Source organism: Furipterus horrens, unplaced genomic scaffold (assembly GCF_987537825.1).
Source record: "Furipterus horrens unplaced genomic scaffold, mFurHor1.1.pri manual_scaffold_6, whole genome shotgun sequence".
Taxonomy (NCBI): domain Eukaryota; kingdom Metazoa; phylum Chordata; class Mammalia; order Chiroptera; family Furipteridae; genus Furipterus; species Furipterus horrens.
Genome location: NW_028327176.1, coordinates 129,594,996 through 129,667,084, shown reverse-complemented (window position 1 = coordinate 129,667,084; position 72,089 = coordinate 129,594,996). Strand labels below are relative to the sequence as shown.

The 72,089-nt window shown below is 39.3% G+C and overlaps 1 protein-coding gene across 1 annotated transcript; it reads left to right on the top strand.

Moving 5' to 3' along the window:
• The first annotated feature begins 28,005 nt into the window (after window positions 1–28,005).
• Window positions 28,006–52,801, top strand: TBX18 (T-box transcription factor 18). The gene is made up of 8 exons (XM_090280816.1): window positions 28,006–28,537; window positions 29,482–29,686; window positions 31,837–31,938; window positions 34,907–35,078; window positions 41,570–41,737; window positions 44,894–44,958; window positions 50,402–50,496; window positions 52,030–52,801. The coding sequence occupies exons 1-8, from the start codon at window positions 28,006–28,008 to the stop codon at window positions 52,752–52,754; spliced, it is 2,064 nt and encodes a 687-aa protein (XP_090136942.1). The 3' UTR covers window positions 52,755–52,801.
• The last annotated feature ends 19,288 nt before the right edge of the window (window positions 52,802–72,089 follow it).

The window sequence follows — 72,089 nt, the reverse complement described above, 5'->3', positions numbered from 1 at the left end:
TTGTCTGAAACAAGACTCTGTGCCTATAGTTCTCAGTCTTTATTACTTAGTATTGTTGGAATGGATACACCCATAAAGATATTGTAAAATATTTCAGTTCTAGAGTACTCAAGAATAATTTATACCAACCCACACTGAAAAGCTCCCACTATATATACTTTTAATGCTGCCTATGTATATATCATTTTTTTAAAAACTTAATAAAAGGAATAGTATTTATTTCCAAAACTTATTTCCCCAAGTGAGATGATGCTATGCATTGCCTGTGCACAGTCTTAGGTATATCAGCCTAAACTGTATTTTATAGTATTTCTTCTGGCTGAGTTTCTGTTTTTCTCATTTCACCACAGAGTAAGTTATCAGGTCTAATTTTGAAATATGAAATCTATTATCCAAAATGCACCAATATTTCCAGGTGCATTTTATGGAAGTGTAGAACTACTTCTCAGAAGCATAAAACAGTTGTTGAAAAATGCTTTTAAGTGCCAACAAGTTAGAAGTCTTATGAGTTGAGCAGGGTCAAGCTCAAGGGAGTAGAACCTGAGGCCCACTGCCTAGTCCCACAGTCATAATGGACCTCATATTCAGAGCTTTGACAGCCTATACAGGAAGAGGAGAATATAATATACTTTATTCTGAAGGTTAAAAGTTTTATTTTATTCCATGTAAACATTTAAAATATACCACATTATTTTAAATTCATTTGGTATTTCTTCATTGTTTAATATCTGCAAGCCTCAAAAATAGCCCAGGCTCTCAAACTTAAAGAAGACCTGGAGGAGAAGAAACATCTTTAGGCAGCCTGTATATTCTAATATATTTGATCTGCACAGACATCAGTGATCAGACAACTTCTCTAGTGATCGGAGTTTTGGAAAACTCACATGACTGTAAGTCATGAGACTGATTTATGACAAAATCCTAACTTAATGATTTACTATTAGAAGTACAGTGTACAGCTTATGCCCAGGTGATCAGTGCATTAGTATAAAGAACAGGGAAAATGTTAGGAATACCTACTTAGGGAATTCCATCATTAGCAGAAAGCACTTCATTGATTTTATATCTTTTATTTCTTTAACCAGCATTTATTGAAAATGTGCTGTTCAGAAAAAATAAAAGAAAATAAAACAATTGCTTCAATTTATGGAGCATTTATACTATGTCAAATATTTTGCAAAAACAATCTCATTTAATTATTACAAAAACATCAAATATTATAAGGCCCACTTTCACAAATAAGAAAATTGAGACTCAAGAAATAAAAATTACTTACATATTTACACAGTAGTAAGTAGTAAAACTAAACATCAAATCCAGATCTATTTTTTTGCAAACTCTAGTTCTTTCCATCACATCACACTAACTTTCATTCAATAGAGAGGTCTGCAAAACTAAGGTATGTGTTCAAAATACATTCTATAGCCTTCTTTTTAAATAAAGTTTTATTGGAATATAACCATGCTCATTCATTTATGCATTGTCCATGACTGCTTTCTCACTATATCAGCAGAATTGAGCAGTTGCAACAGACACCATAAGAATATGGTCTACAAAGCCAAAAGATATTTATTGTCTGGCCCTTTCATAGAGTAAGTTTGCTCAACTGTAATTTAACACGTGATCTTTGCTCTTGAAAATATCTATCCAAAATGGAAAAGAGACAGAAAAACAATTTAAAAGCCTTCTTATTATACATGGCTATCTCAGCCTGGCTCCCAGGAAAACAAAACCTGGGGTAGTTTATATACTAATGTTTTATTAGGAAGTCCAATCCTAGGCAAGCAAGAGTGAGAAGAAAAGCAAAGTAAGGCAGGGAAAAAGAAGACGCAAATGCTAAGTATAAGTGCATTAGCAAGAAAATAGAGCGGGTTGTCAGTCATGTGGGATGTCTGCAGAGAGTCTGTTTAGAACAACTGCCTCACAGAACAGTCCTCATCCCTCAGGAAAAACTGAGACTATCAGAATTATTAGATGACAAAGTGAAGCAGCAGCCAGGGCTTTGTAATTGCAGAAATGGTGTGAGCCATCACCATGGCTGCTCAGACTGGGAAGCAAGGCAACACCTGAGATCCAGGGGATAGAAAATGTTGAGTAAATAGGGACTGGTGCATAGTCTACCCCCTTGCACCCCTTAGATTTGCTCTTACCCTTTTACAGTAACCAGATTTCTTATAAGAGTAAGATGCCCTCGCTTCCTTCCTGAAAGAATAAGTGCAAATTTCATCCTTCAAAATAATGGCCAGTTGAAATTGCTTAAAAGGATTTCAATAGGATTATCAATCTAAGATATAATCACTTATGCTGCAGCAGTAGCTCTTGGAAACATAGTTAATAGTTATCGTCTCCCTCCTCTACCTCATTCTAGAATCCCCTCACCCTTAGCCAGTATTGCACTGACTTAGAACTAGGCAGATATCATTCCTCAGGGCTCTGTGCCCTAAATTGTATTTTCAAGGTTTGAGGAATTTCCCACTTATACTTATCACTGGCCAAAGAAGCACCAATAGATAACCCAGCGACTTCCTTGATATTATTATTCTATACATGCAATTTTGTAGTTTCAACCTTGGCTCCTCTGGTAATTGGGGTTAATTATTCCAGGCTTTGTTGGTTCAATGTTATGCTTAATGCAAAATGGTCAAGTGGTAATTATACTTTCCAGTTCAGTGGATTTCTGTCTCCTGGAGGAAGTACCCCACCATCTATGACTAAGGAACTCTAACTCAACAAAGCCTAAGTTTGCAACAAGGGGAACTAGAAATTCCATAAATGGATGACTGAGAGTGATGGCAAACAGGATCAATCTTATTTCAAACCTATGTTAGCTTGGATCATCTGAGAAAAATCCCCCTCCAAAACGGGATTGTTTGTACATTATTTATTGGGGAAAATGTCTGATAAAAAGAGGGAAAAGAAACAGGAACAGGCAGTGAGATGATGCAGTACAGGTCTGATATATGTGAAAAGAAATAGAGAAGACATAATGATATCCTTGCTACATAATGAAAAATGCTCTGAATCTTTCTACTGCAGGGGATCAAAAGAATTGTCCAAATTAATAGTTGCATAGTAAGTGTCAGAGTCATACTGAAATCATGGCAACTGAGAGTGAAGCTTCTTATTTCCCCACCACCAACACCACCACACATGCACCTTAAACTAATAGTAGACCACATTTATCAACCATGATCCATCTGTTTTTTTGTATAAATCTGCTAGGTAAACTAAATGGAGATATGATGGAGACTACATTGCATCTTTTAAGTGTTTGATAGTGGTGCTAATATCTTCAATACCTCTTAGGGTGTTGTATTTTTTCTGATATGCTTATCCTGGCCCAGGGGAATGGGGGGGGGTTAGTTATGGGGTTTTCAAATGGCCCTTCCATGTGAGGACTATATAAGCTGTTAAGTATATTTTTGGAGTATAACTACAGGTTGTATCAGTGAACCACGGGACTCATGATGAAAAATAAAAACTGGGTCTAAAAGTTTTATATTATCTAACTTTCATAAATTCCCCACTTCAACCAGAGGACAAACAGTATTTCAGATCTCTTAATATCAGTATCAGCTCAGCGCTGGTATACCAAAACACTCGAAGAGTCTGCGTATTCCATGGAGCATAATTACCTTTAACACAAGGCCATTAGGGGAAGGAACTGTATGTATTTCTTTCATATACTTGAAGTGGCATTTCAGGTTCCTTTTCAAGAGGACTGGCCTCTTTTTCAATAGACTCTAGTTTTGTGAACTATCCTCTATCTAGAAACAGGGTTAGTTACCATGATTTTTCTATTGTTGAAATTGATAGCTGCCTTCTGCTTGCTGAGTACCCATTGTTTTCATTATATAACTCAAGCAACACTCAAGGCTACTTTTCTCTATCTTGGCCCTAAGAAATCTATAATCTATTAGCCATCACCATAGGTCTGTACATCAAGACTCACTGGTTGCTACTCTTGTCTTACTGTCCATTACAATATGTCCCCCTTACTTCTGATGATTAATACCATCACCAACGTCTGTCTGTTGTGAAATCCAACTATCCCCACTGATATTGGATCCATATTTGTCCACTATGGCCTTCAGAGGACAGCTAGAGCCAAGCCTCTCAAAGATATTCAGGTCCCTTTCACCAGTGCTTTTCTTACCGATTTAGAGAAGAGGTTTTTCTCTGCTTCTTCTCAGGTGACATAGCCAGGAGTCCCAAATAACAAATCCATTCTAAGACTTTTACCACACTGAGTTTCTGACCATTTCCCAATTCTCTTCCAAGAAAGTTCCAGCATCATAACCTCATTTACTACAGGCCATTGCCATGCCCAAGCTTTACAGAGTCAGCTCAGTGAGTTATTAAGACTGGCTATAGATAGACACACTTGCTAGAACACTGAATCCTGAGTGGTGTGTGAGAGGCCCACCATCACAATGAATTCTCTCTTACCCACTTATATACTGCACCTTTCCCTAGTTAGCCCCCTCAATATTCTAATGTATTCCTATGTTCTTGTTAGTATATTGGTTCTACAATTCTTTTGGTATGTAACTGCCTCCTTCTGAAGCAGTCTTGTACTTCTCTACTCTGCTGTGTTGAGGCCTGACTCAAGTTGTTGTCTGGAGGCAATAAAATGTGGTGGGGACCAGACCTTGATGATAAGCATAATCTTTTGAGGTACCTCCTTAAGGTGAGGTCATTGCATATTCTCCAAGTAAGGCAGGGGGGCCTCCTGGCCGCTGGCAAGGAGTAAAAACTTGCTTCTGATGGTCAGGGGATTCAGAGGAATTGAGGGGTTAAGTGTTTCCAGGCTCATTCACACAAATGTTCTTATCCCAGTTCTCAGAATCCCAACTCTTTCCCTATCGGGTATTTGATTTAGACACACAAGAACTATTGTTTTCTTTGCAGACTTGCCACCTTTATACTTAGATCAAAGGCCTAATTTTTAGCCTAGTCAGTCCTGCAGCTGCAGGATATAAAAGTTTCTCTAAAGTTGCCATAAGGTCTTCTGGCTCTCACAGCATGACAGAGGTTAAAAGTTGTCTTTAGACTTCCGGCCAAGGTGGAGGCGTAGACAGACATGCTGCATCTCCCTCCACAACTAAGAAGGAATACAACTACCTCAAAACTAGAAACAACCAGAAGTTCTAGAAAATCAAACTGCATGGAAGTCCAGCAAACAAAGATAAAAAGAAGAAATATTTATCCACACAGGTAGGAGAGGCAGAGCCAGTGCATGGAGGATGAGATGTGGAGGTGGCAGCAGTGGTGGCAGCAGAGACAGCAGCAGCAGGCCAGCAGAAAGTGCAGTCACACATTTTAAAAAGTCAGGAGGGACACCTGGGGAGCATTCCCAGCTCCTCACTGGACCTTGCAGCTCACGGTCTCAGCACTGGGGAAAATCAAGCCTCATTGCTTCTGACTGTACAGACCATTGGGGATTGGGGTGGAGGCAGAAATTGTCTGTCTTTCAGCAGAGTCCACTTGTTTAAAGAGCCCCCATGGTTCTAGAACATCGCCAGACCTACCCACTCTGGGAATGACGGCCAGGGAAGCAGCTAGAGGGGCACCAGTCCAGTGCGGAAGTGGGAGAGGTGCCTGGAAAAGGGGTGAGTGCTGGGCAGGTGGCATTGTTTCCTCTCAGACCCCTCCCCCACATACAGCGCTACAACGTGTTGAAACAGGTTTCCCTGCACTGAAGAATCCCTAAGGTTCTGCCCCTTACAATGTAACAGGAGTGACACCTCTACCTGGGACATGGAGGCAAACAAACATAGGAGCCTGTCAGAATGAGGAGACAGAGAAGTATGGCCCAAAAGGGGGAACAAATTAAAGTTCCAGTGGGAGAACTGAGCGACGAGGAGATAGCCAACCTCACAGAAAAGGAGATAGACAACCTAACAGATGCAGAGTTCAAAACACTGGTGATAAAGATATTCACAGGCTTGACCTTTGTACTCGAGTACGGCAAACACATAAGAGAAGAAGTGAAGGCTATGGTAAGTGAAACAAAGGAAAATCCACACCAAACCAATGGTGAAGGGAAGGAAACCAGGGTCCAAATCAATGATTTGGCACATAAGGAAGAAAAAAATAGTCAACTAGTACAGGATGAGGATATAAGAATTGAAAAAAATGAGGAAAACTTCCCAAGTTTTGCGAAGGAGATGGACATACAGGTCCGGGAAGCATGGAGTGTCCTAGGTGAGCTGGACCCAAAGGGGACCACACCAGGATGCATCATGATTGAGATGCCAAAGGTGAAAGATAAAGACGGAGTCCTGGGGGCAGCTGGAGAGAGGCAGAGACTTGCCTACAGGGGGGTACCTATAAGACTATCAGCCGATTTCTCAGAGGACACTTTGCAGGCAGGAAGGGACTGGCAAGCAGTATTTAATTTGATAAGGTTAATGATAATATCTACTACATGGAGATGTAACAGTGATTAAACTAACCTAATGTAGTAATGACATGGTCTTAGTTTCAGACAAAAAACAGTAATAGCTATTATGTTAACTATTATTGTTATTATTCTGTTTACTGTGTTCCGAGTAATATGAAGATTTTATGTATATTATTTAGTTTAATCTATAAAAATTATATAGTCAATATTATCACAGATAATATTTTCTTTCTCTTGATATGCAGACAAAATTTTTTATATAACTATGAAAAAATACATTCAATAAATATTCCCTATCTAAATATAATTACCGAATTAGAACATTTGTAAGACATATTTAAATTTTATTTCTCAAAATCCCGGTTTGTTTACTTAGCCTTATGGATTAATTATTTAAACATAGTATGACTTAAAGGAACACTTCATTTGTTTAATAAAGAATATTGACAGTGTTTACTTTGGTTTCCTATTAAATTCTTTAGCAAACATTCACATTTTTTATTTGAATAGATTTTCAGAGTCTTTCCTCAAACATGTTTTCATGATTTATATCCATTCATCACCTTAATGAAATGAATGTTAAATGATTAACTAAAATGTTTATTTTTATAAGTGTCCAGAAGAAAATATTTCAGGAAATGAAAATTTGAATAGCTCATATTCAAAGAGAAAGAAGGAAAAAGCTTTGTGATATGTAGTATTGAATTCCACTGTCTCTGAAGACAATCATCAAATGTTTTATATTTGCTCAATTTATAATTTATAGGTGGCACTGGAGTGCCAATTACAAAAACATATTTTGGAGGGATGCTGGAAGTTTGTATATGTAGCTTTTATTATAACCAGAACATTAATCTACATACAGACTCTTCTATCTTTGAATAAATAATGTATATTTCCTGATTCGACAAGTATTTATTTGAGCACAAAACACCGAGGTGAGTGCTATCACATCATTGGTATATTATTTCATTTACTCTTAAGAACAATGTACAGAGGTTGGTTTTATTACCACTTCTATTGATATATATAAAACAGGAAAGAGGAGTTCAAAGTTGCATGTCTTCACAAAATTTCTTCAGCTTCAAATATTTCAGGAAAATCTACTTGTTGCTTCTCCACCAGGAAGTGATGAAATCTTAATTAGTGAGTAGAGTATGCATATGTGTGCGTGTGTGTGGGTGTGTGTGTCTTTCCAGCAACTCTTCCTTTAGGAAATGATCTCTCTTTCATCACCAAATAAGCCAATTGTTTTCTCTCTCTGATATTCTATAGCAATGATTCTCCAAGTATGGTTCTGGACCAGCAGCAGAATTACCTGGTAACTTGGGGTGGGGTGGTATGAGGCCAGAATTTGGTGTTAAACAAACCCTCAAGATGATTCTGATACGCTGAAGTTTGAAAAATCAACCATCTATAGAAATTGATCTCTAAATGATCACTGCCATTCTTAATTGCAAATCCATTGACCTTAGTCCTTGTGAAGCTCCCCTCCTTGAAGGTATTTAATAGGATTCAGCATTATCTCAATCTTAAAACTCTTATGTTGTTATCTAGAACACATTTCTATCTGACCACCCCTTCTGAGACATCCTCACTAGCTCTCCTCTTTATTCCTAAATAAGATTTTCTAAGGTTCCTAAATTCTCTTCTTGTCTCTGTTCTTGCTTTTGATTGTTCATTTCATCAACTCCCAAAGCTTCAAGGATCACACAAAAACTGCTCATTTTCAAATCCCTATCTCCTCTTAAACCTCTCTGTCAGTTGAGTTATTTAGTCATTAACTCACTATATATTTGGTGCTCTGCTGCAGGCACATTCATTGGGGATACCTCAAGAAAAAAAAAAAAAAAGATAAATATAGTTCCTTCCCTCAGGGGCAGAAAACTGATCACTGTAAATACCTGAAGAACATTAAAGTGTAATATTCTATAGGTATTATCTCTTCATGTCCTGATTTACTAAAATCATCTTTCTCCCTAACATTGACTTTAATTTTGAAATTGATATCAGTTACAAGTATAATTTCTCACAATGAAACTGACTGCTTCCCATCCTTTATCTCACATATACAACCAATCTTACCTGTTTCTTTAAAAACATATCTCACAAGTATCTGCCTCCCACCTGACCAATGTCTTGGGTCCTGTTCTCACCTATACTGGAGCTGATTGCAGTATAGACTATTCTGTAGTAGATTCCTACTTTTTGTTCTATTCTTTTTCCCATTCAGTATATCTTTTAGTGTTGTCTAATTTATTTCCCTAAGATTATAGATCTTATCATATTTTTGTTCTGCTTAGAAACACACAAATATACAATCAACACACTTCAATGGCTCCCAATTGCCCACAAGGACTAAAATTCCTAAAGAAAATATTTGAGGTCCTTCCAAATGTGGATTCAACTTCTTTTCAGACATGAGTCCCAGCATCCCTGAGCTAATTCCCCAATATGCCATGAACTCTCCCTCCACTATGGCCCTCCTGAGCTATGTCCTTATGTGGTGTAACTTTATCAACATTCCTTACTCTGGCAGTATCCCACATTCGGACCTAGGTCCAATGGCATTCTTTCTGTGAAGCCTTTCCCGCCTCTCCTAACAACCTGCTCCAAAACCAGACAAAATAATAGCTTCCTCTTTCACACTCCTGGAATATTTCGTTGATGTCACTAACAATGGATTTTAAACAACTTGAGAGTAAGGGTTATATTTATTCATCTGTGTACACCTGGCATCTAGCTCAGTGTTTGGCACATTAGTAGGTGTTTAATAAATAGAGGTGAAATTGATCTAACCCATTTTAATATGTTTGGCTTCTCTGTTGCAGCCATCTGGAAGCAGAAAAATTTTAAAGAAAGATTGTTCTACCTTCTAGACACAGGCACACCGGAGTAGGAAGACGTGGAGTTGACAAGGAAAACAATCTTACAGGCACAGTCCTCGTAAGTAGGTAATTGTGGTCTCCTGCATGACAGCGCATATAATCATAGCTCTTCAGAGTGATGCTTGTTAATCATAAAAAGTATTAAATCAGATTTTAAATTCTCTGTTTAAGGATTAGAACAATAAGCTATGTTTTGTTAAATATATATTTTAATAAAAATATCAGGATTTTAAAATTGTACTTATATTGCTTAAGATTGGGTTCAACACATAAATGAAATACATATATATATATATATATATATATATATATAGGCTTTAAAAATATGGAATCATATTTTTTTCCCACACACCCATCTTGATATTTCATTGAGTCCACAGGGAAAGGGACTGAGGTGCCATCTGTCCTGTTGCTTTGATTTCAGGGTTTCCATTCCCAAAGCAGTGAAGTGTATCAATGTTGAAGCTCTAGCAGTTGTGTGTACATTCTAGTCCTTTCCCTTTCAGGCTTCCCAGAAATTGTCATCTCATGTCTGCTTACTTTTTATTGTCCAGAACTTAAGAAATGATCACACCTAGTTGCAAGGAGGCTGAAAATGTGGTTCCTATTCTAGGGGTCATGAGTTCAGCTAAAGATTGTGGGTTCTAATACTAAGAAAAAGAAGAAGAAATGAAAGTTGCAACACAACCAGCAATTTTTTAACTAATATTTTAAGCTTCTGATTTCTGAAACAATATGCAATTTCCCAATCTCATTCCCTAATAATGACCCATAAAGAAGTATCACCATATTTGAAAGATCTGTTCCCCTTCCACATCAGCGTTTATAAAGTGTTAAAATAGAAAGCAACTTTGAAGACATCTATTCCAGTGACAGTCCATAAACTGCTTGTTATTAGTCCATACAGAGGTAAGATTTAAAAAAATGAGAATTAACACTTAAGACCTCACAGTAATTTGACATCTCTGTAACATTAAGCCCAAGATATCAGTTTACTCAACTCATTGAACTTAGAGAGACCAGCTCGCTTGCCTGTCCTCTACTTGGTAAGTCACATGTGGCACAAGCTGAGTGTATGTCATATATACCAGGACCATGTGTTAGTGCAAAATAGATTGGAAATTTTTTTAAAATAGTCCTTTACAGAGAGTTTAAAAAGCATGGGACTGAATCAATTTAAGGGAAATGCTGGGGCCAGAACTTGGGGTTCCCAACTTGTGATCCAGCCTCAAATGCCTTCGTCTTTCACTGCTTTCAGATGCTGGCGCTGATGCCATCAACCCACATCTCTGACCACCTAAAGGGGTCCCAGAGCTCTAAGTACTCTGTGAGTACTTCTGAAATCTGATTGGCTTTCTCCATGCCTGGACTCCAATGTTCATGGTATGGGTCCTGTACATCCACATTCCATGGACCATTTTACTTCCAACATTTGCCTCCACTCCTATCTTATCTTCAGCACCATTCTGGATCCTGCTCCAAACTGCATAAACTATAGAGAATTATGAACCTAACTCTTACCCACCTTTGAAAATCTCCATTGTCTAAATGACACCACTGCAATGTTCCCCTTCCTCCAACACACACACACACACAGATGGGGAAAGCAGTTTAGATGCAACCCACTCCCATTTGAATCAATGGTCACCTTTTACTGATCTGACCAAGTTGTTGAATGATTAATTCAGAATTATTGTTGAATTTTGGTGATTGTTAACACTAGTAGTTTTCATATTATTTGATAGGAGAGCTCAGTTATCAATTTTCCCATGAGATTCACATTTCAGATGCTGAAGCAATTATTTGGTACTCAACATTTAAGACGTGAATGGCTGAGCTTTTCTTTAAACACATTTTACTGCCTTTTCTATTTCTTCAGGTGTATCCCTGCCCCCTCTCCTTCTGCTGGTGAAAAGGCTCTTTACAAAATCTCTTTCACCTGGTAAAATACATACACCTCATGATTTGCTGCAATTGTTAATTTGGTAAATTGATTTTCAGAAGAATAATCTGAAGCCACCAAGTGCCATATCCTACTGTAGTTAAATTATGTTTCCATTCACATAGTAAATGATCTTAGCAGCTGGAAGCAAACTTTTTTTGGGAAAAAAAATGTCTCCACCAAAATTACCATTTTTATATATACTTAAGTTACCAAATAACATACAAAAAAACAATCATCTCTACACTACCTCCACCAAAAGACTTATTTCCTGTTGGATTCTTTCCTTATGCTTCAATGACGATTCATAGCAGTGTGTGCATCAATGTCCAGGTAGGAAACAGATAATGCAGAAAGTAAAGAAGACTGAGTACAAAGTTAAGTCCTCTCTTTGCCTTTACCTTTATGTATCACATGCTCATTTTAAAGCACTTTCAAGTATACTGTCTCATCTAATCCACATAATCAGTTAATGTATTTTCCAGAGTCCATATTTCTCTATTTTTCTGTTGAGGAAATGGAGGCTCACAAAAGCTAAAGAACTTGCCCCAAAGTTACACAGACAGTAAGTGCACCAGAAAAAAAATAAATAAATAAAACCCTCAACTCTTATTCCTTTACTTGACCCTGACTTCTCCTTGGATTTTTTAAAAAAATATTTCTGCCTAAACAATATTGGCAAAATATTTTTACCTAAGTTTCCTTTTGATATAATCACTGATTTGCCTCTGACCATGCCTTTCCTGCCCTATTAATACAGTTAATTTATTTTTTAAATTTTTTCACACAGTTCATTTAGCTATTAATTTTTGAAGGTGAAGGCCAGGTCTTCTCTGTGGCCAGTATGGTTTACAGCATATGTCTTATGGCAGTCAGTATATCTCCATTTAATTCCTCTCTTTGTCTAGAGCCTTCCCTGGGTGCTTTGAATATGGCCAGTGAACATTAACCAATCATGCAGTTTCTAAGACTCTGGCAGGACTTCTAAGACCTATTCACACACAAGTTCAGGAATTGGAATAATATGTCAGGTCATTTTAAACAACAAATATAACTATTCTAAGAACTGACAACACAAGGCTTTTTCTAGTCTCTTTGAAGACTAGAAATACAGATCGATGAGCAATGTCCATCATTTCTCCCAGAAACTTAAGATTTTTAATTTTTTTCTCTTAACTATACTTCTCATCTGGAAAATTTGAGTGTACTGGTGTTGAAACAGCTATCCTAAATGGTATTACAATATACTGTTCAGTGAGAAGGTAAAATAGATGAGCCATTAAAAAAAAAAAAAAAAAGCACCTTAATGAAAAGGCTGCAACCACTGTAGAAGTGTAAAACTCCTTCCACAGGGATGTTGGGACACTAAAACTGCATCAAAGCACACGAAAATGACATAAATGGTCTGTTATACCCTCAAAAACCAGATCTGGGCAAAGATATTCAAGCAACATCAGCTTCTGTCAAACTCATAACAAAGTCTGACATCTGTTAAATCCTTAAAGATACAAATAAAATGTTAATAAAGATGGAGATGGAAGGGACAGTGCTGATAGCATGTACTAAGACTAAAAGTAAAAGGCCAGATAAGATATGATTAATTCCTGAATTTTGGAATATCATTAGAGCTTGTTGGCTAAACCTTCCCAAGTGCCAAGTCATTGGAATGGCTTTTAGTACTGAGATGGCTGTATCCCCTATAAGTGGATATCCTATTGCTCTTAACATCCTCAACTTCCTCAAGACACCTTGTTTCAATTCCACAGAATATAATTCTCCCTGACCTCAAAAAGAACTTTGTTGCTCATAAGAGCAAAAAACATATATCAGCCTACAATATTCACCTTAGTTTGTATACCTGAATAAACAGTCTATTTTACTTTCTCTGTATTCTGAGTCTTGGGTATGTTAGCTTTGGAAGTTCCCTCCAAAAATTCTGACAGAGGAAAAAGCTAGGTAATCATCAAATAGTTTTATTTTCATTTCCTAAGGGAAAAAAAAGAAATACTACATTTTCCAGATTCCTCTGCATATATGTGAAGGTGTGTTCTGGTCAATAACAGAATGTGAACAGAAGTAACAAGTGTCACTTCCAGGCTGAGGTAATTTAGAATGAGTGTGCTCTCCCCATACATTCTCTCTTCCCTTTCCACAGCAAACTTGGAAGTAGGGTCTCCAACATGCAAGACCCAAGCATGTGTACAGTTAAATGGGAAGCTCAAGTGACCTGGACAGAGTATCAGTAACCAAGGCAACAGGCAAGTCAAGCAACTTGGTGTCATTCACCAATAGCAGCAGAATCCAGAAGCACCAGTCTGCCAGGGAGGAAGTGCAAGAATGCTGTGCCAGCCGGTCCAGGCTGAGGGTGTGGGTGGGCCACAGCATAAAGGGCTGCTTGGAGGAGTTCCAGTTCAAGGTGAACACAGAAGACTGAAATAGGGGCAGGGTTGCAGGCCCAAAGACCTAACTGGCAGAGGAAGCAAGGACATGCCTTTTTGTGAGAATTTACTGTACCCTTCCCCCACCAGAACTGTTCTAGAAGACAGCCTACTGGTTCTTCCTGCAGCCTTATTCGGAAATCCATTAAAGCCAAGAGAGGAATTCAGATGTATACACTTTAGCAGAGTATACCTGTCTTCTTATTCCTTTCTATCTCTCTTTCCCTGGGAGAGATTCAGGGAGTTGTCAAACATGACCAAGGAAACCACGGGCAAGAACTGTCAGGCCTCTCTGAACCTCCTTCCCAGGACTGGGTGGACCCCATTGCTGGATTCATACGACACTGACCAATACCCACCTTTTACCCTCATTAGGTGGGGAAAATTACATTACAAAAAGCCATTATAAAGCCTGTTTTCCTTTTGCCATATTTGGCGCATTTGCTAAGGGAAGGAGCTAGATATTTATTCTGGATAATTTGGTGTATACCCCACAAGCGACAAGCACAAGGGAGACTGGGTACACCCTGGCTGACATTGATCTGAGAAAGCAGGACTTGACAGACAATGAGGCCTGTGTGCCCCAGGTCCACACAATGGCAGAGTATTAGCTTGCCCTCTTTTTATACCAAATTAATGGATGTGTTAAATGAAGGCTCAAATTTGATTCACTCAAAAATGTTTATTGAGTATGGTGGTGCAAAACATAAGCTAGATCTGATAACAGTGATGTAGACACCGTTCCTGCATTTATGGGGCTTGTGATCTAATAGAGAAGATAACAAATAGTTTCTAATAATTTTAATATAAGGTAGAATGTGTTACATGCCCAAAAGAGGGAGAAATAAAATGCCATGAGAGCTAAGTCAGAGGAGGATGAGATTGTATTCAGCTGGAAAGTAAATTGAGGATCATAAAATGTTGGTGTTATGTAGCACCACTGGGATCACCTCATCTAAACATTTGAGATAGAATCTAAAAATGTTAGATGATTGCACAAGATCAAGGAGTCAGTAAAAGAACCAACAAAGCTCTGAGTTGTTTCTGACTCCAAGTCTTTGCCTATCCTGCTATGTCATGCTGCTACTGCTTCTTGGCAGCTTAGTCATGGAATTGTCTCAGCCTGAGACAAATTACCCACTGTTTTAAATTCTGTCAATCAATGCATAAACATAATGAGGTCTACGACCTTGGAAAGCTTACCATCTAGTAGAACAGGTCAAACATGCACATACACATCTTCATACTGCTCTACGATACAATTAACTTTGGGAAATATAAAGACTTAAATATACTAGATTGATACTTAACCCATTATCAACCCACAAGATTTAGCAGAAATAGAAAAACAAGAGTTTAGTGGGAGCTAAACAGGTGAAACATGGAAGATGGAAGAGGGACAAAAGGAGGAGACTTCTAGGAGGCCAATTGTCTTAGACAGTGGAACCGGGACAGAGAACTTGTCTCCATAAAACCTAAAAACACTGCTGGGTCCTTTGCAAGTACTAGTCTAAAAGCTCTACACAATAAGAGGCAGGGCAAGGGAAGTGTTACCTTGTATTTAACTGCTGCCCCAACCCCTCAATACTTATGAGAATACAAGTATTGACTTTCTGTAGTGACCTGCAAAACCATAGTGCTCCTGACTATCTCCAAAATAATACTCAGAGATATATCTACTTTCTTTTGTAACTCATTCATGCCTTGACTCACCTCAATATCAAGATGTCACCCTCACTGGTGACTAGGGTTGAGGCTTCTGTACAGAACCCCTTTGGAGACCTTCAGTCTCAGGCACTGACTCACCGTTCACAGCAAAGGCCATCTTAACCACTTTGGGCAAGTAGTGAGGGTAAGTGAGCCCAGAGACCTTGCTCATAGAACTCTACTGATAGGCCTTCAAGTCCAGACCTTGGCATTCCCATTTGTTCTGAGGCCCAAAAGTACAAGTGCCCTTGAATACTGTGTAGCTGTGGAAAAGAAGAAAGAAAATTAACTTTTGTGTTATATTAGTAACAATAAAAATAACATAGCCTAACACAAAAAAGTTTCTTAGTTTCAGGCTCTGGAATATCTTCTCCATAAGCCTATTGGATAGATTGTCTTCATATTATAAAGAAAACTAGGTGTCAGAGGGAGAGATTAAGTGCCTTGCCAAAGGTTACAGCATAATGCTAAGTGCAGAAGCCAGCAATAAATTCAGGTCTCTCTGAGTCCAAAGATCTTTCTGAACATCAAATTGACTCTATGAGAGAAGCAGCTATAGTAACAAAGTAAAAATATCATAAGAGGAATATTTGACTATATTGGTGCTTGGTGGAAAAAGAGGCAGTTAGTCTCCTAATCAGAGTAGCATGTAAATAAAACATACCATTGCTGCTGCTGCTGCTGCTAATATCATCATCATTATCATCACCTTCAGGAATGTATTACTTGCAATAAGGAACTAATATAATTTATCCTTGTCCTCAGTGAGGATTGTATTTCACAGTTTACTCTTGCTGGTAGGGAGCTCAGAGACAAATTTAAAGGTTCTCTTCAAAAACTGTCTAATATTCCACATGCATATCAGAAATCATTTTTGCTTCCTATCTTGTCTCTGGATTGTGATTTTTCTATCTCATTCTCATTTTTTACTCACCATTTTCATATTTATTTATTATATGTATTCTCATGAGACTCCTCAAAACTTTAGTGGAATAAGGTAAGGTATGCATGATATTAATTTTAAAATAACTTACCTGGGTAGAGCTTTCATCTGTAGCATCACACAAATTCTTTAGCCCTTTGAATTCTGTTGCTAAAAAATCTGAAGAAAAATCAAGACACCATATGGCTGTCTTTAGAAAGACAGAGGTAATTCAGGTCTTTGATCTGCTGCACATGGACTGGGAGAAGGAGAGAGGACCAAATCTCCTTGACACAGACAATCATTTGCTTTATTAAACAAGTGTCTTGTATTACGTACAGGGAGTAGTGCATTATGTGGATGCACAAGAAAAAAATATGATGAAAAGTAGATACTGAGCATACTGAATACTTTGGGTTTTGAAATATTAACATCACAGCTGTTTCTAATAATTTTTTTCCTAACTCAAGCTTATTTCCACAACATGTACTAATGTAACTGTAACTGCTCCAAAATGTTTTTCATTTTTTAAAATAAAGTCTTCTGAGCAATAACTATGCAACTGAGAGCCCATAACCATCTTAGATCACTACCCGATAGGTTATTTTGCATTTGTTTTTAGTCTACTATGATTTAAACTGGGAACAGATTGAAGCATTTGACCTACTTATTAACTTGTGAATGTGCCTTTCTAATCAACAACGCAACAAAGAAAACCTCACTAATAAGAGAGGTCAATAAAGTTATTAGGTGAAGTGTCCTGGGATTTTAAATGAAGCAATGGAGGAGAAACTCATTCATAGACCACTATCTGGGGCGATGATAATGGTATTGTGAAAATTTGTCTGTTTTTGTTCAAGGGTTAGTTTACTTTGGGATTAACCTTCACTTAAGTGCAAACAAGGTGTATATTATTCCTTTCAGGTTTCTCCTTCTAATTACCTTTTATTTCTATTGTCTCCAACCATGTGGATGCTTCCTTACCAGCTGGTTTTATAATAAGCTTTATAAAGTGTTGGGAGATTTCTGCCTTTAGAGACTCTCTGCGGAGGCTTGACATTGAGGCCAATATCTTCTCTGGAGCGGATTCTGCATGACTATGGGTTGCCTCCATCGCGTCCGCGGATCTGGACAACCTACAAGGGCTTTCCTTTTAGTTTGGGTCCCATCAGCACCCAGCTCCTGCTCTGGCCCTGGGTTCTGGGGTCTCCCACAGTTGCTGTCCGAGGAGAGGTGGAGGGATCAACACCCAGCCAAGTACAGGGCTCGGGGCCAGTCCTGAGCCTGCGGAAAGTACCCGGTGAAGCTGCTCTGCCCCAGGTCGGACTGAGGCAGTGCCGCCCACGGTCCCCAGGGGCGTCTCGTGTACCCACCCTGGCCTTTCTCATCCATCCAAAGCTTGGCGTGCTCCGCGGAATGTTAACGCTAGGAGTTCCCTTCATTGGGAAGGTCGCGGGCCCAGGCCTGAATCACCCACAACTTTCACCCCCAAATCTGGACAGTCAGAAAACACAGTAGGATAGTTGCCTCTACGCCCCTCTTCCCCCGGAATATGATATACCACCACCACCCGGAGGGCGAGCCCGGTAAGGATCATTATCCCCTATGTAACGCTAAGGAGGTTAAGGCCATAACGTGATCAGGGTCACGAAACAAATCCATGCAGAATCCTATCTGGAGCGAGCTGTATCTGCCTCCGCCGGTCCTCGAATCCTCTAGGGCGGTGCGGGCGGAGGGCCAGTGCTGAGGCCGAAGCCTGAGGCCGGGGTGAATTCGGGTTTACGCCCTCGGGGGAGGAAACGGTGGGCGACTAGGCAGCCGAGGTCAGCAATGACCCTGGACCGCCGAGCCAGGTCAAGAAGAGGCGAAAGCCGAAGAGCATTGGAGCCACAAAGAAGCCCGAACTCCAGGGATAAGGCTGTCAAACCTCCGCAGTGGACGCCCAACTCCCCGCGCTGCCTGCAGAAAAGCGGGGCCCGCCCCACTCCCGGGAACTATATAGCTCCCCGTCTGGGGCTTTAGGTTTTCACCCACTTTAACCTATTTTAAAAGGAAACTTAATTCAGATATACATAGGACAATAATAGCTTTCTCTTCCCCTCAATTCCATTCCCTCCTGGCTCTCAGGAGGCAACCGAGATTGACAGCCCGAGGAGCATGTACACATCTGCGCACACGCACGCGCTCGCATTCGTTCACCCACATCGCTAACGCTGAATCTAAGGTGTTGGCCGCCTCCCCGGATGCCCTGCCAGGGTGGGGCGGGGCGGGGCCCAGGACACAGTATATGCGGTGGTGCGGTCTTGCGAGTCTGGGTTGTTTCTGAGGGTTTTTATGATCGCAGGAGGCAGGCGCCGCACTGTGGAGTAGCGCGCAGTGGCCGGGGCCGCGCGCCTGTCTCGCCCGCTAGAGGAGGCGCTGGCGCGGCACGGGCGCCCACACTAATCAATAATTCTCTGCGGGGTCTGAACGGCAGGGGGCTGAGAGGCCTTTCAAGACGGATGCCCCGAGTGTGATGTATTTATTCTTCGCACTTACTGTGCACTTAGCACCGTGAGGACTGTTCTTTGCACTTATCAATACCCACCCCCGCCCCGCCCAGAGGCCCCTATTCCCTGTGGCCGCTGAGCGCGAGTCAGACTGCCGGTGGTCGCGCGCCACCGTCGCTGCAGCGGCCGTCGGCTCGAGACTCCCACCCACCTCCACCCCGCCCTACCTCACCCACCAGTCCCGAGGGCGCCGAGCCGGCCGTTCACTCTGCGGAAGGGAGTACGGGCCCTGCGAAAGCACGTTCCGACCTGGGGCGAGTGCACTGGAAAGTGACCAAGCCCTTGGACTCTCGACTCGGAGCAGCAACAGCGCGGCCGCAGCGGAGAGCTTCCCAGGCGCCTTTCTCGATTTCCCGTAAAAAGGGTTTAATTGTTTAGCTGAGACGAGTCTCCCTTTGAAGTGACTTGAGCAGTGAAAGAAACTCCTCTGGTATCCAGAGAGTCGGGGGTTGTTACTCCCTGTCCACCCCCACCTCTACAAGTTTGTCTAAAGTCTTTTTTGATGTCACTCACACAGACCATGGGGGAATTCTAGATGATGAGTTAGGGAGTCGCTTAGGCGTGGTCATGCCTTTCTCCCCAAACATGACCCCCAGAACCTAGTCCGGTCCTTTCTCGCAGACCGCAGCGAATCCCCAACCACTCTGGCCAGGCGATCCCAGACCCTGCTGAAAGTCCCAGCTGCAGCCGGCGCGCGGGTTCCAGCGCTCAGCGTCCCGAAACCGCGGCAATGCTGATTTATGCACCAGGCGCTCTAAGAACCCCGACGCTTTGGATAGGTTAATTTTTGTCAATTGTTCCTCAATACACTAAGATAGTTTGCAGCTTGAGGCGGCTTTTATTTATCACCCTGCACATTTGAAATACAGTCAGACATAAAAATAACTGACTCTGGGACTCTGGCGCAATATTGGAGCCGTCGGGGAATAATTTGGCTAACTGACTTGGACGTTTCACCTTCTAAACAGAAATGCGACTCTCAGTCAAACTGTAAATCAGATTGTCTTCGGCAATGAAAAAAAGAAAAGGCACCAAACCCAAAAGGGAAAGGAAACAAAATGAAAGAAAACGCAGATATTGACCAAAGCAAAACGAGCTTCAGAAACTCAGACTGGATTTTAATTTTAGCCGTGGAACTACATCGAGAATGAGAAATCCTAAATGTTTTACCAGCCAGATCCGCCCCAGGGATTACTAGGGTGCCCTTGGAAACTGCACTGATTTATTTACTTCTTTTTACTGCTGTTGCTGTTTTTGTTATTAAATAATAATGAATAATAAATGCTATTTTAGGGGTCCCCCTTGAAAAACTCTCATTATAGATGTTAAGGAGAGGGGAGCAGAATGGCCTGGGCAGGTAAGGGTGGGAGCTCTGGGAGAGACCTAAAAAATGGAAAAGAAGGAACTCAGAAATTTCCCTGGCACTTTCCTTCTTCCCAAATTTCTGTAAATGGATACAAAAGAATCTGAGTCTTTTTTTGCCTCAGGGATTGTCTCCACACCTATGTGGAGGCCTCCAATAATGAAAGCTATATTTCTTACAGCCCCACATAGACCCAGTGGTTAAAAGCTTGAAGAGGAATAACCTTCAGTAAAGCAGGGGCTGGAGAAGAGAAAACCCGCGCAGGCAACCACTCAGCAATTGAGCACAAGTGCAACTCGAAGCATAACCAAATAAAACTTAACGTCTGGGAAGAGCGCATCTATTATTATTTTGCATTCACACCCTTCACCTCTGCAATAAATTTTATTCTAGTACAACAAAGTTGAGATAAGCCTGGGGTGTTTTTTCTGCTCTACCACAACGGAAATCTAAGGATGGTTCTGTTGACGTGAACCCACAACGACCTTACTTCTAGGCACCTGCCCCACTCTTAGAGTATTGAAACAAGCATATATTTGTTTAAACTCCATTTTCACCAGGACCATTCACATAGCTTTCTTCTAACATTTCTCCAAATAAACTGGAACAAGAGATCTGTGACTCTTAAAATCCACAAATTAAAATTAAATTTAAAGATACTACAGGGGGGCTTCAGGTAGAAAACTGGAGGGATTATTTAGAAATAATTCTGAAGGTTTAAGAGAAGATACCCTGGAATTTGCTAGTACTTGGTATCCATTGATAATACTGAATATATAATATTAAATTATGATTGCAATCAATATATGGTTTTAGGCATTAAATTCAATTAAATTAATATTTTGACATGGAAAAGGTCAGAAAGCAATGGGAAAATTTTCTCAAGAACAAATTGAATTGATGAGGCTTTGACATTTGCCTGGTCCAAATCTTACATTGGTGGTTTTCATGTCTGTTCCAAGCTGGCTTTGCTCAAGTGGACATCTTTGCTTCTTCCTCAGTGAGAGGGAACTCAATAAATACAACACTCTCTGCTGACGGGCCACTCCTGTGTTGTGAGTAATTCTTTGCTTTTGCCAATAGATAGTCTGATGTCTTTTTCAGGAGAACCAGCTGGGAAATTAAAAGAAAAATGTTTGCCTCTGCACATATTTATTTTTATTTGTTGTTGATTTTTCTTTATTTCTGACACATAAAGATGTGTTCTTTCTCTTAGAATCCCAAACCACAAATATCTTCAAAAAATGTATATTTCAAAAAAAATAAAATCTACAGATGTAATACATACTGTGAACCCTATAAAATGCGTTTACAATGCTGACTTAAAGAAAGAAATTTATAACTTTCATATGTACCTTCCTTGTGCAATAGGCAACTGCCATATGTTTCCGACTTCCATAATTCAGTTTTTCTTGGACATCTGTAGCAGGTAGTGAGTGCTTCTTAAAGTACATTTTATGTAATTTGAGAAGGAACCTGCACCAAAGACTAAAGGTTAACGCAAAAAAGCACTGATCTTTCTAGAAATGCTAGTTATTCTAAATTTACATCACCAATTATGCATAGACTGAGATAGTTTCCTTCCCTCCCCCATTCTTCATGAGACTGAATTTGGAAATGCAGTAACTGAGAAATGAAGTATTGTGTATGCTGAAGATTCTTTACAAGCAACATTTCCATAATGTCTAAATGTTCATATTGCTGTTCTTTAGTATTTTGCTAAGATTCTCATTTGGTTTTTCCTGAAAACTCAGGTTGGAAGGATATTTCAGTAAGATTATTTTGAGACAAAGTTTAGTATTTTTATACAGGAAGGGGAAAAAAAAACCTAAGCTTTTTAACTTTTATTTATCTTACTTGTTTATGATACCTCTCTTAAAGAATGGGAGAATTTTCACAATTAAAAGCAAAAATAAAACCAAACCAAAAGTCACGTAGAAAAGTCATGGGTTGTTCTCAATATGTTTTTTAATTCAGGGTTCATTCCCAAGGCTAATACTATTTTTCAATAGCTCACTTCTTTTTGTGCAGTTCTAGTGCTAGCTTTAAATTAATCTGTTAAAAGTTCTTTCATTCAGCTGAAACTGAAATGCCTCATCTGTCAGTACAAAAATATGAATAAATTCCAGCCACATTCTTCATTGTTTATACTTTCAGCAGATTATATAAAATGTGCACAGAATTTCCACTGTTTAAAAACCGTTAGTATCTACAGATGTGAAATACGAGAACAGGGCCCAATTTACAGCCAATTAGAGGGTGTAATGATTTTTATAAAAAGCTAAACACCATACCTAGTGATTCTCAAACAGAGCCTAAACAAGGGCACTTAGTTGCATTTTCAATTCATATTAAATCAATAGATAATATTTGTGTCTAGGAGGAGATAGCATTAGATATTTAAGTCAAAGAATATGAAGTTGCCATGTTTTAATATCAATTTAAAGTTCCCATAGCACAAACTATTAAAACGTTCATTAAATCTGTAGAGAATATTATTTAATTTACCCATTGTCTCAGTGTGATTTATGTCCATATCAATTTATGCAACATTGTATCAGCAATGTCCATTTACCCATCTTTAGATATTCATCTACATCTGGTGTTAATTTCATCACCTCCTTCAAGACATCTTATAGTTGGATCAGGCATTAATGATAGCCAAAGTGTGGCCTTCTTGGACATTTCTGTTATTAACCCTTAACTGTAGGGTTGCGGGAGGAATGTGGGTCAATGAATGAGGAATTGAAGGCTGCGGGTTTTCACGCACAAGGTGAAAGATAACTGCAATATTGTCTGGAGGCAGAGCAGATACCCCTGGTAATTGGATGGGAGTGGGCAAGCTCATTAGCTCAGCCAAATGAGTTTTCTTCTGGATACATCACAGATTCCTTACTTCCTCACCGCCCCTCCACTAGATCAGTCGCAGGTCCCTCCCTCCCTCCCTTCCTTTCTCTTCCTCAAGCTGGAGAACTGGAAGGTGGGAGGGAGGGAGGTATAAGGGTAAGTTCACCTTCAAAGTACACTGTTCTTTGGCTCTCTCCAAACCTTGCACCTCCTCTAAGCCCCAGTGAGAAATGAGCAATGACTGAAAAACCGACACTAGAAGATAGTCTCTCCTGGCCGAAACCGAGTTTGGGCGCTGAGGAGCCCGGAAAGGATCTTCGGTGAGCCACGCAAGTTATTTTGTAGCGGGACTCGAGACTCGGTAGCAGCTGACAGGAACCTGGAACAGACTGGTTGTTTGGATGAAAAGGATAGTCAACAGTCGCCAACATGTGGGGAGGTGTTTTCAGTGTGTACCAATACGCAAACAGAAGCGAGCAGCGAGGAATTGCGGGTCTGGATCGCTTTCTCCGTCCGGCCTGGGTTTGCAGCTGCAGCCCGCAACCCGGCAGGAGGTCCGCGAGAGCGCAGCCGTCCGGTCCCTGGCCGCCCAGTTTACTTCTTTAGTCTTTGTGAATTTATACAGGTTATAACTTATTATTTTTATTAACGCAGATCAGAGGGAGAGACGAGAAGAAAAGTTAAGTGCAAACAGAATGAAGAGAGTGGGAAAGGGTAGGGGAAGGAATGGAGGAGAGAGGGAGCCCCCAGCCCTCGTGTGTAGCGCTGTCCGGTGACTCAGCGTGGCTTCGGATGTTCACTGCCCTTGGTTAGGATATAGCTCCTTCCCAGATTAAATTCCAAAGTAACGCTGCTGTACCCCTTTTGGTGCTTGGAAGTCCTTGCTCACTTCCACTCTCCCATCAATTTCTGTATTTCTCACTGGGTTAATCTTTTAGCTAATAATAAATATCTTCTTATGCGTGGGAATGAAGACCCCATCCTGCCTCTTTGGAAATTTTGGGACAACCTGAAGAGCTTCAAGTTCAGGGCCAAGAACAGACGTGCGTATCTCAGGGATTACCTCCTTGTGTCAGGTCTTAAGTCTGGGAAATAAAATTTAAAGATTAGAAACCCGAACGACAATTGTCAAGTATAAAAGAAAAAAAGGTCTATCTAGAGAATGAAATCCTGATGCATATGATTTTTAAAGTTAGAAAAAAAAACAATTGTTTATAAAGAAAATACAAGTAGGTGTTAGTTTGAAATAGCAAGTTCTCCTTTCCCACTTCCCCGAGAAAGCACAGTGGGAGGTGACAGAGAATGAGAGAATGTATGTTAAAAAAAATCTTTCGAAACTGCCCAATTTAATTAATTTGTTCATTGTATTTTTCCCATTATCTTTTAGTCACTTTATACCCCCCTCTCTCCCCTGCACTGTTGTCCATGTCTATAAAACTGCCCGATTTTAAACTGCACCAAGAAAAAGAAGAAGGAACTGGATATGCTTTTTTAAATTCACCCTTCCCACCCCACCCCAGTTAGTTTTGCCACCAGGCTGAAAATGGATTCCACTAGGTACCATTCTCCCAGACCTGGACACCCGAGGCTTTTCTGCCCTTCCCTTCCACCCAAGTAGTGGAGACAGACAAACTCTGATAATGTCTTCCCCGGGTGATTTTTATTTCAAATGGAGTCAGGCTAGTTTTGCCAGAGGCCTGACAGTCTAATTCAGTTTTAATCGTTTCCTTAACACAGCTCATACTGGGAAAAGACATTTTCTCTCTTCAGGTGATGGGAGGCACACGCTCCCCGGTATATAAACCCCCACCCACGTTTACACGTGTTCAGATGCACACACTCCCATCCCCACACAAGCACATGTAGATACGTGCACGCGCGCCGAGTTTTTCTCCAGCCAATTCGCGTCCCGTCCCTGTTTTCTTTGCTCTTTTGATTTGCAATGTGCAGGGCCCTGGCTCGGCCCCTGCACACACGTGCCATGCTTTTGAGAAAACGCCTTTTTAGGTCGATAGCTTTGCCATCACTCCAAAGGCCAAGACTCCGCCCGCCTGCCTTCTCCGACTTTCCTTCCCTCCTGCTCCCGGGAGAGGTTTGGCGCCCCTCTTCGGGAGCGAAGGTTGTTGGGTCGCTGTAAGGTCTAAGACCCGCCGCTGGGCCGGGGGCGAGGGGAGGGGTTCAACTGCTGTTCCTGTTGGGTTCCGGAGCCTGATTCCACGGCTGCCTGAGGCCGCGAGCGGGGATGCAGCTCTGTCACTGCTTCGCTAAGTCCAGCTAGATCTTGACTAAGGGGAACCACGCCTTTGTCTTGCCCCCAGCGCCCAGTGTACACCTGGATTATTTCTAAGGGACACAGTCTACCTGACACTGTAGGTGTCTTTGAGGCCCGGCTTTCCAGCCTGGCGTCTATATGGACACAATTTCCCGGGCGTTCGCGCGTTCGGGGGTCTGCTCCCCTTGCTGACCCGAATAAAGGTGATAGAAGTGTCGGAAGCACCGAGTAGGCCTTGGGCCTGTGTGATCCTGGGAGCGTCCTGCAGGCCCATGTAGTCCCTTCTATGTCAATTGAGCCGCAAGGAGTACAAAAATGGACAAGAATCTGTCTACCAAGCTGGCTTCGCCTCTGGAAACTGCGTTAGTCCCTGGTGGACTCGGGTTTCTGCGGAGCGGCAGCTCCTCCTAGCCCTGCCGCGAGGCCTAAGTAGGCCTGAGAGCACCGGCGACTCCAGCCCTGGACTTAAGCGCCTAGAAGGCTCCAAGGCCTGAAGGTTGCTCGGAAGAGCCAAGGGTCGTTCCAGCTACGGGTTACCAAGAATTTGGGCCTAGAGCGGGGCCCTGTATTCTGCAAGGCCGTTGATGCTGGCCACAGACACCCTAACCGCGCACCGCTCGGGGCGCAGCTTCCTGCTTAGTCTGCGCTGGTCCCCCGCCCCCACCTCCCCTTCCTAATCCACTCCCACTCCGGGCCCAAGCCCTGCAGGCGTCCTCTGCTCTCCCGGGCTCTAGCTTGCACTCTACCAGGCCTCAGAAACCCAGTTTGGTCTTTTAAAGCTATAATACCCGGCTGGAGCATCGCTGAGTTTGGAGGCCCTACGGTGTTATTTGCAAAATCCCCCCGCCTTCTTTTTTAAAAAACAAATGTAAAACACTCCTCTCCATTGAATCCGTCTCTCAAGCCTTTAAAAAGGCCTCTCCGGCAAGAGTGTTATTGAGTCGTTTGTGACCCTGAGGCTGTTGGACCCCGAGCCGGGCGAGAACGTGAGGGTGTCCGGGCACCGCCTGCTCAGGTTCCGGCTCTGATCTATGTCCTTGGAGGAACCTCGCGTTCCCCGAGCTTCGGTAAAAAGACCGAAGTGGCAAAACTACTCCCTGAATCACTCTCCTGAAAGCTTAGAGAGAAGTCAAAGATAATAGGGTAGCCAACAGTTGTGGAGGTTGAATTGAAGGAGGGAGAGGAAAAACAAGTCTTCGTCGTCTGTTTTATATCAACGATTTACGAATAATATGCATCATGAATTTTATTCCACAGAAATTTGCTGTACTTAAACCAAACCCATTTTTTTGTTCATCCTGACAAAAATTCTAGTTGAAATTACAAAACTGTACAGATATATGTTCACCATTATTTGTTTAAAACGCGTTGTTCTTTCTAAAAATTGTGTTTTAAAAAAAGTTAACTCTTTAAAAGCCTAAGGGGGGAAATGGCAAATTGTCCAAAGCAGGACTAAGAGAACTTAGGTTAAATCACAGAAACATTTAAAAAACACTGCAATGGGAAATTCAATTGCACCTTAAAGCTTATTTCACTTTGCAAAGTTTTTAGGGGGTTTAAAACTAATTCCTTATCATTAAAGTCACACAATTTAAATCCCACGACCTACGTTTTTAACTATTGTAAGAAAAGTAGTCACCAAGAATGGGCTCATATGATGAAGTGAGCTTATTTTGTTCTAAATATAGTAGATTTAAATATATCTTAATTCCCACTCCCTCCCCAAGAAAATCTACCGAGTAAAACATAAACAAACAAGCAAACAAAACATAAGGAAGCCTAGTGTCTCGCCAGGCAATGAGTTGGCGCTGGAATATTTAAATGAGAAAAGATGGGCCTGGTGGATGTGAATTCTCCCTACTCCTCGAAAAGTCCTGAGTTGTAACAATATTAACTGATAAGGGAGTTTAAGGGTTTTTTTTTTTTTTAAAGAAAATATTGTTCATAGTTTAACTTGATCATTCCGGTTTAAAGCCAAACGCGCCTGAGCGGTCCTGGTGAGGAAAGCCGGGGACTGGGGCTGGACTGGGCTGGAAGCAAGACAGACCCGGTTCAGCTCCTGGGGTTGGCACGTCCAAGCCAGACGGCGGCGCTTTTCACTCTAGGTTTTTTGCAACCTTGTAAGGAAGTGGGCGCGGACTGCGCGGAGTCGGTACCTCCTGATTGGCTGGGCTTCTCGGTGATTGACAGGGCCCTGCACTCCACCCCCGCCGCTTTATTGACACTAATGAGCAAGTTCTTCCCACCGCTCTCCGGACTGGACGTGCTGACAGATCAAGGCAACAAATTTCAATTACAATCCCTAATTTGTGTCCGCAGAGTGTTTTTTACCCATGTTAGTCCTCTTTGGCGCATCAGTCGAGGCAGATCTTGGAACAGCAGGAAGAGGTGGAAGGGGTGGGAGCGAAGAAGTGCATCAGTGAGAGAGCGCGCGCGAGAGACCCAGGAAAGGAAACTTGGCGGTCGCGCTGTTGGTTCCTTGGATCCCAACACCAGCGAGAAAGAGGAAACGCCAAATTTGTTTTTGCCCGCGGCGGGGAAGGGGGCAGATTTCGGCCTGAGGGAGGCCCCTAGAGTCGTTCAGATTTTGGTGGGGGAAGGAGAGCGAGTGTGAGCCTGTGCCTGCGTGAGTGTATATGAGCGAGGGGCGGGCGGGCGCCTGGCGGCGGGGATGGCCGAGAAGCGGAGGGGCTCGCCGTGCAGCATGTTAAGCCTTAAGGCGCACGCTTTCTCTGTGGAGGCGCTGATCGGCGCCGAGAAGCAGCAACAGCTTCAGAAGAAGCGGAGGAAGCTGGGCGCGGAAGAGGCAGTCGGGGCCGTAGATGACGGAGGCTGCAGCCGCGGCGGCGAAAAGGGCTCTTCAGAAGGAGACGAAGGCGCTCCGCTCCCGCCGCCGGCTGGGTCGGCATCCGGGCCAGCCCGGAGCTGCGCGGACCTGGAGCTGAGCTGCGGCTCCCGTGGAGCCGCGGGTGAGTCGGCCACTTGCCACCAAACTTCTTCGCGGCGCGTACCCTCCCTGGTCCCATCGGCCCGCACTGCCGCGGAGAACCTGAACTTCGGCGAGTTGTGGGCGTGCGCGAGTGAGCTGTTCCTGCGCTCGCGCGGCGACTCAGCTACTAGCACATTAGCCTTGAGTGTCTGGGCGCAAAGCTCGCCGCCGCCCTGGTCGCTCTGGCCCTGCAACTCGTGTCATCCTCCTGACGGTTAAAACGCTGCTTCCAGCCTCACACATCAGGCTGCTGCCGCCGCCCGCTCGGTGACCCGCGCCCTCTGCGGCTGCTGTTTGAGGCACTCCGCGGTGCAGAACCATGCTTTTCGCATATGCTTCACTTGGGGTTTCAGCCTTTGGGTGCTCTTTTTTTCTTTCCTACCTTTTAAAAGCATGGAGGTGGAGAGAGAGACGGCATAACCACCCCCCTAAACCGGAACGAATGCCCTAAGCCATCTGGGCAAACCAGGAAGAGGGCGGCGTATTTGCAAACGTGGTTTCCCGAGGGGTAGCTGAACCATTCCCTTCCCTTCCCTGCTTGATTCCCGCTGCCAAGGCCGACAATGACCGTGGGCTTGCCTTTCGAGCTTTTCTCGCTCCTTAGCTGTTTGGCTAAGACGCTCAGGGCGACCTGGGAGTTTAGCCGGGACGGAGTCTGAAACATTTTCTACAGGATACCTCCGGCCCACCCTAAAGCCAGGCGCCTCAGACCCGTATTGAGAAGGGAGGCTCTGGTGCTTAACCTGAGGCGCCCAGCACTAGGCGTTTTTGCTGCGTTCGCCCTGGGCGCGGGGTGTGTCGGGGTCTGCACTGGGAATCTGAACTCGGGAACCCAACTCAGGCTCCATTGCGCAAGTATCCCAGATCCCGGTGACCGCGCAAAACTTATTTTTGGGCCTTGGCCTCACGGAGGCGGGGTGGACTGGGGACTTGGGGGCCAAGGGGGCCCCACTTGAGCGTCGAGCGCCTCTTTGGCGAGCAGCGCGGGTATTCAACGGTAGACCTGTTTGTTAGAAGGACACCAGGACAGTAAAGTTTCCCCTTTTCTCCTGGTCCTTTACCTATCTATCCCCAGCCTCCCTCCCGAGGCCTGTTTCCCCATCAAGATTCCCCTTTGGGGCCCTCACTGGTTACCCCTCTCTACTCTTTGCTGCCCAGAAGGCTGTGAGGATGGCTTCCTGCAGGGCGCTTCCCCACTGGCGTCCCCGGGAGGCTCCCGGAAGGGCTCCCCAGTGCCAGCACTGGCCAGGCCCGGGACCCCGCTGCCCTCACCGCAGTCCCCGCGGGTGGATCTTCAGGGAGCTGAGCTCTGGAAGCGCTTTCACGAGATCGGCACGGAGATGATCATCACCAAGGCGGGCAGGTAAAGGGTGAGCTGCCGCGAATGGCCCCCAGCCTTGGACACACTGCACCCCTTGGGTGGGTTAGAAAGGGAGGGCGGTGTCTCTGGTTAGCATTTCCGTGTAGACAAGGCAAGGCCCTGGGTAGTGGTTCACTTTAGAGACTGGTTTTGCCTACCTACCCCGTAGTGTTGTTGGTGAGGGGCACAGCCCGGCCGCCCTCTTGTTGGATTGATGCTCAGGAGAAGGTCACTGTCACCGCCACTTTGGCAGTTGTTTCGATTGATACTCTGCCTGCAGGGTAGCTACAGATTCATGTTCATATTTACATTTGTCCAGGCATTTATTTAGACTCCAGTTCTCGCTTCTGGTACTATGAAACACATTACGGCCCGCCCCCCAACCCCTTCCATAAAAAAAAAAAAAAAAAAGTTTACTCTTTAGCAAACTACAGTTTGCTTTTTCAGATTGAAACTGAGATATGGGTTCTTTACCAAAAGATTTCTTTGAAATGTGAGAACGTGGTGTGTTGTGCTATTTTAATATTCGACTAGGATGAAAAATTACTGGAATCCCCCGTAATACATGCTTAATCCCTGCAAAAATAGTTACCAGGATTTAAAAAAAAAACACTGTAGATCCACACTTATGTAGTTAACATTTTTTTCTAAATGGAATCCAACATGTTAGTGTAAATTTGATGAAGAATTCTAAAAAAAAAATTTATAAGCAGTTATATCCATTTTTTGAAAGTGAAATTTGCTTATCCCTCAGTAAAATAAATGGACTTTTTGGCCAGATAACATTAATTTGAAAAATATTTGCATTTTAAAGTTTTCAGTCATTTAGTGCACTGAAATCTATGAATAATATCTTCTTTAAAAGGAATGCAAAAAGCATACACAACTCTTTTAGGGAGTACACATGGCAAAAACCTGGATAGCATAAAAGTATCCAAACTTATTAGAAATTACAAAAACATATTTTATTGAATCCATATGCTACCTTCTACATTTTCACATAGCTATTATTAATGATCCAAATTCAGTCTTCAACAACACAAAGCAGCAGTTGTCTTATTAAAGATGTAGTTAAAGAGCTTTACTCTTTATCTTACAGGTGCACTGAAATAACACTAAAACGGCCAGCGTATTAAACTGTTCTCATGCCTAGTTAAGAATAATGGACTTTCTTTTTGTGCAAGTGGTCTTTAATAGCATTATTGTCACAGAAAAAAAATTGATAAATAACACTACTAAAATTTGTGTTATAAGGCAAATTAGCAAAAATTAGATTAACTGGAAGGGTCCTAGACATAAATCATTAGATGAAAGATTTTTTAAAAAGAAAGAACTGCCCTATTTGTTTTTTATATACAATAATTTGCTGTTGTATTCCTTGCTACTGTGCCCTTTTAAAAAGATAGGTGCATTTAGTTAGCATCTCCTATGATATGCATCTGTGGGAAGCCAAGAGAATCTCGGATTTTCATGTTTTAACTCCCAATGTTTCGAGTAAGTGCAGTTAAATAAGAAAGTATTTTCAAGTTATGGTGGGGGAAGGAATGATTTGGTAAATATACATTGTGTTTAGTTTCTGCTTTCAATAAAGAAGTTTTACTATACCTTTCAAATTTAGAGCAACTTTTGCACTTCACCTTTACCATGCTGCAGACAGGAAGTCCTGTCTCAATAAAGAACATATTGTTTGGTTATAGCATGGCACATTGGCTCCTTGTGGTTTTTTATAACCCTTTTAAAATTTCACATTATAATATATTTTATCACTTTTAGAAATTCAAATTTTCTATTTCTACCATTTGGAACATTTTATTATTTGTATTATCAAAATAAATATGCTTATTGATTTTTTAAAAAGTGCTTACTTTAGTGCCTTTACTCCTTCAGTGTACAAAATTCTTTTGCTTTTAACTATACTGACATTTCGGTAAACATAGAACGCAAGTATAGAGTACAACCAGTTACATTTAAAAGCCTCAGTTTTGCTATGTCCCATATTCTGATTCTTTGAATTATATTACCAAAGTGAATGCTATAAATTTGTTTATATGAAAAATACGGATTCAAAGGTTTCTTTGCTTATTCATTCACCATGTGTAATCACAAACAAAAACAAAAGCCAAACCCTTTCTCCTGCCCTCCCTTGTACATAGGCGCATGTTTCCAGCAATGAGAGTGAAGATCTCAGGATTAGATCCTCACCAGCAATACTATATTGCCATGGATATTGTGCCAGTGGATAACAAAAGATACAGGTACAGTGATTGGATGGGTACAAGGGGATAAGAAAACACTAGGATTTCACTTTCTATGCCTGTTTGGTCTGTAACTAAGATGTTTGTTTCCAAAAGGCTGTAGAATTCTGAAATTCATAATCCAGTACCCTTCAGATCCAGTAGCCCAGAGGATGCCTTTTCTTTCAGTAAATGTGGAAACTTTTTTTTTCTTTTCATAGATACAGAAATCTCTTTAAGTTCCTAGGACTTTTAATAGGGGCCAGTTTAGTGTTGCTAAGTCAAGTGAATATCTATTTACATTTTGATTAGAATTTTGAGAGGAAATGTACATAATATTTAATGAAATGTTTTATTTTCTTTGTGATTTTTATTATTAAATAAATTCTCTTTATCTGGTTACAGTCAAAATGGTACCTGTTTGCAGGCTTTTTCTCTTTACTTGAGAAAATGATTAAAGATATTTTACAATTTAGAAAAATAGAATCTCATAATTCTTTATGAGATTAAGACATCTTTAAACTGGCAATGAATTAATTATCTTAGTGTTGTTTTTGCTTGGTAGTTAATAATCTCTAGTATTTGGATTTTGAAAGAGAAAATACTTATGTAAACATCAAGTTGGAAAAGATGTACATTCTTCATAATCTTTGCTTTTTTTCTTCTGCAAGTAACCAAATCAATATTTTTTAATGATGATGCTTTTTATTTTTCTCAGGAGTTAAAAATGCTAACATTTAAAAAAGGAGACTTTGAGTGGAAAACCAGAAAATGCTGCTCTAAATTTTGGTTTTCTTTGTTTGTTTGTTTTTTTTTTTAAATAAACACCTAGAGTATTTGATAAGTTTTTAAATGAAATCAGATTTGGTTTTTATCACTTTTTAAAATTTAGGGAGTTGCTTTTTGGAAGAAGGTTTATGGTGTCAAAGTATACTGATTTAATTAGTACAGGCACATGTGGAATACTAAAAAATGGGTAATAAAAAAGGACAGTTTTATTATTTGTGTTTTATGTATAAGTTATATTACTTGTTTTATTTAAATAACTCAGGGAGTTTTACTAAAATTATCTGCTGCATGACAGAAGCTAGAAGGCATTGAAGTTTATTTTTTAAATATACTTGGTTTAAAATCCACATTCTAATTAGGGGTTTGTGCTGAGGAAGATAATGTAGTTCTTAATGAGCTTAGAAATTATTCCTTTCTCTTCTAAGTTTATCTCATATTTCTTTCTCCAGATCTCTTCCATATAAATTGGATGGTGTTTTACCTGATCATTATTATTTTCACACAAAGCAAAAACAATTTCAAGTATTAATATTAAGATGCCATATTTTTAAATGATCAAGTTATAAAACATAAATTTGCTTTCAGTTATATTGCTTCCCAAGACATTTGTTTTTAGCATTTGTATTTAGAATGTTTCACAAAGAAAATGTAGCATGTAACATTTATTCTCTTAGTGGGTGTAGATTTTTGAACTGCTCAATATGCATACTTTTTCAATTGATAGAGCATATTACTCAATTTTGGTAATAACTCTTTGTCCATAGTGCAGTTTTTTAAATTTGCATTTCCAAGATTTGTATTTGATTATTGTCTGCTATCAGAGAGTGGTATTTGGTCAAGTTAAAAATGATTGTGACTTTTTAGAATGGAAAATTAATATTTACAAAAGCCAATGCACTTACGTACTTATTTATTGAAATTACACTATAGTAAATAAGGGGATTTTTTAAAAAATTGTTCTTAATTTTGTGACTATGTATTTTTTCCAAGTAAATCAGTTAAAAGATAGAAGGAATATTGAGCTCAAAATAGAGTGAAATATGTGACCATAGTTGAAATCGAGGGTCTCACCAGAGATGTTATGAAAATGTTTTGTGTTGTTTTAAAAATAAATCTGCATACTACACAGGTAGAATTCTCTGAGACTATTTGTAAGTTTTTGCTTTACATTTTATGTCATATCTTAAAACACAAATGGAATAAAAACACCTATATAAACACAGTAATTTCATTTTCTGTCCTTGTCTAAGTCAGTCATTGACATACTAGTTTCTATTTTTTGAATTAGTGTATTTTAAGTTACCACTAAAATTATCTGAGTGTAGGATTAAATATTATGATTTTATTACTTGAAGCATTGCGATTTAAATATATTATTTTTAGAGTCAATATTTTTGATACATATAAACAAATAGAATAGGATGTTTTTTCTTTTAATTAGGAAAGTAATATTAATTAGATATACATAGTTTTCAAAGTTTGATGTATATTTTAATTAGTGGTATTTCAAAACTATTTACAGATTTTGTTTTACAACAGTGAAGAAGAAGAAATACAGGAGATAAAATTCTACATTTTATGTTTATACAGACTTTAAAAATTAAGCTGAATACTTTATCCTTAATTTATAGTGCAGTAGGATTAGAAAAAGCAACTCTAAATGATAATAAATAAAACTTTCTTGCTATGAAAATAAAAGTTACTGAAACTTCTAACAATTTCCCCCTGCCTTTCTGCCATCTATCCCTTCATCCTGTACAGAAGCCTAAAATGGGAAGTGATAAAGGAAGTGGGACACTCTTAGATATAACTTTCATGTATTTTTGAGATTTACTTAAAGGTGAGCTTGACAACTTAATACTCATGTCAATTGACTCTCCAGATGAAAAATAGAAAATATCAGAATACAGACAGAATGTCTAATGTGAATGAGTGTGATTCATGAGAATTAGGATCATTGTATTTATGGAGGTGATAGTATGCATATTTTCACTAAACCCTTAACACACCACTTGGAGTGGTCAGTAGGCCACTGCTGCCTCAGAGAGTTTTTTAAAAGTTGTCAAAATTTTATTTTATATGCATTGGATGTAAAGAGCAAATTATTGTATTTTAGACTTAAAACTTTGTCTGATTCGACTGAGGTGGAAATCCCAAGAAAATAATAGTCCACATACTGAGCCTTGTCATTGTCTTTTAGGTATGTTTACCACAGCTCTAAATGGATGGTGGCAGGAAACGCTGACTCCCCTGTGCCACCCCGGGTGTATATTCATCCAGACTCGCCTGCCTCAGGAGAGACCTGGATGAGACAAGTGATCAGCTTCGACAAGTTGAAGCTCACCAACAATGAACTAGATGATCAAGGCCATGTGAGTAGCTGGCATCCATAATTCACTGCCATTGGATGGTGCACCCATATCCATACTGTGCCAGACTGGAGGAAATGAGCTTTTCTAAAATCAATAATATTTCTCACCTGGTTGATCAGCATGTGTATTATAAGCTGTGCAAAATCAAGGTGATAATTTCATCAGAGACTATGCTTGTGGCCAGGGTATCCTATGAAGCATTTAATAGATTAACTGCATTTGTGTTGGGAAGAAAGAACCCCAGGCAGACTATTTAACCAAAACATTTGTTTGAAGTCCTGGGAGGTGCTAATTATAATACTCTGCATATGAATACAGTTGATTTAACTGGAATAATGATTTATTGTGTCCTACCTGAATCCAGTTTTATCCTAGTTGAGGCTTATTGCTTCTCAATAATGTTCCATCTGCAACACCTAATTGTTTTGTAACAACATCTATTGTGTCAAAATGTTAAAATAATAATTTGTTTAGTCTTAAAACTGCTGAAATATGATATGTGAGCCAGTCAGCCATTCCAATAATATGGTCATTTTAACACCTTATTAATTTTTATGCATTGTTGTTCATAGGCAATATTTCTACATTATTATTTTAATAAATAAATAACCTGGATACATGCTGATATCCGTTCAAGGCTAGATTTCTCTTATTTGAGAGGGTTTTGATTGATGCAGGATTAAAATGCCTTTTGACTAGCACATGATACATAAAATGAATACCAACTAGTTCTTTTCTCAAAGGGGTGACAAAACTAGTATATTTATGAGCAAACCTTTTTAAAAAAAAATGCAAACTGTTATAAACTAGTAATACTGTGATGACAGGATATGATTTGCAAGTTGCTAGACAAAAACTTAAGCAATTGACCTTAATGAAAACATTAAAGTACAAATTTCATTGTGGTAGAAAGGCAGTATCTAGATTTTCCGATGCATGTGTCTCACTTTGCCAGTGCTTTTGTTTATTTGTTCCCTTTTATGGTTTAAAACAGAATTGGAAAGCTGGAATAGTAGGTTTTATTCCTGAATTAAACTTCATGCCCTACATTTGAGTTCATTACTTCATTATTCACACAATCAAGTTGTACCAATCATTTTTCACCTCACTTCAGTGAAACAACACTACTTACTTCTATCTCATTGAGGGGGCTGACTGTGATATGTTGCCAGTATGTCCATTTGGAGATCTTTTATATTCTTGGAATAGAAAATTTAAAAATAAATGCCAGTGTTACTTGTTTTAAAAAGCTTATATATCCCATTTTACTGAGTTCAACAGTTTGAGAATATATCTTTTAAAGAGATAATTTAGTCTAAAAATGATATACTTTCATAGTTAAGGTATAAATTCCCTTCACTAATTTAAATTAATATAGTCATTTTATAATTCTAATTCTTTCAGATAAGATTACTGGCTTTATATATATTTACTAAATATAGATTTATCAATTTATTTGTATGATTTTAACTTTGCAATTTCATCAGACTTTATTTAAAAATGTATTCTCTAGAGAAACAGAACCAATAGGATGTGTATAAACATAGAGAGATTTATTTTAAGGAATTGGCTCATGCAGTTTTGGGGGGTGGTAAGTTCAAAATCTGCAGGAAAGGTTGGCAGGCTGGTGAGCCAGAAAAAAATAGATGTTGTAGCTCAGGTCTGAAGGCAGTCTGGAGGCATAATTACCTTTTTCTCAGGAGACCTCAATCTTTTTCTCTTAATGGCTTTCAGCTGATTAGATAAGGCCCACCCACCATATGGAAGGTAATCTGCTTTACTCAAAGTCTACTAATTTACATGGTAAGTTTATCTAAAAAATTACCTTCATGGCAGCATTCAGGCTGGTGTTTGACCAAATACATTGGTACCATGGCCTAGCCAGGTTGACGCATACAATTAATTATCACACAGCATTTCTTTAAAGCACAGAGATTACAAATTGAAACTCGATTGTTTATAAGTAAGTAATTATTATATATCACTATTAGGAAAACAAAAACCAAAACCAGAAAATAGGCAAGATCCGGACAAGTGTGTCATCCACCAGTGAAAATTTTCTTGTAAGGTTGTGGTAGAATGTAATACTTTAAGGGAGGTAATTAATGTGTGTGGGAAATAGGGTGAGAAAGATATATGTCTGTGCATTTTGGAAGCAAGGAAATTGCCTTTGCAAATGGTAAAAATGTATGTATCATTTGATACTAGAGGAGAATGTAGGAGGGAAAATGTTCTTTTCTGTTATCTGTTTAAAAAACATCTTTTTGAAGACTTTGTAAAATGTAGTATAAGATAAAAGCTGTAGTTTCTGCCTTTGGTGATCTTCAAGCCTAGCAGGGGAGAGAAGATAGGCACCCAGATAATGATGCTGTCAGCTCAGAGAAGTACAGATGCCACATTATTCCAGCCAGAAGAGGTTGTGGAGGCTTTGTGAAGAGTGTCTGTTATGTTTATTTACTCATTTGATGACTCCAAATGAGTTTAGGTTAGAGCGTAGGAATTTGTTTCTTATTCTATTGTTGATGTGATTCAGGTCTAGGATGACAGTAGTACCATTATGGTGGGACTCTTAAACTCAGTAGTTCCTTTTCTCATACAGACCCCTCAGGGACTTACCCCTCTGCCCTCATATGGTTGAGGTCCCCCCTCCCTGAGTTGTAAAGAAAGTGATACTAATCTCTAACTAATCAAGCTGTAGATTCAAATGAGAAGTGATTTTCTAACTTGCTTCCTAAATTGCTTTCTTTTTTTTGTACTCCCAGTTCCCAGTTTTACTCTGCTAAAGATGTACAAGTGTTCAGCACAGAGACTTGAGACCTCCATGTAGACCTGAAATTTTATTAAATCCAGAGTGATTACAGGAATCAAATTCTCACAAGGCTGTGAATGGACCTAGGACTGCATGAGAGCTGAGGTTATGTGTCATTGTGGTTTCCCCCAAAGTGACTTTTCATCTTTCCAAATACCAGGGATTGTTCAGAGAGGAATATTGGTGAGAATCTAGAGTGGCAATGTCCCACTGCTCCACAGCTAATCTTTGAATGTTTGAAGACATTATAATCCCTACAAGCTGTTTAAGGAATCTATAGCCAGCTTCATGTTGGACGGTATGCAAAACAAGACAGGTCCTTGGGCTATCCATGTGCAGATTGTTAGTGTGCTTGGGTGGGGTATTTCCTTCTCATTGTGTGTATGTTTCCCTATTCATTTGGAATTTTCTATCTGGAGGGAAACATTTAGATGATCATTTTCCTGAAAAATGAGAAGACAGTTAACAGGTGCACCTGAAATATCAGCAAGACTTGTACCCACAGTGCTTTGGAAGGAAGCACACCCAGGCAACCACAGCCAGAGTCTGTTTTCCTAGCTGCTGAGGATTCAATGATATAGAGGCACCCAAGCTCTAAGTTTGTCCTCACCCTATTCTCATTTCTGCTTGAGAAGGTGGTGGTGAAGCAAAATACTACAGGGAAGATTACTAAGATCCCCTTGATGGAAAAAAAACTTGCAACAGTTTAGAGGTCCAACACATTCATGTTCATGGACAAGTCACTTTGACTCTCTGAGGCTTAGTTTTCTCATGGGTTTTGTTGGAACCAGAGAATTTCATGTGAATCAGATAAGGTGATGAACTTGAAAGTATGTATTTGTAAGGAGTGCTTTATATACAGCATCATGCCTGAAACAAAACCCAGGTCACCTTGCTATGGAGCTTGCAACTTGGTGTACTGCATGATCCCTACCATTTAAAGTGAGTCAGTACTTGGTATCACCAAAAATACAGGGAGTCAGGTTTTTGTTATCTGCTCTTCCTTGGTGCTTTGCTCCACTTATCCCAACGCTGGCATTTAGGTCATCTAGAAAATTCTGGGAGTCAGCAGGTAGCATTTCCCTATTGAGCTGTTTTATAAGGTACAGCTGGCATATCTGTCAAACTACAGGCACTTTAGTCCCATCAGATCAAAAATAAGTAATATCCTGCTTCTTTTGAGTCAAGCCTAGTGTCTTAAATGCTAAAAAAAAAAAAAAAAAAAAAAAAAAATTTGTATTAATCTGCAAAGCTGCATTCTGTATTATGGACATAGGCCCATGTGATACCTGTACTATTAGGTAGCACCAAAAAGAAGAGAAATCCTCCATCTAGACAGAACAGAGAGCATGGAACATGCAGACCAAACATAATTATTTGACTTTTGGTGATGAGTAGTATCATTGTGGTCTCCTTGTGGTCTCCTTGTTTGCTCTACTTCTTATATTAAGTAAGCAAAATATTATTGACCACTCATCATTACAAGTTCGATAGTTCCTTAGAAAACAAATAATGCTGTGTTATAAAGAAGAACCTAGGCTTGTTTAGCATTCCCTAAAAATTTCCAAGGCTATTTTAAAGTCCTATAGATAATATTAAAAATTATTTTGCTTCATTAATCTTCAGGTTATTATCGGCAGTTGTGCTTTAATGTGCAAACATAGGCATAGCTATGTGGAGAAATCTGCTTGAGAAAACAAAGGCTTCATAAAACAAGAACCTCCTTTTCATTGATTGGTAAACGAACTCAAATCATTTTTTGTTGCCTTCATTTCAAGTCAGTTCATTCTAGTCCTCTGAAATTAGCTATGCATTTATTATTTGTTTAATGTGAAGCAGCTTTCTCCAGTTTTTCTTCTGCTCTGGAAGTTGATCATTAGAAATAAATCTTGCTTCTGTGTTTTTCAGACTTTTTACCTGACTCACAGCCAGAGACACATTTTATGTTATGACCTAGTGCAAAAATAATGTTTTGCAAAATAATACTTATCCTTACTCTACAAGTAGCACACTCTATTTTCTATTTTATTTTATAATTTAATTTATTTAAAAAATTTCTAGTATCAACCCTTAAAATTAATTTTGTGAGCCACTAATGGGTTATTGAAATTCTGTCCTTTTTTAGACTTGAAAAGAGACTTTTCCAGAGCTTGCAGATTCATGTGTGTCCCAAGGTGATGATGGGCTGCCATGACCTCTCCTCCTTTCCTCCTACTTATGCTGCCTCTCCCTCAAACGTGTCTGCTATCCAGTCATCCCCTCCACTGATAGAAAGGATAGTTTAGGGTAAAAATACAAAACAAAACAAAGACCTTACCACCGTGCTCATTACTACCAAAGTGTAAAGACATTCTCTTGTGGTAGAAATACACTCTCTGGGTGGAGGGATTTTGTGTGTGGGCTGACCAAAAATTCTGAATTTGGCTCATTGAACTCCCTGAATTCTGAAAAGCATGAGGCAGGTCAACCACTGTGTGTTTTCAAGACTTTTGTTTAAGCATTTCCTCTCCAAACTCCTAACACTTCAAAACCTGAATTCAAATTGTAGAGGACAGAAAAGATAGAGGTTTGTTAACTAAACTCATTAATGAACATCAGAATATGAAGTCTCAGCAGCAAACATTGAGTGAGGCTGTTTCTTTACTCCACCTCCTCAACCTTGAAAGCATAAAACATAAAAAGAAGAAAAAAATTCACTCATAATCCCATCATCTAGAGTTGACCACTGTTAATATCATTGTATTGGTCCCTCTTATTGTCTATTTTTATATAGTTGTTGTAAGTTTATAAACAACTTGGGTCCTTTTTCATCATGTCAGATTGAAAAAGAAGCATTTATTATGTGGTTAAAATTGTCCTAAACAACATTATTAAAGACTGAATAATACCATATCCAGTTGTGTTGTCTTTCATTAACCTAACCAATCTGCTTTATAGTTTTTCTACTCTAATAATTGGTTCACTGCACATCTTTATAATGGCATGCTTTTCTGGATTTTGAATATTTCCTTAGGATGAATTCTCACGAGTAGGTAGAAGGTAGAATGTAGTTGAAGCATCTTATCAGATTCATTCAGCAGAGTCTGAGAGTACCAACTTTTCCATCCCCTGGGGTCTGTCTGGGTTTTGGAAGCTTTGCTATGATGGTGACATGGACAATGGGCTTTTCAGACAAGCCAGAGACTTCGTGAGCTGCACATAAGGCAGACCCTGGGGTACCCTTAAAATTCCCTCTGCCCCTAAATGTACATGTTGCAGTCATTAACAGAGGAAGACTGTTGTCTTATGAAAATCTTGGTGTGCAAATAGTTATTGTTTTAGGGGATGGATGTGGTGGAATTTAAATAATCATTTCAAACTCACTTTTAGTTTTATTGGTTTGGACTCAACATTCCATTTAGCTCATTATAAGTAAAATACTTATGAATTTGATGTTAAATTCACATGGTTGTACACAGGGTTTCACCAAAATAGTGATTTTTTCTTTTGTATTGTTATGCACATTGTACAAATAACTTCCCAGCTCTCCTTCTCCAATTTTGATATACTTAATTAAATGAGCATTTCTGCATCCTTGGACATTTTTCTAACTGGGATATATTTTACATATTAAATATTTAATCATTGTGGTGAGATTGGGCAAACATTCCTGGTAAATCTGGCTTTTCTTTCCTTGCCATAGATTATTCTTCATTCCATGCACAAATACCAACCGCGTGTCCATGTCATCCGTAAAGACTGTGGAGATGATCTTTCTCCTATCAAGCCTGTGCCATCTGGGGAGGGAGTGAAAGCATTCTCCTTTCCAGAAACTGTCTTCACGACTGTCACAGCCTATCAGAACCAGCAGGTATTGTTCTCAGAATTGGTATCTTTCTATTGGTATATTATATCTATTCATTTCAAATATAAATAGAAAGCTATTTATCCTTTTTACTATATCTAAACATTATGAATTGTCACAAAGCATTTGTCATATATGATATCCAGTATATGTAGCAGTAAAAATTCTTTATCCTGGATTCCCTAAGTAAGGCTACTCTAGTGAGAATTTTTTTTAGACAAGAATCTGTCTCATGACCAACAGTGTAGGTTTATTTTCCATTTTCAAATATTGAGACATGATATCATAGTAAAATTAGAGAGTGTGTGTATTGCCTAGGAAATAGACATGTGGAATATGAAAAAAATGAATTGTACAATATCATAGAGTGTTGGATTCGGTAGCTCACTTTATTTTAAAACTATAATCTATGTATTATGAGAAATATTTTAGAGGCATTTGTCCTTTATAGTCGTTTGAGGATAGATACAAAAAGAGCTGTTTCTTTCAAGATATACCATATTTTTCACACTATAAGATGTACCTAGGGTTAGAGGAGGAATACAAGAAAAAAAAAATTCTGAGCCAAATGGTGTACTAAAATATTTAATAGAATATAACAGAATAATATTTCAGCCATGTAAAGTGAACAGCAGTCAACAGTGGTATTAAGAACCATCATCACTGTCATTAACAAATGAGGAGAGACTTTAAGGTTCAAGTACTCTTCTAGTTTTCTGGGAACCCCAGGTCAGGTAATACACATCATGGTTTGTGACACGATATTTGCTTCATAAGATGCACAGACATTTCCCCCCACTTTTTGGGGGAAAAAAAGTGCATCTTATGGAGCAAAATAATACGGTACTTTAATTGTGATAGAGGGTGATATATATGCTTATAGTCTGAGAAATCAGCAATTGTGGAGTAATCCTTTCCTAAAATTGTAAATAATTTGAGAAATAAAATATTTCTTGTGTATATTTTAAGGCTGTGTCAAGTAGGTGGAGAATTGAGTCAAGCCAATTATTTAATCCATGGAATTCTGGCCAGTTTTCATAAGAAATGGGGATGTAGTTGAGGGTGATGTGGTCTTTGGCACATTTAAAAAATTTTCAGTTGTCAGCAGAATTATTTTAGGTCTCTATTTCTCTTTAAATTTATATACATCTCAGTTAAAAATTTTAAAGCTTCTTAGGAGACGTGGATCCTGACCTCCCTTTTAAGTTTGAGAGACTCATCCGCTCTCATACATTTAGAGATATCAGTCCTATGACCAAAGCTGTCCTGTACTCTCACACTCACATTGTCACCTTTTATACAGGCTTTTAGGAATCAACAGGAAATTAACCTTTAGAAGAGCTGGAGATAATTAAGAAGATATTCTTAAAATATATTAGGTGCAGAAAATAAAAATTCTTAAAGGAAAAATATAATGCATGAGGAGAAAAGAGCAGAGTCATTTAAGTACCTTTTAAACAACCCAATTCATCTTTCTCTGTCTCTGTCTCTTTTTCTCTCTTTCTTGATCACACAAAAATTAACTGTGTTAAATATATTTTTTTCTCCCAGCCTCTGTGATATAGTAAATGAGATACAGTGAGCTTTTGGTACATGTTGGTCACTAACACTGATTAACAAATGTTGAGAAATCGATAAAGAGGGTAGAAAAATTAGAAGAGAAATTGATAATGATAAGATGCAATCATGTTCGGTTTTAAATTTCCCAGCTACTGTTTTGAAGAACTTATGGAAAATTGGTAAGCAGCCTAGCCTGGTGGTTAATATCATGGGCTCCAAAGCCTGGGGTCCCAGCCCAGTTCTACCACCAAGAAACCTTATGATCATAGGAAACTTAAGCCTCAGTTTAAAAGAAAACATAAGCTTGAGATAATAACTACATATAAGTTGCTATGAAAATTAAACACAATAATATACGTAAAATTCTTAGTACAGTATAAATGGTATATACTCAATAGATGTGATATCAGTAATAAATTAATGATAATAGTAATTGTGCTATATCTCTACTTACCCCATTATATAAATCTGTACTTTTAAAAAAATACTATTTTAAATGAATATTTAAATTATCCAATGTTTTAAAAACATTTCTAATTAACAGAATTGAACTATAATAAATTATAAATAATTCTTTCAATGAGAGAGTGGCATGCACGGTAATTAATAAGCAAACCCTTACATTATATCATTTATAATGTAGTATTAAAACCCTATCACACGGAACTCATGTATCTCAGGTGTTACATGGCTGAGAGCACATACAGGATAATAGAGGGGCATTGAAGATGACTTTCTGAAGATGCCTTTCTGTGCCTTAGTGTTATCTAACAGTGTTTGTCCTCAGCCAAAATGATACAATCAGAAGTATGTTTATTAACTTTGTGGATTCCACTAAACCAAGGAACATACAAAACCAGGCATGATGTACTCCTTAGAAAATAGGTTGCAAATTCCTCTGGATAAAGAGGAGATCTGGAAAGAAATGGATGGGATGCTCTTTATTAGTGTTAATTTCAAGATGATATAACTAAAAAATGTTTTCAATAGAGATGATTAGGCTATCTGTAAAAAATTTTCCTCCAAATCTTGGGATCTTAGTAGGCAAAAAGCTGGTTATAAGTCGACAAGTTAGAACTATAAAGTTAAAACATCATTTATTTCTACTGCATGTATAAGATTTAATCCCATTAGAACCTTCAAATAGTGGTTAGTTCTGGTTAGACTTCACTGTAGTACTCTGGTGAGGTCACGACTCCACAGATGAAAGAGGAACAAGTAAAACTTTTAGATGAGAGTCATAAATATGGTTCAAGGAGAAAGAAGAAAATACAAAGGCAGGAAAGTTAAAGGAGTGTATATTACCTAACTGAAGAAGAGAAGGATATGTAGGAGATTAGAAAAACAAACTTTATTTATAGAGCTTGAATTGGGGTGGGGGAATGTCTTTTTCATAGCAGATAAACATCTAAGTGATTTCTAAAATTTTTTTCTAGCTTTGCTGCTAAGATAATAATATACTTGGGAAATGAAGGAGGAACACAACAGACTCCTCTGATGCTGAATTTTGGAATTATTTGTAGTTCTTTCATTGTTTCCATTTTTAATAACCTTACTTGGCATTTATAATAAGTTCTGATGTGATTTTTTTCTACTTTGCAGATTACTCGCTTGAAGATAGATAGGAATCCATTTGCCAAAGGCTTCCGAGATTCTGGGCGTAACAGGTAAGTCTTAGTGAAGAACACTTGGCTGTGATAAATATATTTGTTTTTATTGTGCATTTTCCATTACAAAGTAAACAGTTAAATATATTGACATGGTTTTGAAATCATTTCTGAGGATTTAAATTCATTAATACTCTTGGACTTTGGTTAACCTTATTTTTGGGTGTAGTGTTGTGCCCTGCCCATTTTTTTTAAAAAAAGATTTTATTTATTTATTTTTAGAGAGAGGGGAAGGGAGGGAGAAAGAGAGGGAGAGAAACATCAATGTGTGGTTGCCTCTCTCATGTGCCCCAAACTGGGGACCTGACGTGCAACCTAGGCATATGCCCTGACTGGGAATTGAACCAGAGACCCTTTGGTTCACAGGCCAGCATTCAATCCACAGAGCCACACCAGTCAGGCCTGCCCATTCTTAAGGTAGACTTTGATGTGTGATGCTGGGGTGAAAATGGAAGTTCTCAGGGTATACAGCACATGCTACCTCTGAAGGGGCCTCAAGAAAACCTGTCCCTACAGGCCCAGGGGCTTCAATATCCAAAGTCAGTATCCTCTCTGCATCTGCCCTTGGTTTAGAATTTGCTTAGTGATGCCACAGCTATCTTTTGATTCTGGTTTTGGAATATGGCGGGGTCTCTTGGTTCCCTCAGATTTCCAACTTGAATATGAGACGACTGCCCATTGCCAAGAGAGCTGATGTTTCTTTAGTTTCCAAATTTGTCTTGGCTCTGCTGACAGTTGCACACTTATTTATTTTTTCTGTGTCATGTTTTATGGTGTTTGTACTAAGTGGGAGAGCTACAATAATGAAATCCACTCTATTACTTTTATCAAAAAGCAGATCACTCTAGTCTGTGTGCCAGGAGTTTTTGAATTTATTGATACAATTTTATTCCAATACAGTTCAGTGCAACATTTTCTAAATAACTGTTGATAGTAGTAGAGAGTAATAACACACTAACGTTCCCCAGGTGCCTCTTCAGGTTATGGCTCTGACTTAAATGTTTTTTAAAAACACTTTGTTTTTTAAAAAGTATTTGAGAAATTTTTATTACTTTACTCCAGAAATTATTCTAATACTCTTCGAAAACTTGGTATTGATAGGTAGTGTCTACATGAAGTCAAAATTCCCTATTATCTTGTGTTAGGGACAGTTTAATTTAAAATTATAGAAAGAAGACAATCAGGTAGTAGTCCAGATTTTTAGTTTTTCAACTGATTAATTAGGCAAGGTAGGTATAGACAGAGACCTTTCCCAGAATACAATCAAGACTTGATATCATCTTTCTATGCAATAGCGTCATTTAAACACTATGCAATGTGAGGACTAAGAGGCAACTAAAATACTACTTCAAGGGTAGCCTTTAACTTGGTGTAGGTAGATCAGCAAGACTATTAACAGGGCTTCCCTCTGAAATTCTTCACTGTGTAGGAAGATTTGCATGTGTTCCTACTCTAAGATGTTTGCTGTATTGAAACTACATATTCTACTTTTAAATGTCTGTTTCAATGTGGAGGAAAATTTTGCTTGACTTTTGTCATGTTACATTAGCTCCTGGTTAACTTTGCTTCTCAGAGGAGTTTCTGCAAGTGGAATAATTCAGTCACTGAGGTGGTTCCTGGTGAGGTGACTGAAGGGGACCCTTCAGGAATACTCCTTTTCTCCTTTGACACTTTGGTGGAATCTTCTTGTGGTTTTTGTTGTAGCAGAATAGTATTTATCCAGTTATGAGTCTTGCATATATTTCGGTTCATTATTATTACTTTTTAAGCAGAGACTACATTTATTAAAATTCACCAAAGCTTCGGGAGGGCAGCCCTGAGGCTTGGAGAGTACACAGCCAAGAGCTATGTCCAGGCTCCCCCGCTGGACAGCTCCAGAAAGCCCTCACTGCTGTTGACACTAGGGGATCACACTGTTGGTTCATTTTTGAAGCAATACATTTAAAAATATATTAAAGGCATATTTGGGTAGATAATAATAGTGAATAAACCTGCAATTAGAAATGAAATGATAGGATGCATATGACAACTTTTCAGGAAGATTTCTAGAAAAGTCAGCAAGTGCAAAGGCATCTGTTTGCTTGTTTTTGTTTGTTTGTTTGTTCTGTGTTTATCTGGTCAGTGAATAAAATCAGTGGCTTTGGGGAAAGTCAACCACTAAGCCTATTGTTTGGTGAGGTCAAAATGCTAGGTTTATGATGAATATTTCCCTGTTCTTTGGCTGTTTCAGGAGTGTATAGGCATGGCATCTATGGTTCTTACTATTGTTTCTTCCCTGCCTCTAAAATTTTCAGAATTTTTAATGGATACATAGAAAATAATGAATTATGTTTTAACATTTCTTAAATTTTACTAAAACTTAAAATGTTTATTTTGCTTCAAATGTTTAAACAATAGCTTAGTACAGGAAGATCATGTTGAGCCTTGTACATAGCTTTCTTGTTAGTGAAATGAATAGTTTCACTTTTCAGTAAAATTTTCTTCTTCTCCTTGTACATAAACACTTCAGTTCTCATTCTGGAATGTTAAATATCTATAAACCAATATTCCCCATTTAAAAAGATCTGATTTTAACATTTTTCCATTGATAAATGCAAAAGACACTTATCTGGAGAACAGAGAATTTGATCAGCTTTAAAGCTTTCTAACTTATGGATTATTTTCCTTAAAAAAGTAATCTGAGTTATATTTAAAACTTTGAGGTTACAATGGTGCTGAGCACTTGAGGGAGAAGTGATATTTTTTATATATTAGTAGAGAGGAAAGCCCATGAGAAAATGTTCAATAGATTTCTTAAATACCACTAGTTCTGTTGTGCTGTTGTTGCTTTTTAGTGCAAATTATATTAGTTTTCCTCATACATGAAATAAACAAATTAATCAGGACAAGAAATAAACATGGACTTGTGATTTTTAAACTTTATAAAACAATTTGCTTTAATTAAAAATTATCCCTTCCTAGCTATTTATGGTTGTACAGCCTATTTTATAGGAATCAGTAGCTTCAGCCCTTAAAAGCTCTCCTGCAAGACATTTGCTACGTGAAAGAGAATTTATGTGCTGAGAATAGTTTCATTCTTCAGTTAGGCCTTAGGTTTGACCCTATAAAATTTTTTACTCAGGAAGGTACAAAAATTTCTTCTCTTTAAATACTTCAGGAAAAGCATAACCATTTTACTAAATAAACTTGGCCATTTGATAGCATAAATTAGGGTGGTGATAAAATGTGGAAATTGTTCAAAGGCATCTTGTATAAATTATCGCCTTGGCTACACTCCTGCAGGAGGTGCCTTTTATCTTTTTTTAACTAGACGGGAAAAGTCTCCATTACTGGAGAAAATGAAGGCTTTTTAAGAAAAGTCCAGATTCAGCTAATAAATATTTTATAACTGTTTCCTGCAAAATATCTGAAATCCTTTCTGGAACTTGCAGTGTGAAACAGCAGCTTCGAAAAAAAATCAATAGCTCCAAATTAGATTACTTGTAGATATGCCACCTTCAGAACCTCTCTTTAAAGCTTAGGGGTCTATGTTTGGGGTGATCAGTAACTCCTCCCCAAGAATTGAGTCTATGGTTTGTATTTGCCCTGCCAACGCAAGTAATGCCGCAATGCTCATCGCTACAGTTAATAAGGTCTAAGTCCAGTGGCTGCTCATTAATTACCTCTCAGTAAATTTCCTTGAAGATCACTTCATGACCACGTTGGTGTCTTTAATATTTAAAACTATAATTACAAAACTCATTTATGTGGTAGTGAAAAAGCAGTTTTTTATAAAACTGTGTCCTGACATTCTTTAGCATTTAGAAAAGCTTGTTTCTAGAAAGTTATACAAATTTAGTACAGTATTAGTACAAGCTAAATATAGGGTAATTGCCAAAACAGCACCTAGCTTTAGTTAGTTGAATATTAAATGACATGCATGCTACATGCAGGCTGCCGAACTCCCCCCAATTTAATACTTTAATGTCCATAAGACATTACTCGGTAGAGTGAACTTGGATTTGGCTTGTGGTCAGCCACAGATATGATGTCTGGTTTGGGAAAAATCACTTAGTAGCAAACAACTTTAGAGCTAGGACAGGATCATAGCATTTGTATTCTAATCCTCACTTTGTGGGAAACTGAAGTCCAGTGAGATTAGAACGATCACTTAAGGTCACATAGTGAGTTTTAGTGTTTGCAATCACAACTCAGTTCTGTCAATCCTGTGCCCTTACTACTAAACAGTTCTCTCTCTTTGACAAACTAATTACATCTGGAGCTGGAGTCTGCTGTTACTGTGAGTGCAGCCCAGGTAAAGTGTGTGCAGGTCTGCTCTGTGCCCTGCTCTCCCATCTAGCAGCCCTGTACTAGCACCTGTATGGTGCTGGTGATGGCTCTTGGAAGAGCATGGTTTATGTGTGCAAGGCTGTGCAGGTACCACACTCAGGTCACAGTTGTTTTCTATAGCGGAGCTGTAGAAAAGCACAAGGTTATCTAGATTAACAACTTGTTAAGGTCTGAAGTGGTTGAGGGAATAGTGGTAAGGTCTTGAGAATGGGCTGGTTGAATGAAGGATCTCATTTCCAGAACCTAGAGGATTAAGTTGTCTGATATAAGGAGGAAAATACTCTAAATCACTTATGGTGGGAGATAAATACATGTATGTATGTATAAAGAGTAGTTGCCCTTGTTTTAAAATATGCATATATTATGTAAATAGTCCATAACTAATTGCTCCTGTCTTTTAAGTATCCATCCATTAAGTGTATGTAGAGATTTTAAAACAATGTTTGATGCTAATGCTAGCTACCTATACTTTACATCCCTGTGAGACCAGCTTCCTGAGATCTTCCTGCACAGTGGGCTGAGACCAGTGCTGTCCCTCAGACCCCCTGTTGCTGGAGGGAGAGCACACCTGGCTGCCCTGGATGTGGGGAGACTGAGCCTCTGAGAGAGAAAGCAGTTTTCTTTGGATGAGTTCTCTTCTAAGCTGGCTGCCAAGGCAACTTATGATGGGCAGAAGTGCCTCTTAGAGAAATGGTGGCTTTACAGGGAATGCCTTTGGGGCAGAGGCTTCCTCACCAGAGGGCAAAGTAATGTAACAGGTAGAGAGGGTGGGTTCCAGATCACAGCAGAGCCTTGGAGTCACATCAGCTAGGATGGCCGCTCTTCACCTCACCTTCTCAGCCCAAGGGGACAGCTTTGCATCCTTTGAGGTTTACTTAGTTTTCTAACATTAACAGGACTTGTTGGGTGGTTTCCATCCTCTTGTGCCCCTAGTGATGGAATGATAGTCCATCTCTGCAACATTTCTTTCTGCCTGTGCCAAGCTTCTAACCTGCCAATGTGGGGGGAACTGTCAATACCACCAGTGTTTTCTGAGCTGCTTATTACTGAGGAAAGCTTCAGTGCTTCTAATGTAGCTTCTTTTGTCCACCCCTATCCTGACCCTTCTGTTTAGAATGGGTTTGGAAGCCCTTGTGGAGTCATATGCATTTTGGAGACCTTCACTACGGACCCTCACCTTTGAAGATATTCCTGGAATTCCCAAGCAAGGTAAATCACAGTCTCCCAGTCATATAAACAGCCAGTTCCTGTCTAGAAGCTCAGGCCCTGAAAAATGCACAAGTCATATTTACACCTACAGTGGCAGCTTCATCACCAGCATCCTCCTTTTACAGGATCTGTCTCTTTCTGCATGGTGTGGCGATGGACCAGGAAAAATGGCTGTTGTGGTCTTAGGTTAAGTCTTCGATGTGTTAGGCTGTTTATATATTTCATGACCTTTACATCACTTATATCTCTTATTAAAATTAGAGGTGGACTATGGTGCTCTGGTGCAAGTGGCACTTCATAAGAAAGTGCATCACTGTTTCTATTTCACCTTTTCTTGCCAGCTTCTTTCATTTTTCACCAGAATTGCTTCTAGATAAAGTTCTGTTGTATTTATAATGAGAAAGTCAGGCACACTTGGGCAGACTTCCCCAGGCTTACCTCTGAGTATTTCTCCCCAGCCCAGGGCTGGTGTTTCCTCAGAGGGAGCTGCACAGGAAGGAATGATGCATCCATGACACGTCCTTCTCTGCCTGGTGTAGGAGGGACTCCCAGTTCACTCCCACACCTAGTCTGTTTATGTCTGATCCTGCCCAGCTCCCCAGTGAGAATTTAGCATGCTGTGTTTTAGATAATTATCATTGGTTGGATTGGGCTTTTAGATTATTTTGAGAAGCTATATAAAACCCTGTCTCTGGCGCAGTGAAGGTTTTACAACCTGTCCAGCCCATTGGAATTCTCCTCTCCCCCTAAGTTCTGTCAAGTTTGCAAACACCAATCTGCCAGCATCCAGAGAGGAGTCAGCCACCATTACCATTATTGATTGGGCACAGGGTTAACCACCCTCTGTTTCACTGGACTGTTTGTTTGCTGGACATCTGCTCTTGTGTTAGCATGTGATTCACCAACCTGGTTTTGGTTGGAAATGAAAAATATGAAGTTCTAGACTATTGCTTATTGCAGTAGCCACTCCCTGTGTAGTACAGTCATCGATGCACACGAGCTTTCAGTGGCCAGCTGAAGACAAGTTTGAGGCATGATGTGCTTTTGACCTGTTCAGTTTTTTCCTTTGAATTCCCTCTTTTTCCTGCAAGAAAATATAGTGACCCAGAGCAAGCTCTGCTCAAAGAAAAGGTGAGAGGCAATGGTTATACTTTTGGAACAAGATACAGAGTAAGATGACATTTATATTTTACAAAGTTGCTGAGAAAGTCAGTATTTATAATACTATAGTAAAATGAGAAAACTTTGAGAAAGCTAACATGAAAATTCTGTGTGGTAGTGTTCTAATATTTCTGCATTAAAAAATAAATCATTCCCTGGTGAGATAATTTGCCTCAAAAATATTGAGAGAATCTGTGTTTAAAATATTTCATCTGAAATCAATTAAATTATAATTCTTTGGGAGTTGAAAGCATCTCCTTTTCATCTTTGTAGCACCCCATATAGCAAGCACTATCTAGCTCCTGTTTATAAAATTGAAAGGGAAAAATGGCTGTGGAGTCATTGCTCTTTACATTTCACCTTCTTTTGTAGGAAATACAAGTTCTTCCACCTTACTCCAAGGTTCTGGGAATGGCGTTGCTGCCGCCCACCCTCATCTTCTGTCTGGCTCCCCTTGCTCCTCTCCTGCCTTCCACCTGGGGCCCAACACCAGCCAGCTGTGTAGCCTGGCCCCGGCTGACTATTCCGCCTGTGCCCGGTCCGGCCTCACCCTCAACCGATACAGCACGTCCTTAGCCGAGACCTACAACAGGCTCACCAACCAGACCAGCGAGACCTTCGCCCCGCCCAGGACTCCCTCCTACGTGGGTGTGAGCAGCAGTGCCTCGGTGAACATGACCATGGGCAGTGCCGATGGGGACACCTTTAGCTGCCCACAGACCAGCCTGTCCATGCAGATTTCTGGGATGTCCCCACAGCTCCAGTACATCATGCCTTCACCCTCCAGCAATGCCTTTGCTGCTAACCAGACCCATCAGGGTTCCTATAACACTTTCAGGTTACACAGTCCCTGTGCCTTGTATGGATATAACTTCTCCACATCCCCCAAGCTGGCTGCCAGTCCTGAAAAAATTGTTTCTTCCCAAGGAAGTTTCTTGGGGTCCTCACCGAGTGGAACCATGACCGATCGGCAGATGTTGCCCCCTGTGGAAGGAGTGCACCTGCTTAGCAGTGGGGGTCAGCAGAGTTTCTTTGACTCTAGGACCCTAGGAAGCTTAACTCTGTCATCATCTCAAGTGTCTGCACATATGGTCTGATGAAGCCTTTAAGTTAAACTACATTCGAATTGATCTAATGTATTTTCTTTTTGAAAGCAATATGAAAAGAAACTATCATTAGCTTGTAAAATGTACATATAATAGTAAATGAAGCCTCACCGAGTTTTTTCACTTCCTCATGGTGAGATTGTAATTATCTATGGTGTATATGTATACTGTACATAGCATGTGAAGTTTTGAAGCCTACAAAACCATACCCTCCCTCTGTTTCCCGCCTCTACTTCACCCAGTTGCACAGAGGACCGACATAAGTATAGTATGTTTAACTGAAATTCTCAGACTCTTTCAAAAACCAAACAGCAAACTTAAAACTTGGCAATGATACTACCCAGACTAAGACTTATAACAAGTTATCAGAAAATGCTCTATACAGTTTCACATACTTGAGTGTTGATAACCAGCACACAGAACCTTGTGATTTCTGTTATTGTTGGGCATAGTGTGAGAAACTAAAATGCAAAAGCCAGTTGAAATCTTAGTATTAGTTCTGGACTATTTATAATCACGAAGGATTAGGTTTTGAGTTCCTGCTTGCTCTTATCTCAGATATTAGATGACTGTGGTTCTGTAAAAACCCATAACCCACAACAATTATTTTCTTAAGGAAAGTGCAGGAGAAGCTTGCGATTTTTTTCATTTTCCATTGAGCATATAAGAGGTATTTGTTCATCTGCAGAGAATAAATTTCCAGTACTTTGGATTTTTTCCTCGTTTTATTTAGTTTATCAAGTAGACCGTTAAAGAATGTTCTATAAATATTTTTTAAGTTCCAATTTTCACTAGGGAAAGAATATACGAGTGGAATAGCAGAAAGTAAATAAATCCACCTTAAATTCTCTGATCCCAGTGAAAAATGTCTATCTTTTAAAATCAAGAGGAATAATATTGTCAGCTACCTCTTAGATTTTTATAGGGTGGTTTTACATTCAGGATATTTTTTCCATATTGCTTTGAGATTCCTGACCCATGGTTTATAAGTAAGGAAAAAGGCATTTATGCTACTTATTTATGTCGTATAGCTCCTACAAACTGAAACCTCTACCCTCCTTAACCCTGTCCTTCAGTCTGAGTTTTTCCCAAAACGGATAGATTCTAGGCCTTTATGGTGTTAAGTAACGCTGTGAGGAATTTCAGGAGGTTATCTCCAACAATCTGTCTTTTGGGGGCTGTACTGCAAAGGCCAAGGCCCATTACTATAAAGGCCCTCTTGGAGGACTAAGGAGGAAGATACTAATTATGATAAAGGAGCTATAAAACTTTTAACCCCCACAGCGTTTTTAACTTCGAAACTGGAAAAATGAAAACACTAATTTTTTTTAAACCCTAAAATAATGTATACCAGATTTTAAAATTTCAAAACAGGTAAACTTAATAGTTATTATGAGATGAATAGGAAAGGCAGAGACTGCATGGTGGGAGCATTACCATATGTCTTTTGAGAAACTAAAACAGTATCTATCCATTGCCTCATTACAGTTCATGTATTTTTTGGGCTAAAACAGTATGATTGCCTTTCAATGCTAAACAGAGTTGCTTTAACTCATCCCTAGTTTAAATGGGGAAAGAGTGTGGCTCCTGATTTTCTTCACTTTAAAACAGCATGGCTGTTGAATGTTTCAGGGGATTACTGTTTCAATAGGATTTGCACAGGATGTGACTCTGCTTATAGATATTGAAAAGTTTCCTTATCCATTCTGTAATAGTGTATCAAATTAACTTTGATTTTTAAATTTAAGATTAGCATGGAGGGACGTGAGATATCTATTTCCAATAGCTGGATCTATATTATAAGATATTTGTGTATGGTATTAATAGCTTGACAAAGATTTGGGAAAAGTCCTCATGAGTACATCCCAGCCTTAGTGGTTGGTATAATTCAAGTAGAACAAAAAAGTTTTCCATTTTCAGAAAACATGCAAGTAATGATCTATACCCATATGTCTTAATAAGATAAGTATTTTCCTTTTTGCTGTTGGTGACTTGAGATGAAACCACAATACAAGTATTATTAATCTTTTTTTTATTTAGCAATATTGTACAAATGCTGTTTCCTTTAGGTTATACTGTAAATATTAATCACCATGTCACTTCGATGACTAGGCTTTTATCATTATATTAAGTGACATACATGCATTGATAATTATAATTATATATCTGTATTTTATTAAAAAAGTGCTTAAGAAATTATATATTAAAGTGTGTTACTAAACCTTTTTATGACTTCGGAGGGTAATCATTTAAAGTGTCTATAAATGTTGTTCCAAGCACACACATGCATACCTAAAACACAATGAACCTCTCATTCATTTTTCATGTGTTAAATATAATTTCTTGATGTTCTGACCATGTCATTGAAGGTGAAGCCCTGACAAATGTTGAACACATGAAAATTCAAATGTGAGGAAGGCAGTATGGTATGTTTTGTTTCAGGTCCAGGGGAGAAGGGCAAGGATACAAGAATGAGCTGCTTGTACCACTGACCAGTGATGACAGATCACTTCTAGACCCTTGGATGAGAAAACATTCCAGGGGACATTGTGATGAGGTGAGGTTGTTGCTATCACAACCAGTCACATTTTGAAAATTAACACTTGCTTCCATACATGCTGCCACCCAGAGGTCAACAGATTTTCACAAGCAGGGCACCCAGTTGCTGACCCCTATTTCTGGAATGTAGGGGGTCAGGAGACTTTAGTGGCCCCCAGAGGAGGTTAGGGCACAGTGTTGCTGATATAGCAAAGGATCACTATTTACATTAATTTACACTCACTCTTTACATTAATTAGTGAAATTTTGAACAAAAGGAACCTCACTTTAAAAATGTAAATTCTTCTGGAGACATTACTCTTCAGATTTAAAACTTTCAGCAACTCACACCTTAGTATGAAATAGATAAAAAGAATCTTTGGATGTTTTATTAGTATAAAAGAATAATTTTTGGAATGGGGCAATTCTGGGAAGATTTGGATGGTGGGGAGAAGGTGTAAGAAGAGGGATCTCTAACCAAACCGGGATATAGCTATTAAAAGTAATCATTTCATGAGCTTCTTTCAAGAGTCATGGTAGAGCTGGTTGATGCTACATTAACACACTCTATAATTAGACAAGTTTGTAAAGATATCTTTTTTTTTTTTTTTTCAAATGAAACTGTGCTGGGTTTCCTCATGGGAAATTTATTGACTCATCATGGGAAATTTATTGACTCATCTGCATGGAGGTTTTCTTAAGCCCTTGACTGGAAATTAAATAATTTTATTAAATTATTACCATATTGTGTTTTAATCTTGTTGATCATTATTCTTTATATCAGGTTCTCAGATAAATTGAGAGTAAGGTTGACTACATGAACTGTTAAGTAGAGAGATACATGATTGCAGCCTTCTAGGAGCTCAAGGCTTAAAAACATCAGTGATATAAATGGACAGATACTATATATTCAAGTATAGAAACATCCAACAGATATATAAACTTTAGTTTCCATCTATATGCTGATAGATTTTCAGATAATACATTTTCTTTTTCTGGAATTTTGGTATGGCAAAAACATAATTTCCTTGGAGATTAGAAAGCTTGGTTTCAACCATGGATTTCTCAATCATGATTTTGGACAAAAACTTAACCACTTAAGGTGTGGTATTTTTTTTTACGTGTGAAAGGGGTAGCTGCGATGAGAATCTTTACTATTTAAATTTTAAGTTTGTATAACCTTAGTGTAAAAATAGTATTTATCTTAATAGTAGAAAAATAGTTTTATAAAAATATATCTTTTGGGATATGGACTATACATATTTATAAGGAACATAATGCAACCAGGGTTATTTTAAATTTATTGGTCTACTTAGAATTTACCTTTTAAATAGAACTCTGCATTATCTAGTTATAAGATGTAGAACATATTGTAGTATTTTAGTATTTAAAAGAAGCTGAACTTAATATATTTCCCACCTTAGAGTAAACAACAACAGCAAAAAGACATTAATGAAATTTTCTTTTCATGATGCTCTTAATTCCATGGCATAAAATTATTTTACTTTGGAATAAGTATGGCATCTAGTAAAATATCTACAGATCATTCTAAGTTCATTCAAAAGAATTTAAATCCTCATTGAGAAAACACTTGTGTATGTAATTTGGGAGGGTTCTTATTTATGCTGAAACTCAAAATAAAATGAAATAGTTGATTACTCTGCAATTCACTGAGTTTATATGAAGATGGATCAACATACACATTTTATTTCCATGTTTTAAATTATATTAATAGAATCAATAGACTAAATAAGCCCAAGACATTTTTCTAACAGCTTTATTGAGATATAATTCTCAAACCATACAATTCACTTATTTATAGTGAACAACTTAATAGTTCTTATTATATTTAGAGTTGTGCAACCATTGCCATAATAAATTCAAGAACATTTTCATCACCCTGCAAGAAACTCCATGCCCATTAACAGTCACGCCCAATTTTCCCTCCATGCCTGCTTTACCCTAAAGTCCTAGGCAATCGCTGATCTAATTTCTGTCTATGAAACTGCCTATTCTGGGCATCTCATGTAAATGACATCATACAATACACAGTCCTTTGTGACTGGCTTCTTTCATTCAGCATAATGTTTTTAATGTTCATTCATATCATAGTATATATCAATATTTAATTTCTTTTATTGCTTAATAATATTCCATTGTAGGTATATAACACATTTTATTTATCCATTTATAAATTGATGGTCATTTGAGTTATTTCCATTTTTTGGCACTTATGAACAATGCTATTGAAAACATTGATGTACAAATTTTTTGTGGACATACGCTTTTATATCTTTTGGATATATGCCTAGGAGTGATTTTGCTGAGTCCTGTTGTAATGTTTTGTGGAAACTCCAGACTGTTTTCCAAAGTGGTTACACAATTCTACATCCTTACTAGCAATGTGTAAGGGCTCTGATTTCCCCAGATCCTTACTAATAGTTGTTGTTCTCAATCTTTTTGATTATAGCCATCTTAGTGTGTGTGAAATGACACCTCATTGTGGTTTTGATTTGCATTTCCCTGATAATATTACTTTCCTGATGATGTAGAGCATCTTTTCTTGTGCTTTATTGGCTATTTATATATCTTTAGAGAAATATATATTTAGATCATTCATTTTTAATTGGATTGTTTTTAATTATTGAAGTGTAAGAGTTCTTTATATATTCTAGATACAAGTCTCATCAGATATATAATTTGCAAATATCTTCTCCCATTAGGTGGACTTCCTTTTAATTTATTAATAATATTCTTTGCATCACCAAAATTTATAATTTCAATGATTAATGTATCTATTTCTGACTTTTGTTGCTTGTGCATTTGGTGTGATAGCCAAGACATTTTGATGGGCTTTTTGAATTTGCCTTTTCACATTCTTAGTAGAAGTAGTAGTAACAGATGTGTATTTTTAAATTGATTTTTCAGGTGTATAAGTTTAGTAGTACTTGATAAATTACCCTTCCTCCCAACACACCTGAAATGTTCTTGGTTTAATAATTATACACTTTTATTGTCTTAAAATGAGGTAAGAGGATCTGAAAGCATCATCATCTTTTTATTACCATAGAAAGGGGTTGGCACTTTCATTTACTCAATCAGTAAATATTTATTGAGCATCTGTTTGCTTGGCATTATTTTAGACATTTGGGGTACAGCAGTGAGAAAAACTTTTGGTGTCTTCAAATGCCTTGTGAAAGTTGAAATGTTAGTTTCCTAGAAAAAAAAAAATCCTTCATACTGTACTATATCACAGTTGGCAGGGGAAAAAAATGTTGCTTCTTGGCTTCTCTGTGAGTTGGTACCCTCACTCTTATTATGACGTTACACATCCCAGATGGTCACTGCAAAATGCTTGCTCCTGTGCCAAGATACAACCGGGATGCATTATCGCCTTAACTCTGAGTTTGCTCTGTGGTATTTTTTGGAAACCCTAACATCATTTAAATGCAATTTTCTCAATTTGGCTCTGTTTACAGAACTGTAATAAGATATTTCTCTATTAATAGCAGGAAGGAAAACTTTGCTTGTTTAGGGTTTTGGAAAACTCGTGCACATTTTTCTCAACGGTATTTGGTGGAATGGATTGCAGAGATTTGCAGATTCCTGTTTCTTTATTTGCCTAAATGCATTTCAAGGGAAAATCAGTTGAACCGTATGTTTTTCAAACAAAATAGCAACTCTCACTCAACAACAATAAAGAGAGGCGCTTCTGTCAAGGAACGTTACAAAGTTCTAGTAGTCCATTGCCTCAGGGAAGCTTGGCTCAGAATGAATGAACATTATGGTGGGTCCCTTGTAGCTTCTGCTCATTTTATTTTCTGAATTTGATGACTTAGATGTGTAGGGAAGAGAGGAACGAGACGTTGTATCTATTTAAATGTCTACTGTGTACTCAGTTTTACCTTGAGGATACTGGGAAGGTGGGGAGACAGAAATCCAAAAATTTAGAGTTAGATCTTGAGATATCAAGTAGGAGAGTTGTGTGTAGAGAAGCAAATGACCTTCAGAGGTAACAGTTTTGACCTAGCTACAAGCTTCACATAAGATATTCAGCAAATTCAGTGATAGTCCCAACTAATTGCATCAAACACTTTCAAGCTGTCTTTCTTAATGTTTTCCCCTCAGGGTTGAATGTCCTTCAAACCTACATTCTCATTTTTTCAAGGACTTAATTGACTCTTTCCTTGGTGGAACCTTTCCCAATTTCTGTCTCTTCCGTCTTCCTTTCCCCCAGGTAAATACATTCTCCCTCTAAAATGTGGTCCCAGCACTCTGTTTTTAGTTCTCTTAAAAGAATATGGCTCAATATGTGCTTTTCATGGAAATCAACCAGCCCAGCTACAATAGACGATCCATGAGAGAGGGAGCTATATCTTGTTTATTTTTGCCACTGCATATGCTAAAGATAAAAAGTGATTAATGAAGGTCTGGATACATGAATAAATGTGTGAAAAATGAATTTTAAAAATGAGTAAATTTTGTAGGCCTAGGATGGAACTTCAAATTTTGTAAGTCTGAAGGGTTTGCTTGGTTAGTTGCCAATTTGCCATTATCAGTAGAGACACAGGAATGTGACCTCCTCACAAAAAGACAAGACAGTCTTCTCCCTCTCTCTCAACTAAGTCTTACAAACAGAGGATTGTGGTTGACATCTAAATAAGATGCTTCTCCTCAAACTGCAGGTATTTTATTCTGAATATCTTCAAAAGCTGTTAGGATGTTAAGTAAATTTAAAGGGGAAATACTCCTAAGGGAAGAATGTATTACAGGCAACTTGGAGACCATTTAATTTAGGGAACTTCAGCAGGCTAAACTATGTAGTTTCAGGAATTGACTGTTTCTGTTGCAGGCACCCCCTAGAGTCTAGTCTAGAAATAACAGGAGAAAAGTGAGGCTTTCTATATCCTAAGACATCCAGCTATATGATGGACATCGAGATACATTGTTGATTGCAGTGAGATAGGGTGATAAGGGAGCCCAGGCCTCACAAGAGATTGGCATATTGTATCCTGGGAGTATGCGCTCATTGGCTCTAAAGGGATTGTTGTATCAAGTTACTAATGTGGTTACTTCTAGGTTATTAGTTGTACATTCATATGAGAGAGTTGATTGCAATCAATACTTTATCTAGAAAAAGTGCTTATTTTATAATAAATTGCAGAAGAGAACCAAGAGATCTCTCCAATTCCCTGGATTAGGGATACTCTGTCAGGAAGAAAAAAAAATGTTTTCTGTCTTGGTGAAGACCCAAGACACTTTGGAGAAAGCCTTTGCTATGATAAAAACCATAAGGATGGTTGTCGACCCAGCAGCTGGTGCCATCTAGGGGTGAGCAGCTAGGATGAGTGAGACACACATGCTTCTTCTTACTGTCTGTTCATTTATTTTCCCCTGGAATGCAAGAGAGCACTTTGGCTTGGTTTTCCTTCAGATTATAGTGGTAAGATCCACCTAAAAGGTTGGGGGAGAGATAGGCCTGGACTAGGAAAAGGGAGTATATATATAAACAGGAGGCCCCACTGAGTTCATAGAATATCTTTTACCATAGCTTTCCTTTGGGGATACTAGATATCTGCCCATATTGATAAAACAGTATTTTGTTTCTGTTTTTTCACCCCATGTGTGTGTGATGCATCTGTCAGAACCCCAGGGAGAAGGGTGTGAATGACACCCTGAGCTCCTAACATGTGTTTGCTTATTTACATGAAGTGCAATCACTCATACGCTCCTGCATTTAGCATTTGTTGAGCACTTGCCACAGCAACATGTTGCTGGAGACGTGGTGATGAACAGGAAAAAGTTGTTTTGCGGAGGTGCTCAGAGCTTCATCAGAGTCACATGTGCAAAGACACAATCACGACACAATGTGGTAAATGTTAAAATAGAGGTAGTACCAAGAGCTGTGGGAAATTGGAGGACATGACTAAGATTATATGGGGAGAGGAATGAGATCAAAGAAAGTTGTGAAGATGAGGCTGCTTGATAAAAATCAGGGAGGGGTGATGAAAGTGGGGGGATGAGTATTCTAGAACAGAATTCTCCAAAAATCCAATAGAACTTTCTGCAACAATGTCAGTATTCTCTATCTGCACTGTCCAATACACTAGCCACACATGGCTGGCTATTGAACACTTCAAATGAGGCTAGTGTTATTGACAGACCTCATTTTAAATTTTATTTAATATTTTTTCAAATTTAAAGTAAAATAGCCACCGTGTTGAACAGTGTAACACTAAAAAACTCTGCAAAGCAGAAAGTAATGTATGTCTTTAGGGAATTATGGATAATGGGCAACAGGGAGAATGTATAACTTCTTCAATGTGATCTCACTTATAAATGGAATCTAATGAACAAAATAAACTCATGAACAAAATAGATCCAGAGGCATAGAAACATGGAACAGCCTGACAGTTGTAAGAACGAAGGAAAGAAGGTGAAGGGATTAGTCAGAGAACATAAATGAAGGACCCATGGACATGGACAATGGTGTGGGGATTGACTCTGGAAGTAGGGGGCAGACTGGGTAAAGGGGAGCAAAGGGAGAAAAGATAGGACAATTCTAACAGCATAAGAAATAAGACATTAAATATTTATTTTATTTTATTTTATTTTTTTAATTTTTATTTTTTGGTTATTCAATTACAGTTGTCCCATTTTTCCCCCATTGCTCCCCCCTCCCAGCCCATCCCTTCTCCCACAATTATATCCCTCCCCGTTTTCCATGTCCATGAGTCATTCATATACGTTCCTTGACTAGACCCTTCCCTTACTTATCCCCCTTCTCTCCCTCCCCCCTCCCCCCTACTGACAACTATTCTAGTCTTTGCCTATTTAGTTCGTTTGTTTGTGTTGCTCTTCAGTTTCCTGTATTGGGTGATATCATATGGTATTTTTCTTTCTTTGCCTGGCTTAATTCACTAAGCATAATTCTCTCTAGTTCCATCCATGTTGTCGCAAATGGTAGGAGTTCCTTCTTTCTTTCTGCTACATAGTATTCCATTGTGTAGATGTACCACAGTTTTCTGATCCACTCATCTACAGATGGGCACTTAGGCTGTTTCAAGCACTTAGCTATTGTAAACAGGGCTGCTATGAACATAGCGGTGCATACGTTTTTTTGAATTAGGGTTTTAGGATTTTTCGGGTATAATCCTAGCAGTGGAATCACTGGTTCAAATGGCAGTTACATTTTTATTTTTTTGAGGTAATTCCATACTGTTCTCCACAGTGGCTGCACCAGTCTGCATTCCCACCAACAGTGCAGTGGGTTCCTGTTTCTCCACATCCTCGCCAGCACTTGTTGTTTGTTGATTTGTTGATGATGGCCATTCTGACAGGTGTGAAGTGGTATCTCATTGTGGTTTTTATTTGCATCTCTCTGATGGCCAATGATGTTGAGCATTTTTTCATGTGCCTATGGACCTTCTGTATGTCCTCTTCAGAGAAGTGTTTGTTCAGGTCCTTTGCCCATTTTTTAATTGGGTTGTTTGTTTTCTTGATGTTGAGTTGTATAAGCTCTTTATATATTTTGGAGATCAGTCCCCTGTCTGTGATATCATTGGCAAATATGTTTTCCCATATGGTTGGTTTCCTTTTCATCTTGCTGATGTTTTCTTTTGCTGAGCAGAAACTTTTTAGTTTGTTGTAGTCCCATTTGTTTATTTTTTCCTTTATTTCTCTTGCCTTAGGAGATGTATCCGTGAAGATATTGTTACATGTGATATCTGAAATTTTCTTGCCTATATTTTCCTCTAGGACTTTTATGGTATCACGGCTTACATTTAAGTCTTTAATCCATCTTGAGTTTATTCTCGTGTGTGGTGTAAGTTGGTGGTCTAGTTTCATTTTTTTGCACGTCCCTGTCCAGTTCTCCAAGCACCATTTGTTAAAGAGGCTCTTCTCACTACATTTTATGTTCCTTCCTCCTTTATTAAAGATTAGTTGACCATAGAGGCCTGGGTTTATTTCTGGGCTTTCAATTCTGTTCCACTGATCTGTATATCTGTTCTTATGCCAGTACCAGACTGTTTTGATCACAGTGGCTTTGTAGTATTGTTTGATGTCTGGTATCATGATTCCCCCTGCTGTGTTCTTCTGTTTCAAGATTGCTTTTGCTATTCAGGGTCTTTTTTGGTTCCATATGAATTTATGGAGTATTTGTTCTAGGTCAGTGAAATATGTCATTGGTATTTTAATAGGGATTGCATTGAATTTGTAAATTGCTTTGGGTAGCATGGCCATTTTGATGATGTTGATTCTTCCCATCCAAGAACATGGTATTTGCCTCCATTTATTTGTATCTTCCTTAATTTCTTTCTTCAATGTGGCATAATTTTCAATGTACAGGTCTTTTATCCCTTTGGTTAAGTTTATTCCTAGGTACTTTATTTTTCTTGTTGCTCAGTGGATTGAGCGTCGGCCTGCGAGCTAAGTGTCGCTGGTTCAATCTTCCAGTCAGGGCACATCAGAGAAGGAAAACTCTGACTCCAAAAAACCTCCGCTGCCTTGCGGCATACCTCTTCAGGGGAAAGGCTAAGGGAGTAAACCCCGACAGAAAATCCGGAGCCGGAGTCCCTAAGGCGGTTTGACGTTGTAGTCAACACCGGCAACTCCTGCGGCGCACCTGAAGCCAAGCTGTATTGACTCCGTCTTTCCCTTGGACCCTTCAGCTGCGAAGAGAGGGGGGGGTCTGCTGCATGGGCAACAGCAGACCCTCCATATCACCCTGCCCAGGCTCTGTAGCTTCAGCTTCACTGGAGAGGACACTCCAGCGTCATCGCAAGATGTCGATTCAACACGGGAGGAGACAGATACCGTGTCACTCCCGAGTCGGACTGCACAGCCATTCTCGGCGGTGCAGATAGACTCTTAAGAAGCTACACCATCGTCTCTTGAGACGGACGGCTGCCGACGATAGTAAATGGTATTTTCTTTTTTGCTTCTGTCTCTGATATTTTATTGTTGGTATACAGAAATGCTTTAGATTTCTGTATATTTATTTTGTACCCTGCTATTTTGCCAAATTCACTTATATCGAGTAGTCTTTTAGTGGATTTTATAGGGTTTTCGGAAGCAGCATCTACAGCAGCAACAACAGCCATCTGCCTTCACCTGTAACAAGTGCGGCAGGGATTGTCACTCCCGAGTCAGACTGCACAGCCATTCTCGGCGGTGCAGATAGACTCTCAAGAAGCTACGCCATCGTCTCTCGAGACGGACGGCTGCCGACGACGATAGGGTTTTCTAGGTATACTATCATGTCGTCTGCAAATAGTGATAATTTTACTTCTCTTTCCCAATTTGGATGCCTTTTATTTCTTTGTCTTGTCTGATTGCTGTGGCTAGGACTTCCAAGACTATGTTGAATAGAAGTGGGGAGAGTGCACAGCCTTGTCTAGTTCCTGATTTCAGGGGGAATACTTTCAGTTTTTGTCCATTGAGTATGACGTTGGCTTCAGGCTTCTCATATATAGCCTTAATGATGTTAAGGTATGCTCCGTCTATTCCCATTTTGCTGAGTGTTTTCAACATAAATGGGTGTTGTACTTTATCAAATGCTTTTTCTGCATCTATAGATATGATCATGTGATTTTTGTCTTTCATTTTGTTTAGGTGATGTATTATATTTATTGATTTGCGAATATTAAACCATCCTTGCGTCCCTGGGATGAATCCCACTTGATCATGGTGTATGATCTTTTTGATGTATTGTTGGATCCTGTTTGCCAAAATTTTATTGAGGATTTTAGCATCTATGTTCATCAGTGATATTGGCCTGTAGTTTTCTTTCTTTGCTGTGTCTTGACCTGGTTTTGGGATGAGGGTAATACTGGCTTCATAGAAAGAGTTTGGGATTTTTCCCTCTTCTTGGATTTTTTTGAATTGTTTGAGGAGGGTAGGAGTTAGTTCTTCCCTAAATGTTTTGTAAAATTCGGCTGTGAAGCCATCCGGTCTAGGGCTTTTGTGTGCAGGGAGATTTTGGATTACTGTTTCAATTTCCTTCTTTGTTATTGGTCTGTTGAGACTTTCTACTTCTTGATTCAGTTTGGGAAGGTTATATGTTTCTAGAAATCTGTCCATTTCTACTAGGTTGTCAAATTTCTTGCCATAGAGTTGTTTGTAGTAATTTCTTATAATTGTTTGTTTTTCTGTGGTATCAGTCGTGATTTCTCCTCTTTCATTTCTGATTTTGTTTATTTGGGTCTTCTCTCTTTTTTTCTTAATGAGCCTGGCTAGAGGCTTGTCAATTTTGTTTATTTTTTCAAAGAACCAGCTCCTAGTTTTGTTGATTTTTTCGATTGTTCGTTTGCTTTCTATGTCGTTTAATTCTGCTTTGATCTTGAAGATTTCCTTTCTTCTTTTTGCCCTAGGCTTTGTTTGTTGTTGCTGTTCTAGTTCTTGTAGCTTTATGGTTAGGTTTTTTATTTGAGATTCTTCTAGCCTTTTCAGATATGCCTGTATTGTTATGAACTTCCCTCTTAGGACTGCTTTTGCTGTGTCCCATAGGTTTTGGGCTGTTGTGTGTTCATTGTCATTAGTTTCTAGAAATTTCTTGATTTCCTCTTTGATGTCATTGTTAACCCATTCGTTATTTAAGAGCGTGTTATTCATTCTCCATGAGTTTGTGTGTCTTTGATTTTTTTCCCTGAGGTTGATTTTTAGTTTCAAGGCATTGTGGTCTGAAAAGATGCTTGATATGATTTCAATTTTCTTGAATTTGTTGAGGCTTGTTTTGTGTCCTATTATGTGGTCTATCTTTGAAAATGTCCCATGTACCTTTGAAAAGAATGTATATTTTGCTTCTTTGGGGTGAAAAGTTCTATATATATCAGTTAAGTCCATGTGGTTTAGTGTGTTGTTCAATGCCTGAATATCCTTGGTGTTTCTTTGTTTGGATGATCTGTCTATTGTTCATAATGGAGTGTTGAAGTCCCCTACTATGAGTGTGTTGTTGTTGATATCCTTCTTGTGGTCTAGTATTTGCTTTATGTATTTGGGTGCTTCTATGTTGGGTGCATATATGTTTATCAGTGTTATATCTTCTTGATGAATCGTTCCTTTAAGTATTATGAAATGTCCTTCTTTGTCTCTTTTTATTGCCCTTGCTTTGAAATCGTTTTGTCTGATATGAGGACTGCTACCCCAGCTTTTTTTTCAGGTCCATTTGCTTGGAAGATTTTTTTATATCCCTTTACTTTCAGTCTATGTAAATCTTTTGTTTTGAGGTGTGTTTCTTGTAGACAGCAAATATGTGGGTCCTGTTTTCTTATCCATTCCATTACCCTATGTCTTTTAATGGGAGCATTTAATCCGTTTACATTTAACGTTATTATTGACATGTATTTATTCATTTCCCTTTTGTATCTCTGTTCCTCTACTCTTTTTTTGTTTTTTCTCTTCCTTTTTCTTAGAATATTCCCTTTAGCATCTCTTGCAATGCTGGTTTTGTGGAGATGCATTCTTTTAGTCTTCCTTTGTCTGAGAAACTCCTTATTTCACCTTCTATTTTGAATGAGAGCCTTGCTGGGTAGAGTATTCTTGGTTGTAGGCCTTTGTTTTTCATTGCTTGAAATATTTTTGACCATTCCCTTCTGGCTTGTAATGTTTCTGTTGAGAAATCGGTCGATAGCCTTATCGGAGCTCCCTTGTATGTTATTAGTTGTTTCTCTCTTGATGCTTTTAGGATTCTCTGTTTGTCTTGGAATGTTGCCATTTTAACTATAATGTGCCTTGGAGTGGGTTTTTGGGGGTTTCTCTTTATTGGAACTCTCAGTGCTTCTTGGACTTGCATAACTTTTTCTCTCATCAGGTTCAGAAAATTTTCTGTCACTATTTCTCCTATCAGATTTTCAATTCCATGCTCCTTTTCTTCTCCCTCTCTTATTCTGATGATCCTTAAATTATTTTTTCTAATGCTATCCTGTAATTCCCTTACATCTTGTTCATATTTTTTCAATCTTTTTCCATTTTGCTGTATCATTTGAGAATTATTACCTACATTATCCTCTAACTCACTAATACGATCCTCGGCTTCGTTTAGTCTGCTTTTGACTGATTCTACTGTGTTTTTCAGTTCAGAGATTGCATTCTTCATTTCTTCCTGGTTCTTGTTGATAGTTTCTATGTCTTTTTTTATGCTGGTGTAGTTCTCTGCAAGTTCCCTGTAATTTTCTTGGAGCTGTTGGTAACTTCCTTGGAGGTTGTCATAGTTGTTTTTGAGGTTTTCGAGCATATTGAGCTTCTTCACCACCATAGTTTTGAATTCCATATCTGACATTTGGGCTATGTCTATTCCATCTACCTCTCTTTCTGGGGATTCCTCTTTTCTTTTCATTGAGAGGTTGTTTCTGCGTCTTACCATGTTGGATTCTTCTTGTTTGTTTTTGTTATTTGGATTTGTCTGCTTTGCCTTCCCACCTTTGTGGTATGATATTTTTTATGGTAGATCTGGCGGTTTCAGTGGTGCAGTCTCTTTGATCTTCTGAGCCTGATGTTCTTGGGGTACCTTTTATATCGTATGTTTATGCTGTCTGGTTATATTTCAGATTTAATTTTTTGTTAGGATATTCCTTCTGGCTTGTTGATTGAGAGTCCCTCTATCCACTTTATCTCGAATTCTTTTGTGGAGATGCTGTTAAAAACATAAACACACAGCCCCAGCTGGAGACCCGCACCCTCAAAAATATCCCCTACCCTCTATCCTGCTATCATCAGCCAACGAGTCAGTATTAATATAGATGTAGAGAGATTAGAGCTTTTACACTATAGGAAGAATAGATAAGAGTTGTTTTAGTGAAGGAAAAATATGGTTTTTGAGAGAGGGGATAATAGGTTAATAATAGTTGAGATTGTGCAAGACAGTAGGTAATATTTACATTGTATGTTAAAAACTATAGAAAAAAAGGGGGAAGAGTGAAGAATAGAGTAGGAAAGTGGAATTATATAGTATTGGATTTATATAGTAGTTGTAATCTATTTATTTAGAGTGAAAGGGAGGCTAAACTAGGCCCACAAACAAATACACAACAATTGAAAAACAGGGGTAAGAAGGAAAGATTATATAGAACAGATTAGAGATATAGTTTGTTTTTTCCTCCTTCCTTCCCTTCCTCCCTCCTCCCCTCCTCTTTCAGGAAGAAAAGAAAAAGGAAAAAGGGAAGAAGAAAAAAAAAGAAAAAGGAATGTTTTTTCTCAGTTCGGCCTTCTTGTGTCGTCTTCTTTTTCTGCGTCCACAGCTGGTCTAATGTGATGGGTCAGAGATTCCTATTCCTTGCAGCAGTGGTGTGCGCAAGGTGGCCGGCAGGGCGCAATGCAAGGCAGCCAAGAGCCCACCTCAGGTCTGCCACGCTGTGCTCCAGGAAAGCTGGCCTTGCCGCGCTCCTAGAAAGCTGGCCTTGCCGCGCTCCTAGAAAGCTGGCCGTGCCGCGCTCTGAGAAAGCTGGCCGCGCTGCGCTCCGGGAAAGCCCTCAAGGTGTTTTTTTTTGGCTCGAGCACCGGTGGGCGCCCATGGTGTCCGGGGAGCTAAGCTCCGGCCTGCCGAGCCCTGCTCCTAGAAAGCTGGCCATGCCGCGCTCCTAGAAAGCAGGCCGTGCCGAGCTCCGAGAAAGCCCTTGAGGTGTTTTTTGGCTTGAGTGCAGGTGTGCACCCAAGCGGCTGGGGAGCTAGCCTCAGGCCTGCAGCGCCGTGTTCCGGGAGTTGGTTTTTCGCCTCTTAGGGCAGGGCAGCAGACACTTGTGTTCAGTAGACGTGAGTGTCTGTGAGTCGCTGCTGCCTGCTGTACCCACGCTGCAGCCGCCCACCATTCCCGGACCTCCTGAGCGGGCACATGCAGAGCCTGGGCAAGTGCTCTGCGCTCCGGATTCCTGCCTGGTACTTCAGCCTGGCACCCACTGGGCTGGCCAGGGGCGACTGCACACAGTCTTCTGCGTGTCCAGTGGGCCCTCCCTGCACCCGTTGGGTCACTGATTTTATGTCTGTTGGCGTGTGTCCAAGGGGCCCCTGGACGTGCAGCCCTGTGCACCTGGGCCAGTGAATGAGGGCACTTCCCTATGCGCGCCCCCGTGACCCAAGGGGAGGGTTGGGGAGTGGATGAGCTCACCACTGTGCCTGCGCTCCTCAAGAATGGCCTACCACCCCCAAACTTTCCTCCCCTCTCCACCGTCCACTAGAGAAAAATAAAAAGGAGAATTATGTTCTCACTTGCCTGGCAGCACGTTGTCTCCTGTCCTTCAGCGCCAATGCCACTTGGTCGAGTCCAGTCTCTGCCAGCGGGCAGAGATCCACTCTCCTCCCAACTCCTCTCCCGGGGCAGCCTGTGGTCCCCAAAAAGCCTTTGTGTGCTTCCCGCCGCAGCTGGGGCAGCCGCCCCAGTCAGGGATCCCGTTTCGTCCCCTTTTCCTCTGCTATCCTCACTAAACAGGTTGTTCCCAGATGGATTTTCTCTAATCCAGCAGTGCCTTGGCTCCACTCATGCCAGTATCCAGCTGCTCACTGAGATGTTCTGTCTGCAGTTAGCCCAAACTGGAGACGGGTCTTCGGAGCCTGAAACCGCAGCCTCTCCTCACTCCTCCGCCATCTTGCCCTCTCTCACATTAAATATTAATAAAGACTTTTAGCCCCTGACAAAATGAACTGCATTTGAACCACTGGAAAAAACAAATATCCGAAGTTCACCCATGGTGTAGATGATGCTTCTGGAGGGTTATTATGAGTAGGCAGTGACTCAAATGATTAATGCTCTGTGACTGCCAGACAACTCATTTATTACATTTAAGTTTATTGATCACCTATGCAATTCTCCTTCTGTCCTCCAAATATTTGGTATTTTCCCTTCCATCAGACAGAGACCCAGAAAGCCCTTTCTGGGGAGTTAACACATTGCAATTCCCTTTGACAAGGTTTGTTTTGGGAAGAGCAGTTACTAGTTCTGAAGCAGGGAAGACTGTTTATAGTATCAGTGGCTGTCTTCCTGGCTGAGGAGACTTGGACACCCAGCCCCCGTTCTCCTTACCCAACTCCTTACTTTCTCCATGCAGTACCTGCTGCTGAAGTACAGGATAAAAAGTGGTTGTCTTTTCTTCCTCTTCCCTTGTCAAATTAGACTAAAGCTTAGATAATCGTTTATTGGTGAATGTGATTCTTCCGCTTGCCTTACCCCCATTCAATAAATTAAGAAGACAATTTCTCCCAGCTAAGGATGGGGAAAAACGAATGCAGATTTTTTCTCATATGAGGTATTAAAAAGACAAGTAGCATTTGTGTACCAACTAGAGTTATAATACATACTGCATATTCACATACATTGTTTCATTTAGTCTTTACCACAAACAATCTTAAGAAATGCTTTCGTCCTCACTTTGTAAGTGAGGAAACTGGGGCTTGCAAAAAAGTTAAAAACTTACTCACAATCACTTGGCCATCAGATGACAAACTGTGGCTCAGCCTAAGCCTCTGATACCTAAATGGTTTCCCACAGCACAGAAGGAAAGAGACTGGCACAATAGTAATGACTGGGGGAAAAGTCCTGACTGGGAGGGGAGGGAGAGAGAAGAGGAGGGAAGAAAGAGAAAAAGAGAAAGAAGGCGCTCCTTGCTGATGCTGTAGAACTAAAACACAAAGCTCTTGTCAGGGAAAGCAGTACGAACCGCCAAGACATATCCTTCAACACAACTTCTCTTCTTGCCACCTGCTTACTGTAAGCAGCTCCCTATGGTCAGTGGGTGACTGAGGCGGGATGAAGAGTTGCTAAAAATTTTGAGGCATATCAAATATTATAACAGTTTATTTAAGCAAAAATTGATTCTAATAAGGCAACACCAAACTGGAATTAGTTAGAGTACAGCTTGGGAAGAGACTTTTCTAGAGAAAAGGCAGAAACAAAGTAAGGAAATAATTGATTGGCTACAGCTTAAAACCTAGCTGGCTATTTGTGATTGGCTGTCTTTAGCCTTTTAATTTCATAACCTTGAAACATTCATAGGCTTAGATTTTGGTTTGCTTATATAGGACACTATGACATTAGACCATATTAGTCTAATGGTTTCCTTGTTTAATTAATTTAACAGAGTTTACTATTAGGAATTAGTAAGAAGAGAAATGAATTTGCCAGTGTTTCTTCTTATGATCCCCTTGGAAAATGTGTAAAAAATGTCAAAATGATGTGGGAAATTATTTCTAATATTCAGGTCTTCGTTTGAAAGAATTATTTTTCCTACGCCTTTTAAAAAGGGAGCAGATATGTTGACACAGTGAAGATTGAGAGGAGAAAAATGATATCAATTTGTTTCTTGAAAGAATAGTTTACCTCGTGCCAAAGTTCACTGATCTTGTAGCTGTATTGCCTCAAGGGGGAATACTACAAGTTTGAAATTTAAATTGTATGATTATTGATGTCATTGCTTGATATTATTTTAACATGAATTGTGATCTCAAAGTTCCTTTACATATTTTAATTTCGAAAATACAAACAAATATTATTTAGTACAATTTTATAAATAAGCAAACTGAAGCAAAATAAAAGACTGACCTACCCAGGGGGCCACCCAGCGGGCCACCCAGCTGGAAAGAAAGAAAATCAGTATTTTAACTCAAGTCCATCTGACATTGGAAATACTGTGGTAAGACACAGATCTGCCCTGCATACATAAGAGTGTATGACCTAGCATAGGAAACAGACATTAATCAATCATGTAATAACTCAAATAAATATAAAATCACTATAGTGTAAGTGTTATTCATGAAAAGAGCATCAATAGTGCTACAAAAGTATGTAGTGATAGGAAGACT

Coding starts and splice junctions, on each gene's coding strand:
- TBX18 (XM_090280816.1), top strand. CDS start 28,006: ATGGCCGAGAAGCGGAGGGGCTCGCCGTGCAGCATGTTAAGCCTTAAG. Junction 28,538..29,481: donor CTCGTGTCATCCTCCTGACG/GTTAAAACGCTG, acceptor TTTGCTGCCCAG/AAGGCTGTGAGGATGGCTTC. Junction 29,687..31,836: donor ATCATCACCAAGGCGGGCAG/GTAAAGGGTGAG, acceptor CCTTGTACATAG/GCGCATGTTTCCAGCAATGA.